Source organism: Nomascus leucogenys, chromosome 2 (genome assembly GCF_006542625.1).
Source record: "Nomascus leucogenys isolate Asia chromosome 2, Asia_NLE_v1, whole genome shotgun sequence".
Taxonomy (NCBI): Eukaryota; Metazoa; Chordata; class Mammalia; order Primates; family Hylobatidae; genus Nomascus; species Nomascus leucogenys.
Genome location: NC_044382.1, coordinates 75,778,016 through 75,849,380, shown reverse-complemented (window position 1 = coordinate 75,849,380; position 71,365 = coordinate 75,778,016). Strand labels below are relative to the sequence as shown.

The 71,365-nt window shown below is 48.2% G+C and overlaps 1 protein-coding gene across 1 annotated transcript; it reads right to left on the bottom strand.

Annotated features, from left to right (window-relative positions):
* Positions 1 to 38,480: 38,480 nt before the first annotated feature.
* QPRT (quinolinate phosphoribosyltransferase) lies at positions 38,481 to 68,255 on the bottom strand. The gene is made up of 4 exons (XM_030798481.1): positions 68,082 to 68,255; positions 41,950 to 42,485; positions 40,039 to 40,170; positions 38,481 to 39,967 (listed from the first exon to the last, which is right to left on the bottom strand). The coding sequence occupies exons 1-4, from the start codon at positions 68,092 to 68,094 to the stop codon at positions 39,749 to 39,751; spliced, it is 900 nt and encodes a 299-aa protein (XP_030654341.1). The 5' UTR covers positions 68,095 to 68,255; the 3' UTR covers positions 38,481 to 39,748.
* Between the last annotated feature and the right edge of the window lie 3,110 nt (positions 68,256 to 71,365).

Sequence of the window (71,365 nt, the reverse complement as noted above, 5' to 3'; positions counted from 1 at the left end):
GTGGGATTACACGCCTGGCCCAGAACAAATTTTAAAAAAAGTTGTGTGTGTTTTTCAATATCTCATGATGCAATACTACAGAACAACATATATATATATATAAATCTATCTCCCTATAAAAGCCAAACAAGACAAGCCTGGGCCACATGTGGCTCATGGTCTGTCAGCTGGAGGTGTCTTCTTTTTTTCTTTTTTTAGAGACAGAGTCTTGCTCTGTCACCCAGGCTAGAGTGCAGTGGCGTGATCTCGGCTCATTGCAACCTCTGCCTCCCAGGTTCAAGCGATTCCCCTGCCTCAGCCTCCTGAGTAGCTGGGATTACAGGTGCTTGCCACCTTGCCTGGCTAATTTTTGTATTTTTAAGTGTATTTTTATGTTTTAATATTTTATTTATTTATTTATTTATTTTGAGATGGAGTCTCGCTGTGCCGCCCAGGCTGGAGTGCAGTGGTACGATCTCGTCTCACTGCAACCTCCACCTCCTGGGTTCAAGCGATTCTCCTGCCTCCAAGCGATTCTCCTGCCTCAGCCTCCTGAGTAGCTGGGACTACAGGTGTGTGCCACCACACTCGGCTAACTTTTTGTATTTTTGGTAGAGATGGGGTTTCACCGTGTTAGCCAGGATGGTCTTGATCTCCTGACCTCATGATCCGCCCGCTTTGGCCTCCCAAAGTGCTGGGATTACAGGAGTGAGCTACAACGCCTGGCCAATTTTGGTATTTTTAGTAGAGACGGGGTTTCACCATCTTGGCCAGGCTCAAACTCCTGACCTCATGATCCACCTGCCTTGGCCTCCCAAAGTACTGGGATTACAAGCGTGAGCCACCACACCCGGCCTGTTGGAGGTGTCTTCTAAGCACAACTGGGGGCAGTCATGGCATTCAAGACCAGCCTAGGCAACATGATGAAACCCCTTCTCTACAAAAAATACAAAAATTATCTGGGTGTGGTGGCAGGCGCCTGTAATCCCAGCTACTTGGGAGGCTGAGGCAGGAGAATCGTTTGAACCTGGGAGGCGGAGGTTGCACTACAGCCTGGGCAACAGAGCAAGACTCCGTCTCAAAAAAAATAAATAAAATAAACACAATTGAACAAGCTCCCTTGGAAGTTCCCTGAAGTGGCTGTGGAGGGGCCCTCCTTATCTTGGCCTTTGGTGGTGAGAGCTGGGGAGCCTGCACTCAGATGGCCTTAAATCAGAGTGTCTCTGACCGATGTGCTGTGAACATATTGGGACAGCTGATTCTTAATCGTTGAGAGGCTCTCCTGCATGTCCTAGGATACTTAGTGGCATTTCTGGCCTCCATCCACTAGGTGTCAGAAGGATCCCCCTAGCTGCCATAACCAAAAATATCTCCCGACATTCCCAAATGTCCCCTGGGTGGGGCGAAGGGAACAAAACCCACCTAACTGAATGAAGCATTTTAACCAATTAACAGACCTGCCCACGGAGCTTGCAGCCAGTTCAGGAAAAGGCCTCCTGGGGAACCAGACCCACCCGGCTGCAGGGAGATCCACTTGGGTCTCCTCTTCATTTCAGTGCCACCAGAGAGGAGTAAGATGAATAGCAGATGGTTGGGTGCAGTGGCTTACACCTGTAATGCCGGCACTTTGGGAGGCTGAGGCGGTTGGATCACCTGAGGTCTGGAATTTGAGACCAGCCTGGCCAACATGGTGAAACCCCATCTCTAGTAAAAATATAAAATTAGCCAGGCATGGTGGCACATACCTGTAATCCCAGCTACTCGGGAGGCTGAGGCACGAAAATTGCTTGAACCTAGGAGGCAGAGTTTGCAGTGAGCCAAGATCACTCGTCTGCAGGTGGCACTCCAGCCTGGGCCACAAGAGCGAAACTCCATCTCAAAAAAAAAAAAAAAAAAAAGGGCTGGGCACGATGGCTCATGCCTGTAATCTCAGCACTTTGGGAGGCTGAGGCGGGTGGATCATGAGGTCAGGAGATCAAGACCATTCTGGCTAACACGGTGAAACCCCATCTCTACTGAAAATACAAAAAAAATAGCCAGGCGTAGTGGTGGGCACCTGTAGTCCCAGCTACTCGGGAGGCTGAGGCAGAAGAATGGTGTGAACCCAGGAGGCGGAGCTTGCTGTAAGCCAAGATCACTCCACTGTGCTCCAGCCTGGGCAACAGAGTAAGACTTTGTCTCAAAAAAAAAAAAAAAAAAAAAGAAAGGAAGAATAGCAGAACACTAGCCTTGGAGGAAAGGAATGAATAAGATAATGCACCATGAATAAAGAAGAGGCTTCTGGGAAGATGCTGCAATTGGAGAACAAGACAAAGTTCTGGAAGTTACAAATATGACTGACCAAATTAAAAAATCCATCACAGCCTGGGCAACATGGCCAAACCCCATCTCTACAAAAAATAAAATAATTAGCCAGGCATGGTGGAGTGCATCTGTACTCCCAGCTACTCAGGAGGCTGAGGTAGGAGGATCGCTTGAGCCCAGGAGGTCGAGTCTGCAGTGAGCTGAGATTGCACCACTGCACTCCAGCCTGGGTGACAGAGTGAGACCTTGTCTCAAAAATAATTAATTAAGTTAAATAAAAAATTGATCAAAGGAAGGTATGGGTGGAAAAGTTTTGAAACACCTCTCAGGATGTAGAGCAAAATGCCAAAAAAAAAAAAAAAAAAGAAAGAAAAGAAAGGAAAATATGAAAGAAAAGAGATGGAGAAGCAATTCAATCCATATTTATTTAACAGAAGTTCCAGAAAGAAAGAACATAGCTGGATGTGATGGCACGTGCCTGTGGTCCCAGCTACTCGTGAGGGTGGGGCAGGAGGATTGTTTGAGCCCAGGAGATTGAGGCTACAGTGAGCCGTGATGGCACCACTGCGCTCCATCCTGGGCAACACAGCATGACCTTGTCTCAAAAAACAAAAACAAAGACAAAACTCAGAAAGAGAGAACAGAGAAAATGAAGGGGAGGGAACAACGAAAGAAGATTCCATTTGATTGAGAGATATTTCAAGCAGAGGAGTCTCTGCAAGTGGTCCTCACCTCAGCGACCCCTGGAATCACCTGAGGAACTTTGAAACCACTGATTCCAAGACTCCTGCTTCCAGCCAAGATGAAGTCACAGGGGCTGGGCCCGCCCTCCTGTCTGAAACCATCACCACCACCACAGTGACAAAAACAGACCCAATACATGGAACAACGGTGTTCAAAATGCTGAACATCAAGCAATGAGAGACAGTAACAAAAGCGATGAAATCCCAGAGAGAAAGGACATCAACAGTCCTTTTAGGACTGTGCAGCTTACTGCTTCGAGAGCATTTCCAAAGTGTGGGGCAGGGCAAGGGGGATGTGGGTTGGAGCCCAGAGGATTCACAGAGTTGAGGAAATGGAGTGGCTGAGTCTGAGGAGACCACAGCAGCTAGAGCTTAGATAATGGAACACCTACAAGACAGAGCTGCACAGAGAGAGAACCCCAGAGAACTTCAGAGGATTCAGCAAAGAACTAATCAGCACATGTGTGTGAAGAAACTCTCCAAGGCCAGGGAAAGAACCAGCTGAAAGGATTTGAGGAAACAACGCCCAAGATTCACATGAGGTAGGGCCAGGACCTCTTCCCACCGGCCAGCTGGAAAAACTGATCATTTGCTAGGCATGGGGTGGAGCGCTCAGGAAGGTCTTGTCTCAGTAATGGGGAATAATTAAACCCAGACTTCTGGTGCAGTGGCTCATGCCTGTAATCCCAGCACTGTGGGAGGCTGAGATGGGTGGATCACTTGAGGTCAGGACTTTGAGACCAGCCCAGGCAACACAGCAAGACCACATCTCTTAAAAAGGCTGGGCAGGCACGGTGGCTCACACCTGTAATCGCACTGTGGGAGGCCAAGTTGGGCAGATCGCTAGAGGCCAGGAGTTCAAGGGCAGCCTGGCCAACATGGTGAAACCCACTCTCTACTAAAAATACAAAAATTAGCCAGGCATGGTGGCGTGTGCCTCTAGTCCCAGCTACTCAGGAGGCTGAGGCAAGAGAATCACTTGAACCCCAGAGGCAGAGGCTGCAGTGTACCGAAATGGCACAACTGCACTCCAGCTTGGGCAACAGCGAGACTTTATCTAAAAAAAAAATTAAGCCTACACCAAGCATTGGTCCGGACCGGTCTAACAAATCATAAAGATTACAGAAATATTTGGTGTTCTACAAGGTAAAATTTACAATGTCTGATAAGCAATCCAAGCATAAGGAAAAAATTACCAGAATGAAGTGATAATTTACAGATTGGGAGAAAACATTTGTAAGCAATACATCCAATAAGGTGTTAATACCCAAAATATATAAGAAACTCAAAAAACTCAGAGTGGAAAAAAACAAATAAGCTGATTTAAAATGGGCAAAGGACCTGACCAGATATTTAAAAAAAAAAAAAAAAAGACACAGAAATGGCCAACAAATATATGAAAAAATGTTCAACAGCACTAACCACTAGGAAAACGCAAATTAAAAGCACGATGAGATATCACCTGTTGGTGTTGGTGTTGGTGAAGATATGGAGAAAAGGGAACCCTTACCCACTGTTTGTGGGAATGTAAATTAGTACAGTCATTCTGGAAAATTATATGGAAGTTCCTCAAAATATAGGCTGGGCGTGGTGCCTTGCATCTGTAATCCCAGCACTTTGGGAGGCTGAAGTGAACAGATCACTTGAGCCCAGGAGTTTGAGACCAGCCTGGGCATCATGGTAAAACACCTGTCTCTACAAAAAATACAAAAATTAGCCAGGCATGGTGGCATGCACCATAGTTCCAGCTACTCGGGAGGCTGAGGTGGAAGGATTGCATGAGCAGGGGAGAGGTGGAGGTTTGCAGTGAGCCAAGATAGTGCCACTGCACTCCAGCCTGGGTGATAGAGCCAGACTCATTTTAAAAATAAAGAAAAAACCAACAAAACGAAAAAACTAAAAACTAAAAGTAGACTTACCAAATGATCCAGCAATCCCACTTCTGGGTGTATATCCAAAGGAATTGAAAAATCAGTGTGTCAGAGATATCTGCACTTCCAGGTTCACTGCAGTGTTATTTACAACAGGCAAATCATGAAATCAACCTAAGCATCCATCAGCAGATGAAAAGATAAAGAAAATGTGGCCAGGTGCTGTGGCTCACACGGGTAATCCCAACACTTTGGGAGACCAAAGCAGGCAGATCACTTGAGGTAAGGAGTTTGAGACCAGCCTGACCAACATGGTGAAACCCCCATCTCTACTAAAAATACAAAAATTAGCTGGGCATGGTGGCAGGCGTCTGTAATCCCAGTTACTTGGGAGGCTGAGGCACGAGAATCGCTTGAACCTGAGAGGCAGAGGCTGCAGTGAGCCGAGATTGCACTACAGCACTCCAGCCTGGCTGACAGAGTGAGACTCCACCTCAAAAACAAAAAACAAATAAAAAACAGGCTGGACGTGGTGGCTCACGTATGTAATCCCAGCACTTTGGGAGGCTGAGGCAGGCAGATCACCTGAGGCCAGGAGTTTGAGACCAGTCTGGCCAACAGGGTGAAACTCTGTCTCTAATAAAAATACAAAAATTAGCCAGGCATGTTACGGTGCACTCCTGTAATTCCAGCTACTTGGGAGGCTGAGGCACAACAATCGCTTGAACCCAGGGGGGCGGAGGTTGCAGTGAGCCAAGACCGAGTCACTGCACTCCAGCCTGGGCGACAGAGCAAGACTCCGTCTCAAAAAAAAAAAAAAAAAGGAGATGAAAAGATAGAAAAGATAAAGAAAATGTATATATACACATTTGAATAGAATACCATTCAACTTTAAAAAGAAGCAAGAAGCAAATCCTGTGATTTGCAACTACATAGATGAACCTGGAGGACATCACGCTGAGTGAGTGAAATGAACTAGGCCCAGAAAGACAAATACCACATTCCGGCATGTTCTCACTTAAATGCGTAATCTGAAATAATTGAACTAATAGAAGCAGAGAGTAGAATGGTAGTTAGCAGAAACTGGAGGTGGGGAGGAAATGGAGTGACTGGTCAAAGAGTACAAAGTTGCAGCTAGACAGAAAAGATGAGGCCGGGTGCGGTGGCTCATGCCTGTAATCCCAGCACTTTGGGAGGCTGAAGTGGGCAGATCACGAGGTCAGGAGATCGAGACCATCCTGGCTAACATGGTGAAACCCCGTCTCTACTAAAAATACAAAAAATTAGCTGGGCGAGGTGGCGGGTGCCTGTAGTCCCAGCGACGTGGGAGGCTGAGGCAGGAGAATGGCATGAACCCCAGGGGGCGGAGCCTGCAATGAGCCGAGATCGCGCCACTGCACTCCAGCCTGGGTGAAAGAGCGAGACTCCGTCTCAAAAAAAAAAAAAAAGAAAGAAAAGATGAGTATTTAAGATGATAAACATGTTAATTAGCTTGATTCAATTACTCTATGCTGTATCTATATATCATAACAGCATGGGGTACCCCATAATTGTACATGATTAAAATTTATAGAATGCTTTTCAAAAATTGGAATATGAAGATGAACTTCAATGGCAAAAAAATTCTTTTTAACCCAAAAGATGGGATTGGTTTAAAAGCTCCCCACTCTTAAGAAAAGATTACCAGGCAGGCAAAGAGGCAGAAAACATGACCATATTAAGAAGAATAATCAGTTAATGGAAACCAACCTAGAACTGACACAAATGTTACAATGAGCAGAAAACATTAAAATAGTTTTATAACCAAATGCCATATGTTAAAAAATTAAGTAGCGATAAGGAGATACAAAACAAAGGCCCAAGTGAAGCATCTAAAAGATTACAACATCAGAGATGAAAAGTACACTAAATAGGGTTGATAGTAGATTAGACATTGCAGAACAACTTAGTGAAGTTGAAATCATAGCAAAAGAAATCCAAAATGAAACACAAAGAAAAAACAATTTTTTTTTTTTGAGACAGGGTCTCACTCTGGCTGGGATGCAGTGGCACCATCTCAGCTCACTGCAGCCTTGACCTCCTGGGCTCAAGCGATCCTCAGAAAAAAAAAAACATTTTTTTTTAAGACGGAGTCTCACTGTTGTCTCCCAGGCTGGAGTGCATTGGTGCAATCTCGGCTCACTACAATCTCTGCCTCCTGGGTTCAAGCGATTCTCCTGGCCCAGCCTCTCAAGTAGCTGGGATTACAGGCATGTGCCACCACACCTGGCTAACTTTTGTATTTTTAGTAGAGACAGGGTTTCACCATGTTGGCCAGGCTGGTCTCGAACACCTGACCTCAAATGATCCACCCACCTCAGCCCCACAAAGTGCTGGGATTACAGGTGTGAGCCACAGGGCCAGGCAGAAAAAACAATTTTAAAGAATGAAAAACATGGCTGGGCACAGTAGCTCACACCTGTAATCCCAACACTTTGGGAGATCAAGGCATGAAGATCACTTGAGGCCAGGAGTTTGAGACCAACCTGGGCAACATAGCTAGACCCCATATCTACAAAAAAGAAAAAGTTAGCCAGGTGTGATGGTGTGCACTCGTAGTCCCAGCTACTTAGGAGGCTGAGATGGGAGGATTTCTTGAGCCTAGGAGGTAAAGGTTGCGTGAGCTATGAGTGTGCCACGACACTCCAGCCTGGGTGACAGAGTGAGACCCTGTCTGGAAAGTAAAAAGAAAACCACATCAGTGAGCTGTGGAATAACTTTATGCAGGCTAATATGTGAGTAATTGGAGTTGAAGGAAAGGAGAGAGAGAGGGGCATAGAAAAAATACCTTAAGGACTAATAGCTTAACAGTTTCCAAGTTTGATGAAAATCATAAAGCTACACATCCAAGAAGCTCAACAATTCTCTAACACAAGAAACTACACCAAAGCACACCATAATCAAATTGCTGAAAGCCAGTGATAAAGTGAAAATTTTAAAGTAGCCAGCATCTAGGTGCAGTGGCTCATGCTTGTAATCCCGGCACTCTGGGAGGCCAAGATAAGAGGAGTTCAAGACCAGCCTGGGCCGCGTAGCAAGACCTTTGTCTCTTCTTTTCTTTTCCTTTTTTTTTTTTTTTTTTTTTTTTGAGATGGAGTCTCACTCTGTTGCCCAGGCTGGAGTACAGTGGCATGATCTCGGCTTACTGCCAGCTCAGTCTCCCGGGTTCACGCCATTCTCCTGCCTCAGCCTCCCCAGTAGCTGGGACTACAGGTGCCTGCCACCATGCCTGGCTAATTTTTTGTATTTTTTAGTAGAGACGGGGTTTCACTGTGTTAGCCAGGATGGTCTTGATCTCCTGACCTCGTGATCCGCCCACCTTGGCCTCCCAAAGTGCTGGGATCACAGGTGTGAGCCACCGCGCCTGGCAGCAAGACGCTTGTCTCTACAAAAAAAAAAAAAAAAAAAATAGACCGAGTGCAGTGGCTCATGCCTATAACCCCTGCACTTTGGAAGGCCAAGGTGGACTGATCACTTGAGGCCAGGAGTTTGAGACCAGTCTGGGCAACATGGAGAAACCTTGGCTCTACTAAAAATACAAGAATTAGGCCAGGTGTATTGACTCACACCTGTAATCCCAGCACTTTGGGAGACCAAGATAGGCGGATCACCTGAGGTCGGGAGTTCGAGACCAGCCTGACCAACATGGAGAAACCCCGTCTCTACTAAAAATACAAAATTAGCCGGGCGTGGTGGTGCGCATGCCTATAATCCCAGCTACTTGGGAGGCTGAGGCACGAGAATCGCTTGAACCAGGGAGGTGGAGGTTGCAGCCGAGATCACACCATCACTGCACTCCAGGCTGGGTGAACAGAATGAGATTCTGTCTCAAAAAAAAAAAAAAAAAGCCAGACATGGTGGCGTGTGCCAGCTAGTTGGGAGGTTGAGGCAAGAGGATCACTTGAGCCCAGGAGTTTGAAGCCAGCCTAGGCAACATTATAATGAGACCCCCATCTCTTAAAAAAAAAGGGAGGGGGATTAAGAGAGTGGATTAGTGGTTGGCAGGGCTAGGGAAGAGAGGCGAATGGGCAGTGACTATTGGGCATAGAGTTTTGTTTTGGGTTGATTAAAATGTTCTGGATAGTGGCATAGGTTGCACAACTTTGTGAACATACTAAAAACCACTGAATTGTACTTTTTTTTTTTTAGATAACATCTCATTCTGTTGCCCAGACTGGAGTACAGTGGTGCAATCATGGCTCACTGCATCCTTGAACTGGGCTCAACCAATCCTCCTGCCTCAGCCTCCACAGTAGCTAGGACTACAGGCACAGCTAATTTTTTTTTTTTGAGACAGAGTTTCGCTCTTGTTGCCCAGGCTGGAGTGCAATGGCGCGATCTTAGCTCACAGCAACCTCCGCCTCCCAGGTTCAAGCCATTCTTCTGCCTCAGCCTCTGGAGTAGCTGGGATTACAGGCATGCGCCACCATGCCCGGCTAATTTTGTATTTTCAGAGGTGGGGTTTCTCCATGTTGGTCAGGCTGGTCTCGAACTCCCAACCTCAGTTGATCCGCCCGCCTTGGCCTCCCAAAGTGCTGGGATTACAGGCATGAGCCACCGCGCCCAGCCAGGCACAGCTAATTAAAAAAAAACAAAAAACAAAAAACAAAAAACCGAGTGTGTAGGCTTGGCATGGTGACTCACGCCTGTAATCCCAGCACTTTGGGAGGCCGAGGTGGGTGGATCACAAGGTCAGGAGATCAAGACCATCCTAGCTAACACAGTGAAACCCTGTCTCTACTAAAAATACAAAAAATTAGCCGGGCGTGGTGGTGGGCACCTGTAGTCCCAGCTACTCAGGAGGCTGAAGCATGAGAATGGTTTGAACCCGGGAGGTGGAGCTGGCAGTGAGCCGAGATTGCGCCACTGCACTCCAACCTGGGTGACAGAGCGAGACTCCATCTCAAAAAACAAACAAACAAAAACGAGTGTGATGGCACACGCCTGTAATCCCACCTACTCAGGTGGCTGAGGCAGGAGAATCGCTTGAACCTGGAAGGAAGAGGTTGAGTGAGCTGAGATCATGCCACTGCACTCCAGCCTGGGTGATAGAGCAAGACTCCATCTCAAAAACCAAAACAAAACGAAGGAAGGAAGGAAGAAAGTGAGGGAGGGAGGGAGGGAAAAATTATCAGAATTAATAAGTTACTTTGGCCAGGCTTGGTGGCTCACACCTGTAATCCCAGCACTTTGGGAGGCCGAGGTGGGTGGATCACAAGGTCGGGAGTTCGAGACCAGCCTGGCCAACATGGTGAAACCCCATGTCTGCTAAAAATACAAAACTTAGCCAGCTGTGGTTGCATGTGCCTGTAGTCCCAGCTACTCTGGAGGCTGAGGTGGGAGAATCACTTGAACCCAGAAGGCAGAGGTTGCAGTGAGCCGAGATCATGCCATTGCACTCCAGCCTGGGTGACATCGTGAGACTCCGTTTCAAAAAAAAAAAAAAAATTACTTTCACTTTGTAGGATGCATGATGGATATATAGAATATATCTAAGTAATAAAGCTTCGATGAGTGGAGGAACACCAGGGCTCCTGTTTCGTGGGAATTAGATAAAACCACACGGACACACATGGAGTGGTTTTAAGGAGCGGAGAGTTTAATAGGCAAGAAAAAAGGGAGCAGAAAGAAGGAAGAAGCTCCCCTTTACAGAGACAGAGGGAGGGGTGCTCCAAAGCCAAGAGAGGAGACCACAAGTGCGGCAGATACCAGCCAGTTACATGAGTAGGCTGGAGGAGGCGGTGTCTGATTTGCATAGGGCTCAGGGGATTGGTTTGACCAGGCATTTTATTCATGTAGCCCTTGAAAAAACTGGCCCTCCCACCCTAGCCTTTTAATATGCAAATGCAGGGTGCAATGATGTTTTACACAAGTGGGGATATGTGGGGGCATGTCCTCTGGTGGTTCAGTTTGCACCATTTGGAGTTAGATGGCTTCTAGGCAAGAGGAAACAACTTGAGTTACAGTATTGAGTATACAGGGTTCAAATATTAATACAAGACATATAAACAAGAGAGGGCTTAATAAAGGGGTTAACCAATTCCATAAAGAAGACAGGAATTCATTAAAGAGGGATTGTAGCCACCAGGGGCTGAAGCTGGCATTTTCCCTGAGCCTGTCAATGATTTTGATTTCATCTTTAAGTACCTGTAGATTTTCCTCTACTTTATTTATTTATTTATTTATTTTTATTTTATTTTATTTTTTTTTTGAGACGGAGTCTCGCTCTTTCACCCAGGCTGGAGAGCAGTGGTGCGATCTCGGCTCACTGCAGGCTCCGCCCCCAGGGTTCACACCATTCTCCTGCCTCAGCCTCCTGCGTAGCTGGGACTACAGGCACCCACCACCTCGCCCGGCTAATTTTTTGTATTTTTAGTAGAGACGGGGTTTCACCGTGTTAGCCAGGATGGTCTCGATCTCTGACCTCGTGATCTGCCCGCCTCAGCCTCCCAAAGTGCTGGGATTACAGGCGTGAGCCACTGTGCCCGGCCGTTTCCTCTACTTTAGTAGAGGTTTTAATCCAGAAGCAGCATGTTTCATTTAAAAGTGCATCACTAAACCCAGTAAAAAGTCCTGGCAGATTTGGTGATAGTAACTTTTATGCTTCCTTTTCGTTAGTAACTACTATCCCTGCTATAAGGATAATAAGCAGAATACTACAGCAATGGAAACTCTGTCCAATATTTCAGCTTTAAGGTGCTACCATGTATAACCTTATTGAAAAGAGTGGAGTGAGTACAGCAATTCCCACGAGTGTGCTATAGTAGATAATTTCCATTTAAAATTTTACTTGCCAAGATACAGAATTTCCCTTTGGGGGTTTATGAAGTTCTTTTGTTTTATTTTCCCAAACAGAGAAATCTCCAGGCTATGGGCACGCTACTCACTTTTTTTTTTTTTTTGAGACGGAGTCTTGCTGTGTCGCCCAGGCTGGAGTGCAATGGCATGATCTCAGCTCACTGCAAGCTCCGCCTCCTGGGTTCACGCCATTCTCCTGCCTCAGCCTCCCGAGTAGCTGAGACTACAGCTGCCCGCCACCACGCCCAGCTAATTCTTTGTATTTTTAGTAGGGGTGGGGTTTCACCGTGTTAGCCAGCATGGTCTCGATCTCCTGACCTCATGATCTGCCTGCCTTGGCCTCCCAAAGTGCTGGGATTACAGGCGTGAGCCACCGTGCCTGGCCCCTACTCATTTTTATTACCTGACAGAATTTATAGGATAATTGCCCAGAACCAGTATATTGATTCCGATTTTTACATTCTCCATTCCTTTTTTTTTCTTCCAAGCTGCAGATCACCACTTGATTTACAGGAATAAACAGGGTTAGTCTAAAATGTAGGCAAAAAGCTTAAAAACAATCAATGAGACTAGGGTTTAATGACAAATGTATGATAAGCTTTGGAGCACAATTTCTCCAGGTCTCATTTTTGGTAAAAGCAAATTATGATAGGACCATGTGTGTTGTTTGTAGAATAAACTTTAGTTTTATACTTGGCCTGATTATTTGCATGAAGTGCAGCAAGAATGGTTATTTCTTTTTTCTTTTTTTGAGACAGTTTCGCTCTTGTTGCCCAGGCTGGAGTGCAATGGGGCAATCTTGGCTCACCGCAACCTCTGCCTCCCAGGTTGAAGCTGTTCTCTTGCCTCAGCCTCCCGAAGGTCAGGTCACAGACGTGCACTGCCATGCTCAGCTAATTTTGTATTTTTAGTAGAGACCAGGATTTCTCCAGGTTGGTCAGGCTGGTCTCGAACTCCCAACCTCGGGTGGTCCACCCGCCCTGCTTGGCTTCCCAACAGCTGCGATTACAGGCACGAGCCACCGTGCCTAGCCAGGAATGGTTATTTCTATTATTTCTACATAGGCCTTTTGGATTGGCTTTGATGAAACTTTGTTCCACAAGGAATTTCAGATAAGACCTTTAAAGCCGAGCCCAACTATGGGTTTGTATCCTCAAATACCTGTGAGTTGGGTGATCCTCTCCTCTTGAGGTTCCAAGATAAACTTGGAGCTCCCAGGCCTGTTAGAAAGTGACACTCTTTACTGACCATAGGTTAGGAACCCTGTGCGGGCACTGTGTAGACTAGCTATGAGGCCAGTTCTCTCCAAGGGGCTTTTATTGGGTCTGCATGTCAAGCTTGATTCCTTAAAGGGAAACACACCCTTTCAGTGAAAGCCTTGGTAAAATAACCAGTTTTTCCAATTATGTCCTGTTGACAAAGAAAATTGACTCTTATTTCACTGATGCAAACAACCTTACTGCCATAAGTTAAGAGTACTGACAGATAGTCTCCACATTCTAGAGGAACCAAGCAGAGAAAAACAAACATGCTCCAAATTTTGTTCATAGGCACATACCTTACTCAATTATTTATTTTATTTTATTTTGAGACGGCGTTTCGCTCTTGTTGCCAGGCTAGAGTCCAATGGCGTGATCTTGGCTCTGCAACCTCCACCTCCTGGGTTCAAGCAATTCTCCTGCCTTAGCTTCCCGAGTATCTGGGATTACAGGCATGTACCACCACACCCAGCTAATTTTGTATTTTTAGTAGAGATGGGGTTTCTCCAAGTTGGTCAGGCTGGTCTTAAACTCCCAACCTCAGGTGATCCACCCTCCTTGGCCTCCCAAAGTGCTGGGTTTGCAGGCGTGAGCCACCGCGCCTGGCACCTTACTTAATCGTTAAAGGCTGTAAATAGTTCAAAATAAGTTTTCTTGACTCTGAAAAACAAAACAAGGATCCCTAAGTTATCTTAGGGACTCTTATGCATATTTGCAATATTCCAAGCAAAAGTTAAAAAGGTTGCTTTGACCAGGTGCAGCAGCTCACACCTGTAATCCCAGCACTTTGGGAGGCTGACTCGGGTGGATCATGAGGTCAGGAGTTCGAGACCAGCCTGGCCAACATGGTGAAACCCCGTCTCTACTAAAAATACAAAAATTTATCAAGCGCGGCAGTGGGCGCCTGTACTCCCAGGCTGAGGCAGGAGAATCGCTTGAACCCGGGAGGCAGAGGTTGCAGTGAGCCAAGATTGCACCATTGCACTCCAGCCTGGGTGACAGAGCGAGACTCTATCACAAAAAAAAAAAAGCTGCCTTAACTTTTTGAGTGCAGTCCATTTAGTTAACTTTTGTTTTGCTTGATATTTGTGAATATGTCCATTCTTTATGAGTCCTGTACTTTTTTATTCCAATGTTACAATCTTCAAAGCTATTAAAAACCTGCATTTGAGAACACCTGTTAAAGTCCTTAATATAGCTTGATTATAAACCATTTTTTGAGAAGGAACAAAGCAAGACAACAATTGTTTGCGAATGACAAAATTTCCAGGATAGTTAGTTAAATCTTTACAAATCTTTTATAACCTTTTTACCAAAGGACAGATTAGTGTTTTAAGACCTCCTTGCTATGCTTTTATTTCAATGCTCAATTTATGAAAAGACCATATAGATACTATGAGAGAAGACAGTGTAGTGTTTCTACCATGCATTTGATTGCAAGGCAACCCAAAGCCAATTGGCTTATTTCAGTAATTAGCCCATTCCGCATGGTAGTCTCATCTCTTTGTGGGGGACGGGGATGTTTTTTAGGTGCCCAAGAGCATGCTTTTTGATTTATAACTACTATTAGGCATCCTTTACAGTGTATTTTCTACCTAGTTATTACGCATCAAAGCTCTTTTATAATGTGAAGTAATTTGATACCCCCAAAACTCAAAACGGTAGATAACACAGTACATAACAGAACAGAGCCTTTGGTTTTGAGAGGGAACTATCTGCTTTTAATTTTGAGGGTTTCATGAGGAAAACAGGTTTTTTTCCAAAACAGGGTTTGTGGCACCTCCTCTGTTTTTCCCAAGGAGTTCCATGCTGTCAGAAGTTATCTTAGGGACTCTCATGCATGCATTAAGAGTGGTTAAGACAAAAATGGAGAAAAATAATTCAGTTGACTGAGAAGAGCCTTTTTCCACAAAACAAGATTCAAGAAGAGAAAAACATAAGGGCCTTTTAAGTATACCTATAACTTGAATATCCACTTTTAATTAAGCTGAGTGCTCTAACAAAAGCCTTCAAAATCCCTTGTTACTTGACTTTAACCATGCCAAGCAGTTAAGATTTTTGGCTTTTGAACTTTACAAAAAGTAACCTCACAGGTGAAACCAATGAGCCTTCATTAGGTTATGACTTGACCACAAGTGTAGAAGGTATTTTCAAAGGAGTGATAGGCAGCTTTTGAAACTGTCATTGCAAAACTGTGACTGAGACAGTGAAAGAGAAGAGATCCAACTCAAACAACTCCATTTTGTTTCCAGCCCCCAAGCTGTCCTTGCCCAACCCTGGGTGTAGGCTAGACCAACTTTGGGAGGGGCGAGTTTACAGTTATTAAACTATAGATAGTTTATAGTTATTAAACTATAGATAGTTTAAAACAAAGATGATATCAGCCCCTTCTTAAGATATACTTCCCTCTTGCCTGGGGACCAGACCAAGAAACTAGCCATAAGATTAAAAACCAGGTGGGGTGCGGTGGCTTACGCCTGTAATCCCAGCACTTTGGGAGGCCGAGGCGGGTGAATCACAAGGTCAGGAGTTCGAAACCAGCCTGGTCAACATAGTGAAACCCTGTCTTTGCTGAAAATACAAAAGTTAGCCAGGTGTAGTGGTGCGTGCCTGTAATCCCAGCTACTTGTGAGGCTGAGGCAAGGAGAATCACTTGAACCTGGGAGGCGGAGGTTGCAGCAAGCTGAGATTTCGCGACTGCACTCCAGCCTGGGCAACAGTGCAAGACTCCATCTCAAAAAAAAAAAAAAAAAAAATATATATATATATATATATACACATTAGAAACCATGGCTTAGGAGCTATGCACCTGGAGGCTGCAAGATTTTGACACTCCCTAAACTACTCTTAAAATGAATGCTTAAGATATTTTGTAAACCCTGCCGTTGATGGATCAGCTGGCACCACCCAGATTGACAAACCGGCTTATATGATTTTGTGGCCCTCACCCAGGAACTGACTTAGCACCAGAAGACAGCCACCATTATAAAATGGTGGAGACTCAAAGTATTGCCACGTGGTTACAGGTCATGTTTCCAAGGACATGAAACAAGATGAAGGCCTGTAGCCAAGTTTGTTAGTGACCATTTTGTTGGGCTCCCTTGAACACTAGGCTTATGGGGTCCTAGGCCTGCATCCTAACCTAAGATACTCTTTCTTAGGGAAAGACATGCAAAGCACAGAAAGACATGCAAAGCACACCAGATTGTTTACAGCTTAAGACCAACCTCACAAATCCTTTTTTATTAATTATAAATTTACAGAGAATATAAACAATGATCCTTATTATCCCTTTTACCGGTTTGCACAGGGAGAAGCCAAAAGGCCATCTGGTAAGAAACGTTTACCCTTTTGCCAGCATACCAGGCTTCTGTGTTCCCTTCCCCTAGCTCAACTCTAAGCCAAGCATTTTAACGTTTGGAAAATTAACTTTTCCCAGTTTGGAAGAACATTATAAAAGAGATAGAAGCCATTTTAAACCATGAAAGAAGGAAAAACGCCATAGAAAGGAGTTCCAATTAGGGTCGCCAAGAGGTATTGCCTCTTTTCCTATTGGAAATATTGTTTCCCCTATTTCTTTGTCTTCTCTATTTTTTCTTTCCCCTTTTGGCATACTATAGGAGACCCATTGTTTATCTCCAAAATTTTCTTCTGCTTGCAGACCTGCCTGTTTTAGCTGCAGTTAGGGTTTGGCTTAACAGCAGCATAACATTCCTCCATGAGAGGTTAAATACCTGAGTTAAATTTTGGAAACCTTCTGTATACCCATCAGGGTCATTAGAAGATTGGATGGGCACAGTGGCTCATGCCTGTAATCCCAGCACTTTGGGAGGCTGAGGCGGGTGGATCATCTGAGGTCAGGAGTTCAAGACCAGCCTAACCAACATGGTGAAACTGTCTCTACTAAAAAAACAACAACAACAAAAAAAACACAAAATTAGCTGGGCATGGTGGTGCACGCCTGTGAATCCTAGCTACTTGGGAGACTGAGGCAGTAGAATTGCTTGAACCCAGGAGGCGGAGGTTGCAGTGAGCCAAGATCATGCCATTGCACTCTAGCCTGGGCAACAAGAGCAAAACTATGTTTCAAAAAAAAAAAAAAAGAAAGAAAGAAAATCGGCCTAAGTCTCCCTTTACTTGCCTAAGGTCCTATAATGAGAAGGGAATTGAAGGGGCCCCAAATAAAGGAATCCTCAGGTGGTTTGCCTGGAACTGGCTTCTCTAATTTTGGGTAATCATTCTCTTTGGGCCTGCCTAATATGATTGCTAAAAGAGCGAGGTTGATTTTGCAACACTTGCAGAAGTTTAGTAAAAAGGCCACACCCGGCTGGGAGCAGTGGCTCAGGTCTGTAATCCCAGCACTTTGGGAGGCCGAGATGGGTGGATCACGAGGTCAGGAGATCGAGACCATCCTGGCTAACACACTGACACCCCGTCTCTACTAAATATACAAAAACAATTAGCTGGGCATGGTGGCGGGCGCCTGTAGTCCCAGCTACTCAGAGGCTGAGGCAGGAGAATGGCATGAACCCAGGAGGTGGAGCTTGCAGTGAGCCGAGATCGCGCCACTGCACTCCAGCCTGGGCGACAGAGCAGGACACCGTCTAAAAAAAAAAAAAAAACACCATGCCCTTGTGTAAAAGAAAATAAGCCACTCTTTCTTCAAAGTTTCAGGGTTGAAGGAGTCCCAGTGCTTTAAAATACACTCGAGGGCAGTGCATGTTATACATGATCTATTTCCCATCTAGAAAGAGAAGTGAGAATAAAAGTGTTCTTTTAGTCTCCTTCCTTTTGGTATGTGATCCAGGATGGAGACAAAAGCAGTAGAGGGCATTCCCCCAACTATCTTCTCTCCGTGGTTTCTGGATTCCCAGCACCTATTTAAATGTGTCACCTGTGACCTGTGACTGCAGGCATGACCCTCCAAGCCATGACATCAGAGGAACTCAACTTTTGGGCCTTAGTCATGCTTTCCTCAAGCAGTCTTAGTCCTCTGCCTTTTATTTCCCTTTGACCTCCCAGACTTGTGTGGGCTTTGTGCCTTCCTAAAATAATGGATTTCAAGAAAAATCATGTAATTGGGCAAGACCCCTTTAAGGGAGGGGGCATGCTAGATTGAACTCTATATATGGGTAAACATTTACCCATAGGAAAATGGTTCCAGTTAATTTCCAGACTTAAAATTTCCTTACTAATTAAGTACTATCTTAACTGGAGACAGAATAGGTGCCTTAAAAGAACATAGGAAGCAAATGGCCATTTTTCTACTGATGGGACAATTTTAGGACTAAAATCTGGCTGCAGAAGACATTTTACTCCTAACTGTTAAAAGCAGAGCCTTCCCGTTCACATAAATAGCAGTAGAAAAGCACAAAATGGAAAAGTCGCAAAGCTGCAATGTACTGTAGAGAACTAGCAATATGTCTCATGAAGAGGATTTGTATTTCCACTAGGTGGCTTAGAAATACCAAGTGCTCACCAGAGAAACCATAGAGAAACGTTTATTGAGCTACTGGCTGCCATGATTCACGATCTCTTCTAACAGACCTGTTTCCCTGAACTGTAAAGATTCCTGCACATTAGACACACAGAGAGGGTAACAGACAATGGATAGAGACAGAAGAAAGTTTGGCCACAGGATAGTTGAGGATTCTCTACCAACACTTGGCTGTCAGAGGCTGCGTCCGGTCCAGAGGCCTTTGGACACAGAATTTTCTTTATAATTAACATTTTAAAACTTGCTTAAACTTTTAAAACAATAATTTTTTTAAACTTTTAATGTAGGTAAAAATCCACATTCTTATGCCCCTTTATAATCTTTTTACCAAAGGTATATTTTACTTTTCTTATACACCTTGCACATAAACTGTTTTTTTTTCATAGTACTCAGGAGGCCTTATTACTTTTAAATCATGCCAAAGTGTGCCCTGACCAGAAATTCTCAGTTACCTCAGAACTTTTCCCAGCCTCGCGTGATGGCAAGGTCTCCCCGTGAAAATGTGGAATACGATGAGGTTTCTCTTCAAATAATCTCATCAATCTTTTATTCTTTAATTCATAGTAGCCCCTCCCCCTTTTTCTCCTTCTTTCTCCTTTTTTCCGTTTCGCCTTTGTTAGATGCTCAGGCACACCACAGTACCAAGCGTTATCAGTACCAGCTCACATTCCTTTCCTTATTTGGAAAAATGACTAACTTTCTAGCTCATTACAGACACCCCTTCCCCTTCCTCTCCACTTGATTTTATGTGCCCACCCTATCTTAAAAAATGAAATGTTTAGCCAATCAGGATTAGTTTAGATTGTACGACCCAACCCCAGCCAATGGGGAAAGGGTACAGGGGCAGGACTTGCATCAGGAATAAAGGCTTTCATGCCCCTTTGTTCAGGTGTGCTTTCATGGCAACTGGCCAAGGAGGCAACCCTCTGTGCAGAAGTAAAATTGCTTTGCTAAGAATCCTGTGTTCAAGTGTTCAATTTCCTTAGGATTTTGAGCGTTATCCCTAACAAAAAGAAGCTAGTTCAAACATGGCCAACATTCCCAGTACCTGTGGCTAATGGGGGATTCTCCATGTTCTCCCCAGCAAGCCTCATATCCGAGTCTTTAGTACGGCAGCCAATGCTAAGCGTATGTATTAGGCTGATGGACGCCCGTTTGATTTATTTTAATATAGAGACTAAGAGCACCTCGTAATGATAGAACAGATTTTAGGATTGTTCCCATACTTACCACTCCAGTGAAGGCTGTACTTTGGATTTTCCTGGCCCGTGCACCAAAATGATATGGCTCTGATGAGTGGAGGAACACCAGGGCTCTTGTCTCATGCAAATTGGATAAAATGACACAGATACACGTGGAGTGGTATTAAGGAGTGGAGAGTTTAATAGGCAAGAAGGAAGGGAGAAGAAGAAAAGAAGAAGGCACCCCTGTACAGACACAGAGGTGGGGGGGTTCCAAAGCCAAGAGAGGAGACCACAAATGCGGGGGATACCAACAAGGTATATGAGGAGGCTGGAGGAGGTGGTGTCTAATTTGCATAGGGCTCAGGGGATTGGTTTAACCAGGCATGTCATTCATATAGCCCACGAAAAAACTGGCCCTCTCACCCTAGCCTTTTGAGATGCAAATGCAGGGCACCATGATGTTTTACACAGGTAGGGATATGTAGATGTAGCCATGTTGCCAGGCACATGTGGGGGCAAGGGCAAGAGGACAACGGTGGGAATCGCCATGTTTGGGTGGACCCAGTTTCTAATGGTCTGCATTTGCATATCAAATGCTGGCTGGGCTCTAAGAGCCTGGGCTTTCCTGGTAAACCAGAAACGTTTCTGGAGTTGCTTTAAAAGAAACAACTTTCCAAGGACCCCTTTTCCTCTCCATCTCCCTAAAGTAATTTTTTAATAACTTCTGTAAGTACATGAAAAGATGTTCAACATCATCAATCATTAGGCAAACACAGATCAATACCACAATTAGATACTGCATCACACTCACTAGGATGGCTATAATTAAAAATATGGACAATAACAAGTGTTGACAAGGATGTGGAGACATCGGAACCCTTGTGCATTGCTAGTGGAATGTAAAAGCAGTAGCTTTGAAAATCAGTGTGGCCGTTCCACAAAAAGTAAAACATGAATTTTTTTTTTTTTTTTTTGAGATGGAGTCTCGCTCTGTTGCCCAGGCTGGAGTGCAGTGGTGCAACCTCTCCTCACTGCAAGCTCCACCTCCCAGGTTCACTCCATTCTCCTGCCTCAGTCTCCCGAGTAGCTGGGACTACAGGTGCCCACCACCATGCCTGGCTAATTAGCCAGGATAATCTCGATCTCCTGACCTCATGATCCGCCTGCCTCGGCCTCCCAAAGTGCTGGGATTACAGGCATGAGCCACCGCACCCAGCCAACATGATTTTCTAATTCTATTCCTAGGTTTACACACAAGAGAAATTGAAAACGAGTGCTCACACTAAAACCAGTACATGAATTTTCATAGCAGCATAATTCATAATAGCCAAAATGTAGAAACAGCCCACACATCCATCAACTGAAGCATGGGTAAAGAAAATGTAGTATATCCATGCGATGGAAACCATTAAAAGGAATGAAGTACAGACAACATGGATGACCCTCAGAGACATGCTGAATGGAAGAAGCCAGGCACAAAGTCCATGTGTTGTATGATTCTGTAGCAGGACAAGCCGCAGACAAAACCTCTCAGACACCAAGTTGTAGAAGGAAAGGCTTTATTCAGCTGAGAGCATCAGCAAGCTACTGCCTTAAAATCCGAGCTCCCTGAGTGCACAATTTCTGTCCCTTTTAAGGTCTCACAACACTAAAGATTTCACATGAAAGGGTCATGATTGATTTGAGCAAGCAGGCAGTACGTGGCAGGGGGTGCATGCACTGGTGGTCAGAGAGAAACAGAACAGGGCAGGGAGTTTCACAATGTTCTTCTATACAATGTCTGGAATCTATGAATAACATTGGTTTCTAAGTTATGAGTTGATTTTTAACTACTGGGTTTAGGTCAGGCAGGCCCAGGCCTGGTTTCGGGCCTGGCACTGGGCTGCCTGTCTTTGGTTTTACTTTCTTGTTGTTTTTTTTTTTCTTAAAACAGGTACTGAGTACAAAACAATATAAAACAATATGAGAAGGTCTCTCTCTTCCCTCATTTCCCCCCTTTGAGACTCTCACTTTTTATTAGTGGAGTTCTCTCTTATTTTTGCTACTTATGTCTTTTTATGCAATAGATTGAGAGTGATTTATATAGTATGCTTGTGCTGAAGCATTTTGGTGAACTAAGGTAGTGATGAAGTTTTTTATCATTTGGAGAAATACAGGTGTCAGACAAGGGAGTAGTAAGCAGGTTCTTATTACTATTATTACTCTTATTTTAAGAGTTTTAAATCTTCCTATTGCTGGGAACCAAGTCCCAAACATGGCTCCTGGATTGAGTCCATGCCACACTTGCATGGGTACATGTGCCAGTTTTGTTATATTTTTAACTATATCCTCAACTACTTGCCCCCGATCATCTATGTGTAGGTAGTAATTAGTAAGGTTAAATTTTTCACAAACTCCTCCTTCAGCTGCTAGCAAGTAGCCAAGAGCTAGTCTATTTTGATAGACAGCATTTCTCATCAGAGTCTCTTGCTGGGCAAGAACAGTCAAGGCTTGACCAGTTTTATTAGTAATAATTTCTAAAACAGCTTGCAACCATATGATTCGGTTGAGCATGTAGATGGGGGTTCAATATCCTCATGAGCCATCTTGTGCCTAAGTGGTGGGTCTATAGTATTGTCTGATTTGTTTAGGGGGCCATTTATTATTTTTCTAATCACCTATGGCTATGCTTCATTTTTCATGGGAAGCATAGACGAGGAAGCCTAGAAGTTCACCTGTTTTCATGGGCAGTAAGAAGAAAGATGGCTTAATGGTGCCAATTACACAGCTACCTGTCTACTGATCAGGCAGCTTAGCACAAGCTCTGTGTCCACATATCCAGTATAACCCAGTGGGGGCCATCCAGTCCCGGTGGAATTCTGGGTGGGCCTAAACAGTCTGCAACTTTGGAAATTTACTGAATGGATTTCTTTCTGTGTAATTGGAACTCCACCATGTAACTGTTTTTGTGGCACCATTATACAGCTTTTGCCTAAGACAACTAATCCACCCTACAGGATGAGTTAATCCTTTCCTTTTTCTAGCTATGCAATATTGTCTAATAATTGAGACTTTTAGAACTTAAAGATTGTCAGGGTGGTTCTTTTGGGCTGGGAATTCATCAGGAACTCGGTCTGTAGGAACTAATTCTCAGGCTTCCCATGGCCATTGATCTCCTGCTACAGTTCCTCCACAAACATAACATGAGGTGACTTGCAGAGACTGCACTACATGTTTGGCTAATTGCAAAAACAAATTTTTAGTTTTTCCTGGAATCTCAGGTACTGACACATTTAGTGCATCATAGAAAGTCTGAAATATGGTTCTGGAGAGTGTTTTTGAACCTCTCCTTTTATTAGGATGCTTACACTAGGATCTAGTTCTTTTTCATCAATGCCTAATGTTACATATTTTTCTTTATTTCACTTTGGGTTTGAGGGGTTTGTGATTATCAATTCTAAAGGGTTGCAGCTCCTACTCATGCAGGAGGGAGGGGCTGACTTTTCCTTTTTGGAGCCAAACAGGATCTTTTTAATCTTTTTTTCTAAGTAGCCTAAATGACACACGACCAGTATTGACACATCTCACATAAATATGATTTTCTTATTTTCTGTTGTGTAACTTTTTTTTTTCAATTTAGAGAACCACCTATTCTATGCTGCTTACTATCAACAGTGGCACAAGCATCAAATTTTAAGGTTACGCTTTTGGGGACCCCTCTTTCTTTTGTTCTAGCTATTACCTTACTTGTGTCACCTAGAAAAGGATCAGTCCTTAATTTTATTTTAAAAACTGTGATCATGGGAGGCTTAAAATTGGTCATAACACACATCAGGTTGGTTATTTCCTGGGCTACTTACCTTGGATAGAATAGCATTATACAAACGAGTTTCTTTTAGAGTCCTGGTACACTTATAATAACCATAAAATAATAGGACTGTAGCAGTCTTTTGTCCTGCCTCAGTGACTTGATGTATATACTGGAAATAGTTCTCAGTCTGAGGAAGGTCGTTGAAGTCTTTACTGTACAAGTCCAAATTTTAAGGAAAATGAGTCTCGCGATGAGTTTCCTCATGCTTCAGCCGTGTGTGGACCAATCAGCTTCCGGGTGTGACTGGAGCAGGGCTTGTCGTCTTCTTCAGAGTCACTTTGCAGAGGTTGGTGAAGCTGCTTCCAGCCACGTACAGCTCCCAGTCTACTGATGTTTCAGCGTGGTCTCAGAGGTTGGGCCTACTAGAATAAACTGAGTCCAACACCTCTACACAGTTTATGTTTAACTGGGCTCTCTGATACCAGGAGAAGGGTGGCAGGGTTAGGGTGTTGCAAACTTGAATGGTTATGCAGGAATTTTCACAGAGCAAGCTTTGGTATCTAGTTAGTCTAGCATTCATTAGCTAATGGTGTCCTTCGGTATTTATTTTTTAATTTAATTTAATTTTTTTTTTTTTTTTTGAGATGGAGTCTTGCTTTGTCGCCCAAGCTGGAGCACAGTGGCATGATCTTGGCTCACTGCAAGCTCCGCCTCCTGGGTTCACACACCATTCTCCTGCCTCAGCCTCCCGAGTAGCTGGGACTACAGGCGCCCACCACGATGCCCAGCTAATTTTTTTGTATTTTTAGTAGAGACGGGGTTTCACTGTGTTAGCCAGGATCGTCTCAATCTCCTGACCTCGTGATCCACCCGCCTCGGCCTCCCAAAGTGCTGGGATTACAGGCATGAGCCACTGCACCCGGCCGTCCTTTGGTATTTATTAAAACCACCACAGCGTGGGGGGACTTTAGGTTTTGCCTAAGAGTTAGCTTATTTGCTTCTTGCACTAACAGGGCCATTGCTGCCAGGGCCCTTGGGCATGGGGACCAGCCATTGGAAACCCCGTCTAATTGTTTTGAGAGATAAGCCACTGGCCTTGGTCAGGGCCTTATTGTCTGGGTTAAAATTCCAACTGCCATTTTTTCTCTTTCTGACACATAGAGTGTAAACAGTTTTGTCAGATCAGGTAGCCTCAGGGCTGGGGCCGACATGAGTTTTTCTTTTTCTTTTTTTTTCTGGTTGACGAAATGCCAGGGTGAAAGGCATAGCCAAATGGACTAAAGCACAAGTGCCACTCCAGTTATTCAGCAGAGTGCCCAGTAAAGGTCCACCACAATACCACCACACATCAGCTTAGCGATGAACAAGGGCTGACTGACTGATAAGCTCTTGAAAATTCTTAAGCTTGGCGGGACACGGTGGCTCAAGCCTGTAATCCCAGCACTTTGGGAGGCTGAGGTGGGCGGATCACAAGGTCAGGAGTTCGAGACCTTCCTGGCCAACATAGTGAAACCCTGTCTCTACTAAAAATACAAGAAAATTAGCAGGGCGTGGTGGCGGGCGCCTGTAGTCCCAGCTACTCCGGAGGCTGAGGCAGGAGAATGGCGTGAACCCGGGAGGCGGAGCTTGCAGTGAGCCGAGATGGTGCCACTGCACTCCAGCCTGGGCCACAGAGCCAGACTCTGTCTCAAAAAAAAAAAAAAAAGAAAATTCTTAAGCTCACTGCATCCTTTCAGGTCTCCAAGGAATGCTAAGTCTCCTCCCTGCTGTGAGAGACACAAAGTGAACTTAGTGTTGGGAGACGGAAGCTGGATGGCCCTGGGGGACTGACCTGCAGGGACTTCGGTATGTAACAGAGAGAGCTTGGCATGACTTATTACTCCAGGCTGTAGAATCCTGGAAAAGAGCCACCATGCAGCCCATGCCTGGTTGACTGGAGGACCACCTTAGTGGAAGGGGGACAATCAGGGCCTCTGGCCTGCCATGTGCACAAGCATAACAGTTGCTTTTGTTTAACGTGCAGATGGAATATTTGATCTATTTCAACCAGGCATTTGCATCTTGGTATGCTGTCTTAATTGCTAAAGTTTGTTTTTAAGTCTTTAACTTCTATGATCTTCTAGTAAAATGAATGTTTCTTTTAGCACTTATTTTTATTAGTTTTTAGACTAAAGAAAGCTAAACACCATTTTATATTTAATAATGCTTCTTGTATGATTTTTATACCAGATAAGCTAAATTTTACTTTTATATTAGTGTGTCATTAATGTTAAACTTAATTTTAATAAAACTTTGTAGACATATTTATCTAATTTTTCATGTTTGACTATAAGGTAAGATTTTATAGACTCTTTTTGAATTTTTATAATTTTTGTTAAAGAGTAGGTTGATGCTTTAAGAAAAACCTGTTGCATTTTTACTTTAATGTCCAGTTCACAGAAAAACTGGATGATACCTTTTTAACTTTAGCTAATATGTTTACACACAGAATTTTCTTTATAATTAACATTTTAAAACTTGCTTAAACTTTTAAAACAATAATTTTTTTAACCTTTTAATGTAGGTAAAAATCCACATTCTTATGCCCCTTTATAATCTTTTTACCAAAGGTATATTTTACTTTTCTTATACACCTTGCACATAAACTGTTTTTTTTTCATAGTACTCAGGAGGCCTTATTACTTTTAAATTATACAACAATTTTTGCATAAAATTGTTTTATAACATTTTTTCTTTTATGACTTTTGAAGACAATTTTTTAACATGTCTTAACTTTTTGACTTATTACAAACATTTTTTTCTTTAAACAACCAGTTAATTTATTTCAGGACAAGAATTTACTGTATAACACTCTTTTTACATAAATTCTGCTTCCCCTCTTTTTTTTTTCCTTTTTTCTAAAGCAAACTTTCTTTATGTCTTTGGACTAGACTATCGAAGGCCACAAGATTCGAAGTTACCGTAATACATGTTACACTGTTAACTTTCAGCAAACTTCACTTTTGTTGAAAACCTTGTAAGTTTGGGATTTCAATCATCCTTTGCTATTAATAAGACCTTATTTAGTCTAAATTAACTTAGAATTGGTATAGGTGGCCTCTTTTTCTCTCTGCTGGTCTTTCCTTGCCTCTGCCAGCTGCTTATGCTGCTGTTCTCTTAACTACTGTGTGGGGGAAGGGGGGTCTAAAATCAGCTGTAACTGTCTATGTATGGAAACTGGTCTGGGTGCCTTGGCTTACAGGTTACCTTGTGTCATACCTTTGAAACAAGGGATCTCTCCAGGCTTCCTTCTGATGGCCAACCCATCTCTAATGCTGGCCAGTCTATTCACACAAAGTTCTAAGTTTTCCTGGTGTCACAGTAACACCGTAATCTCCCTTAAATTCTTTCTTGAAATTTTTTTTAACATAGTTCCTAGTGGGGTGGGCTTATTTGTGCCTGACCCATGCTTCTTCGAGACAAAACACCATGCTCACACCACACGCACACCACAAAACAAAAGACAGGTAAAAAGGGCACACACACACTTTCACAGTTTACGCCAAACCAAAATCAAAACAAAAATCAGAGTATCCAGAAATCCAAGCCAGGTCAAAACCAAAACCAAAGTATCACGCAATCTAAGTCAAGTCAAAACCAGAACAAAAGTGCCAATGCAGGCACGCCATGGGTGGTCAGGCCACGCTTCCACTCAGAGGGAGTGCGGCAAGTTCCAAAGACTAGTCTTACCAAGTTTCAGATGTCTGGACTCCAAGTGCCAGTTCCTTCCCGGTGTTCAGCCACTGTGTTAATACTCCGCGGGGGCCTGCTACACACTGCTCTGGCGAGGCGTTCCACTGGGGCAATTTCCTACCTGGGAGCTCTCTTTGGATCTCGTCACTCAGGCTGGCTGGAGTCCCCCCCAGGGACACTCCACAGGGTAGGCCTAAGCCGCCTAAGGGGCTGCCTCAGCCTTCCATCAGTTTCCTCATTTCCCGGTCAGGGAACCAAGAAATGTAGCAGGACGAGCCGCAGACAAAACCTCTCAGACACCGAGTTGTAGAAAAAGGGCTTTATTCAGCTGGGAGCATCGGCAAGCTACTGCCTTAAAATCCGAGCTCCCAGAATGCACAATTTCTGTCCCTTTTAAGGGCTCACAACACTAACGATTTCACATGAAAGGGTCGTGATTGATTTGAGCAAGCAGGCGATACGTGGCAGGGGCTGCATGCACCGGTGGTCAGAGAGAAACAGAACAGGGCAGGGAGTTTCACAATGTTCTTCTATACAATGTCTGGAATCTATGAATAACATTGGTTTCTAAGTTATGAGTTGATTTTTAACTACTGGGTTTAGGCCAGGCAGGCCCAGGCCTGGTTTCGGGCCTGGCACTGGGCTGCCTGTCTTTGGTTTTACTTTCTTGTTGTTTTTTCTTAAAACAGGTACTGGATATAAAACAATATAAAACAATATGAGAAGGTCTCTCTCTTCCCTCAATTCTATGTATATAAAATCCATCAAGACAGAAAGTAGAATAATGGTTGCCATTGGCTGGGAGGAGGGAGATGTATTTGATGTCACAAGAAGGGAGTTTCTTTCTGGGGTTATTTAATTAATTAATTTATTTATTTATTTTGAGACAGAGTCTCACTCTGTCACCCCGGCTGGAGTGCAATGGCACAATCTCAGCTCACTGTAACCTCCGCCTCCCAGGTTCAAGCAATTCTCCTGCCTCAGCCTCCTGAGTAGCTGGAATTACAGGCATGCACCACCATGCCCGGCTAATTTTTGTGTTTTCAGTAGAGATGGGGTTTCACCGTGTTGGTCAGGCTAGTCTCAAACACCTGACCTCGTGGTCCACCTGCCTCGACCTCCCAAAGTGCTGGGATTACAGGCGTGAGCCACTGCGCCCGACCTTTCTGGGATTATTAAGATGTTCTTTTGGCTGGGTGCGGTGGCTTACGCCTGTAATTCCAGCACTTTGGGAGGCCAAGGCGTGCGGATCACAAGGTCAGGAGATTGACACCATCCTGGCTAACACGGTGAAACCCCATCTCCACTAAAAATACAAAAAAAATTAGCCAGGCTTGGTGGCAGGTGCCTGTAGTCCCAGCTACTCAGGAGATGGAGGCAGGAGAATGGCGTGAACCTGGGAGGCGGAGCTTGCAGTCAGCCGAGATTGCGCCACTGCACTCCAGCCTGGGCAAGAGAGTGAGACTCTGTCTCAAAAACAAACAAACAAACAAACAAAACAACAAAAGGATGTTCTTTTTTTTTTTCCTTTTTTTTTAAGAAGGGGTCTTGGCCGGGAGTGGTGGCTCACGCCTGTAATCCCAACACTTTAGGAGGCTGAGGCAGGCAGATCATGAGGTCAGCAGTTCAAGACCAGCCTGGCCAACACGGTGAAACCCCATCTCTACTGAAAATACAAAAAATTAGCTGGGCATGGTGGTGGGCGCCTATAGTCCCAGCTACTCAGGAGACTGAGGCAGGAGAATCGCTTGAACCCGGGAGGCGGAGGTTGCAGTGAGCCTAGACTGCGCCATTGCACTCCAGCCTGGGCAACAGAGCGAGACTCCATCTAAAAAAAAAAAAAAGAAGGGGTCTTACACTGTTTCCCAGGTTGGAGTGCAGTGGTGCAATCACAGCTCACTGCAGCCTCGAGCTTCTGGCCTCAAGCAATCCTCTTACCTCAGCGTCCCAAGTAGCTGGAACCACAGGTGTGTGCCATCTTGCCCAGCTCATTTTTACATTTTTTGGTAGAGAGAGAGTCTCACTATGTTGCCCAGGCTGATCTCAAAAATTCCTGGCCTTGAGTGATCCCCCCACCTCAGCCTCTCAAAGGGCTGGGATTACAAGTTTCAACCACCATGCCCAACCTGAACCCTTTAAAGCAGTGAAGTATATGGGATGTAAATTATATCTGAATTTTAAAAACGATGCTTCAGGCCAGGCGCAGTGGCTCACGCCTGTAATCCCAGCACTTAGTGGGGATTTTCCTTTTTTTTTTTTTTTTGAGATGGAGTCTCACTCTGTTGCCCAGGCTGGAGTGCAGTGGCTCCATCTCAGCTCACTGCAACCTCCGCCTTCTGGGTTCAAGCGATTCTCCTGCGTCAGCCTCCCAAGTACCTGGGATTACAGGCACACGCCACCACGCTTGGCTAATTTTTTGTATTTTTATTAGAGAAGGGGTTTCTCCGTGTTAGCCAGGATGGTCTGGATCTCCTGACCTTGTGATTTCCACCCGCCTCAGCCTCCCAAAGTGCTGGGATTACAGGCGTGAGCCACCATGCCTGGCCAGTCCCAGCAGTTTGGAAGGCCAAGGTGGGTGGATCATTTGAGATCAGGAGTTTTGAGACTAGCCTGGCCAACTTGCTGAAACCCCACCTCTACTAAAAATACAAAAATTAGCTGGGCATGGTGGCGGGCGCCTGTAATCCCAGATACTCAGGAGGCTGAATGGGGAAAATGGCTTGAACCCAGGAGGCGGAGGTTGCAGTGAGCCAAGATCACACCTCTGCCCTCCAGCCTGGGTGACACAGTGAGACTGTCTCAAAAAATAAATAAATAAATACAAGTAAAAAATAAAAATAAAAACAATGCTTCAAGAAAAGGGGATTAAATATATCATTTAAAGTTATAACTAGTAGGAAGACTACCAGTAAAAACAGCACAAAAAAATAAAGAAAAAAAGAATGAGTGAGATACATTCTTTGCTCTTCACATCAGGGAGTCAATAGCGCTTAAAACCACAAATGATCATCTTTTCCACTCAAGTGTAGATGCCAGGAGAACTAAAAACAGAGCTCCTTAAACGTGGTTACCTCATGGGAATGAGAGTGAATGGATACTTTTTACTTTTTCATTTTGTACTCTGATAACTAAATTAATTAACAAATGAGAAAGCAAGAGGAGGTGGATAAGTTAACTATGCTAGAAAATTTATGAATGAACTTTATTGTTCTATTTTTACTTTTATTTATTTTTTTGAGACTGAGTTTCAGTCTTGGTGCCCAAGCTGGAGTGCAATGGCACAATCTCAACTCACTGCAACCTCCATCTCCTGGGTTCAAACGATTCTCCTGCCTCAGCCTCCCAAGTAGCCAGGATTACAGGTGTGCGCCACCACGCCTAACTAACTTTTCGTATTTTTAGTAGAAAAGGGGTTTCACCATGTTCACCAGGCTGGTCTCAAACTCCTGACCTCAGGTGATCTGCCCTCCCCGGCCTCCTAAAGTGCTGGTGTGTCTGGAATTGGTTGGTTTTTGGTCTCACTGACTTCAAGAATGAAGCCACGGACCCTCGCGGTGAGTGTTACAGCTCTTAAGGTGGTGCGTCTGGAGTTGTTCGTTCCTCCTGGTGTCCGGATGTGTTCGGAGTTTCTTCCTTCTGGTGGGTTTGTGGTCTCGCTGGCTCAGGAGTGAAGCTGCAGAACTTCACGGTGAGTGTTACAGCTTTTAAGGTGGCACGTCTGGAGTTGTTTGTTCCTCCTGGTGGGCTCGTGGGCTTGCTGATTTCAGGAGTGAAGCTGCAGACCTTCGTGGTGAGTGTTACAGCTCATAAAAGCAGTGTGGACCCAAAGAGTGAGCAGTAGCAAGATTTATTGCAAAAAGCGAAAGAACAAACCTTCCACAGAGTGGAAGGGGACCCAAGCAGATTGCCGCTGCTGGCTGGGGCAGCCTGCTTTTATTCTCTTATCTGGCCCCACCCACGTCCTGCTGATTGGTAGAGCCAAGTGGTCTGTTCTGACAGGGCACTGATTGGTGCATTTACCATCCCTGAGCTAGATATAAAAGTTCTCCAAGGCCCCACCAGAGCAGCTAGATACAGAGTGTCGATTGGTGCATCCACAAACCTCGAGCTAGACACAGGGTGCTGATTGGTGTGTTTATAATCCTTGAGCTAGACATAAAGGTTCTCCACATCTCCACCAGACTCAGGAGCCCAGCTGGCTTCACCCAGTGGATCCTGCACGGGGGCTGCAGGTGGAGCTGCCCGCCAGTCCCGCACCGTGCGCTCACACTCCTCAGCCCTTGGGTGGTTGATGGGACTGGGCGCTGTGGAGCGGGGGTGGCACTCGTCGGGGAGGCTCCGGCCGCACAGGATCCCATGGAGGGGGTGGGAGGCTCAGGCATGGGGGGCTGCAGGTCCCGAGCCCTGCCCCGTGGGAAGGCAGCTAAGGCCTGGTGAGAAATCGAGCGCAGCGCCGGTGGGCTGGCACTGCTGGGGGGCCCAGTACACCCTCCACAGCCCCTGGCCTGGGTGCTAAGCCCTTCACTGCCCAGGGCCAGCAGGGCCAGCCAGCTGCTCTGAGTGGGGGGGCCCGCCAAGCCCACGCCCACCCGGAACTCCAGCCGGCCCGAAAGCACTGCGCGCAGCCCCGGTTCCCGCTCTTGCCTCTCCGTCCACACCTCCCTGCAAGCTGAGGGAGCCAGCTCCTGCCTTGGCCAGCCCAGAAGGGGCTACCACAGTGCAGCAGTGGGTTGAAGGGCTCCCCAAGTGCCACCAAAGTGGGAGCCCAGGCAGAGGAGGCGCCGAGAGCAAGCGAGGGCCGTGAGGACTGCCAGCATGCTGTCACCTCTCACTGGGATTACAGGTGTGAGCCACTGCGCCTGGCCCTATTTTGATTATTATACGCAGAGGGTCACTAAATTGTTGACTCTGGTCATGTAAGCAGCTCTTCTGCATCTTCTGTGTTTTCTCCAATGAGTGTTTCATTCACTAGAATTAATTAGGTTGGAATGGAAAGTGCAGGACTTGGTTTAGTCCTCAAAATCTTACATCCATCAGGGAAGTTACTATACCAATAATCTAAAAATGTGTTCACTATAATCCTCCACCTAAAAGGCTGCCAAACCACAGCAAACTCCCCTTCTGGTTCACAGCTTATTAAGAAAACTAAGCAGATCATGCAAAAAATAAAAATTAAATATTTTTTGTTTCTTAGTGAGATTACAGTTAAGGGGCTTTTTTGAGATGAAGTTTTGCTCTTGTTGCCCAGGTTGGAGTGCAATGGTGTGATCTTGGCTCACTGCAACCTCCACCTCCCAGGTTCAAGTGATTCTCCTCTCTCAGCCTCCTGAGTAGCTGGGATTACAGGCATGCGCCACCACACCCAGCTAATTTTGTATTTTTAGTAGAGATGGAGTTTTTCCATGTTGGTCAGGCTGGTCTTGAACTCCTGACCTCAGGTGATCCACCCTCCTTGGCTACCCGAAGTGCTGGGATTACAGGCATGAGCCACTGCGCCTGGCCTCAGTTAAGGGACTTTTTACATTTTTATTTATTTATTTATTTATTTATTTATTTATTTATTTATTTATTTTTTTGAGATGAAGTCTTGCTGTTGTTCCCCAGGCTGGAGTGCAATGGCGCGATCTTGGCTCACTGCAACCTCCGCCTCCCGGGTTCAAGCGATTCTCCTGTCTTGGCCTCCCAAGTAGCTGGGATTACAGGCGCTTGCCACCATGCCTGGCTAATTTTTGTATTTTTAGTAGAGACGGGGTTTCACCATGTTGGCCAGGCAGGTCTCGAACTCCTGACTTCAGGTGATCTGCCTGCCTCTGCCTCCCAAAGTGCTGGGATGACAGGTGTGAGCCACCACACCTGGCCTTTATTTATTATTTTCAAGACAGGGTATCTCTCTGTCACCCAGGCCGGAGTGCAGCGGCACAGTCATGGCTGGTTGCAGCCTCAAACTCTTGGGCTCGGGCAATTCTCCCGCCTCAGCCTCCTGAGTAGCTGGAACTATAGGTGCACATCATCATGCCTGGCTAATTTTTAAATTTTTGGTCAAGATGGGGTTTCTCTACATCGCCCAGGCTGGTCTCAAACTCCTGGCCTCAAGTGATCTCCCTTCTGGGCCTCACAAAGTGCTGGGATTATAAGTATAAGCCACCACCTCCAGCCTTCCTTCCTTCCTTTCTTTCTGCCTTCCTTTCTCAAAAAAAAAAAAAAAAAAAAAAAAAGAAGTCAGTGTTGTCTGACTGGTATTGTCTGATTACCTGCATATATTGATATATTATTCCAATAAAGATGCTTGCTTTTTCCTTTGGTTAAAAAGTGTCTGGCACTATTCACAATAGCAAAGAGTTGGAACCAACCCAAATGTCCAACAATGATAGACTGGATTAAGAAAATGTGGCACATATACACCATGGAATACTATGCAGCCATAAAAAATGATGAGTTCATGTCCTTTGTAGGGACATGGATGAAACTGGAAAACATCATTCTCAGTAAACTATCGCAAGGACAAAAAACCAAACACCGCATGTTCTCACTCATAGGTGGGAATTGAACAATGAGAACTCACGGACACAGGAAGGGGAACATCACACTCCGGGGACTGTTGTGGGGTTGGGGGGCGGGGGAGGGACAGCATTAGGAGATATACCTAATGCTAAATGACGAGTTAATGGGTGCAGGAAATCAACATGGCACATGGATACATATGTAACAAACCTGCACATTGTGCACATGTACCCTAAATCCTAAAGTATAATAAAAAAAAAATAAAAAAAATAAATTAAAAAAAAAAGTGTCCGGCCAGGCGCGGTGGCTCACGCCTGTAACCCCAGTACTTTGGGAGGCTGTGGTGGGTGGATCACCTGAGGTCAGGAGTACGAGACCAGCCTGGCCAACATGGTGAAACCCCATCTCTACTAGAAATACAAAAATTAGCCAAGTGTGTAGTGGCATGCACCTGTAATCCCAGCTACTTGGGAGGCCAAGGGAGAAGAATTGTTTGAACCCGGGAGGCAGAGGTTGCAGTGAGCCAAGATCACACCATTGCACTCCAGCCAGGGCGACAAGAGAGACTCTGTCTCAAAAAAAAAAAAGCATCCAAAACCCTGGCACGGTGGCTCACTGCTGTAATCCCAGTTACTTGGAAGGCCAAGGCAAGAGGATCACTTAAGGACAGGAGTTCAGGACCAGCCTGTGTAACATAGCAAGACCCCTGCTTAAAAAAAAAAAAAAAAGGCATCCGAATATCTAGAACAATGCAACTTGTGGGATAGCTCCTTCTTGTTGCTAAGGCTCCTGAATCTTTTAGCTGAAGAACTAGGAGACAGGAAAGAGGTTATCCAAGGACCCACTGAACTAGAGGTATGTATTATGATTTTTTTGCCCTTGATAATTTCTGGGGGTGTTATAGTAGAGTCCCATGATCTTAAGCGCAAGGCATACCTGAAATAAATAAAGCCTGCGTTATCTGGCCTAAATCGGATGTGTACAGTGATGGATGGAGATGTTATTCACAGCCACATAGGCAGATTTCCTTCAGTACTTCGGTCTTAGAATGCTGAGCTACTTAGGGCCTCCGGAAGCAGGTCTTAAATGTTGCTGAGTAATTGGCAAAACAATCAATTACTCAGGAAGTCATTGGAACAAAGTATAGAGGCGGTGAATATTTATATAATTTTATCCACCTGGTTGTCTTGAAGGGCTAGCCATAAATTAATGTATGTGTCCGCAGCATAATGCCACAGCGGGATTTTTTTAAAGATCCGACGTTGAATTGTTTGCAGATAGTTGGTTTGCTAAGAGTGTCTCGCTGTTGTGTTTTTTGTTTGCTCTGGGTTTTTTTGGGACAGAATCTCACTCTGTTGCCCAGGCTGGAGTGCAGTGGCATGATCTCGGCTCACTGCAACCTCTGCCTTTGAGGGTCAAGCGATTCTTGTGCCTCAGCCTCCTGAGTAGCTGGGTTACAGGCATCTGCCACTACGCCTGGCTAATTTTTGTGTTTTTTTTGTTTTTGTTTTTTGAGACAGTTTCGATCTTGTTGCCCGGGCTGGAGTGCAGTGGTGTGATCTTGGCTCACTGAAACCTCTGCCTCCTGGGTTCAAGCAATTCTCCTGCCTCAGCCTCCCAAGTAGCAGTAGCTGGTACTACAGGCACATGCCACCATGCCCAGCTAAATTGGTATTTTTAGTAGAGCCGGGATTTCCCCATGTTGGTCAGGCTAGCTTTGAACTCCTGACCTCAGGTGATCCACCTGCCTCGGCCTCCCAAAATGCTGGGATTACAGGCGTGAACCACCGTGCTTGGCCTTGCTGTTTTTAAATGCTTTTACCTTTCACAGCCTCAGCACACTAAAACTCATATCCACTGAGGTGACTCACTGTCAATCTGGTTTGACCTCTTGCCATCTTTGACCTCTAGATTGAGTGCCCCAGTTCTGGGCTCCTGTAGCATTGGATGGTGGGTGGGCAGAGGGGTGGGAAGAGGGATGAGTGGATGGAAGCACAAGAGGGTGGACAGGATGGGTTGGGGGTGGACAGGATGGATAGGGGTGGACAGGATGGATGGGTGCATTACCGAAACGCCAGGGGTTCAGTCTAGGTCCCATTGCTTACTGCACAGAAAGCTGATCTGGGATCCTGGGATAATGAGTATCGCCAGGAAAAAAGGCTTTATTCAGGTGACATCAGCCAAGGAGACAGAAGATAAGTCTCAAATCCATCTCTCCAACAAACTCCAATTGGGGGTTTATATAGTGGGGAGCAAATGTAGCTGCAGGCGGGAAAACAGGAATTAGAGGGGGGTAAAGAAAAGGAGTTTCAGTTCCTTGATGCTGTCTGGAAGGCCTGAGGGTCAGTTTCCTGGGGAAGGGACTCAGATAAGGCAAATTTAAGTTTCAAGCTTTAAGATCAGGAATGTCAATTTCTGTGTTTATCCAAAAAAAAAAAAATCTATGCGACAATTTGGCCAGTTTCAGGTGGGCAGGACAGCAGGTGGAAGGGGCGCGGGTGGGTGGCTGAGGAGGAGGACAGGCATCAGCTGAGTGGATGGATGGGTTTGGTGGGTAACCCAGACAGTATCTGGGAGGGGATGGTGGCTGGGAGTGAATGTGAGTCGCTGGTGAATGTAGAGTACACGGGGCTTTGAAAAGTCACTGGGGTACCCTGGGCAGTTGGATGGGGGTCTGATGAGGGGATGAGGCTGGAAAAGTGGGTGGAGAAAAAACTGCTGCCAATGCCTCCTCGCGTTCATTCTTGAGCGGATGCTATGCTGCGTATTCATAGCCTCCTTGGCTATTGTCTTCGGAATCTGGAAAGGGAGCTGGAATTAGAGACGAAAGGAGGGCCGCGTGGTTGCAGTGCCCTCTGGTGGCCATGAGGGGAGTTGACAATTGGTGTCTACATATTTTCCTTAAGTATTTTTTCATTGTCTATTCTTCCCCGCCCCCACCCCAACGCCAACATACAGACTCCCTGAGGACAGAGATTTTTATCTGTTTACTCGTTGTATGTTCACTGTCTAGAATAGTGCCTGGCACATAGTAGATGCTCAGTTAAATATTGAATGACACAATTCAAACTGCTCCACCACTTTATATATTTTTTTATTTACTTTTTTTGTTTGAGATAGGGCCTCTGTCACCCAGGCTGGAGTGCCGTGGTGCAGTCACAGCTCACTGCAGCCTCAACTGCCCAGGCTTAAGCGATCCTCTCACCCCAGCCTCCTGAGTAGCTGGGATTACAGGTGTGTACCACCACAGCTGGATAATTTTTTAAAAATAGAAATGGAGTCTCACTGTGTTGCCCAGGCTGGTCTTGAACTCCTGGGCTCAAGTGATCCTCCTGCCTCAGCCTCCCAAAGTGCCGGGATTACAGGTGTGAGCCACCATGATTGGCCTCCACCACTTTATTGATGAGTGACCCTAAGCAGCTCTCTTAACTTCATAAAGCCTCAGTCTCCTCTTCGGTAAGTGGAAAGGCTAACGCCCACCCCCACGAGCATTAACTGAGGGAAGGGGACCCGCACACCCTGGATGAAGGTGCTCCCTGCTAGCTCCCGTCTCATGCAGTAGCCAGCATTGCTGGCACATCACGTACTCACAACAGCATATCATTTTCATTAAACAAACTGCTATGATGGGCACATTTGCCGCTGGGTGTGGGGCAATGATCCCAGCTTGGTCCTAGCCTGGCCAGGCAAAGAGGAAGTGTAGCCAGATGGACAAGGGACCGGGAGGTGACACATAAGAGTCCTCGCCTGCCATGCATGCCCCATTTCCCCACCCCCTCAGTCACACCCAACTCTTCCAACTGCCTTGAGCCATCGGACTCCCTCTGCCTTTTTTGAAGCTCTGAAGACACTGTATCACTTCTTTCCATGGCCGTGACCCACGCTCAAGTCCTCTTCCACAGCTCCTCCTGGCTGGCCCCCCTGCAGCCGCTCTAGCCCCCTCAAATGCATCCTTCTGGAACGGAGAAGGATTGAAGCTGCGAATAAGCTTATCTGATTTTCCAGCTTGATTTCCAGCTCACTCCTGGGACAGTCCAAATCCTCCGACCTACCATTTTGTGGTCTGGACCCAGCCCATTTCCTAGCCACCTCCTGATCACAGCTTCAAATCTTACAGCAAACAATCCGAGCCACCTCTGCCCATGCATCTCCACTGCCTGGAAATCCATTTCCCTGCAAGGAGGGCATGTGTTGCCCTTGAGTGCCCAGGATCCATTTCCTGTTCCCCCAGTAATGGAGTGCCCTCCCCAGCTCTCAGAGCTGGAGGATCCTGGAGGGCTAACCCATTTATGGGTTCAAGGGGAGCTTAAGACTCAGCCAGGCAGGTTCCTTTTGCTTTTTTAATGGAATGCTGTGGCTGCAACGAGCATTTTCCAGTTGGCCACAGTTCACCCCCACTTTGTCTTATTCCAGTTCCACCCATTTATTTTATCCGAATAGGTCCTGGAGGCACCGAGTTTGCAGGTCCTGGTACCCACTCCTCCCTTCTGTTCTGTCAGGTCCCAATGCCTGCCCAGATCCCACGTGTTTTCCCTTCCGGTTCCCAGATCACCCCTGGGCTCAACTTTCGTGGCACCTCTGGTCCCATGGGGCTTCAGTTTCCCCAGTTCAGGCGTAAGAAGCTGGGGTTCACCTGAGCGTGTCCATGTTTCCCCTGGAGGAAGGACAGGAGCAGACAGGGTGGAGCTGGGATTAGAGGGGACAGGGCAGCTGCAGGTGGCACCTCTGGGCTGTGTCCTATTGTAGCAGGACGAGCCACAGACAAAACTCCTCAGGCACCAGATTAACGAAGGAAGAGGTTTATTCGGCCAGGAGCATTGGCAGTCTTACATCTTAATAGCTGAGCTCCCTGAAAAATAAATTCTTGGCCATTTTAAAAGGCTTACAACTCTAAGGGGTCCACGTGAAAGGGTCGTGATATTTCGAGCAAGCATGGGGAATGTGACTGGGGGCTACATGCATCAGCTAACAGAGCAGAAAGTTTTGCAGTGCTTTTTCATACAATGTCTGGAATTTACAGATAAGACAAGTAGTTTAGGTCAGGGGTTGATATTATTATTACTGTTACTTTTTTTTAACTACCAGAGCCGGGTGGTAACGCCAAGGTCTTCTGGCTATTTATCTTACTTCTGTTTTGTTTTGTTTTCTAACTTTTTGCTTTCTCTCTTTCCTCCTGTCTTGTAAACTAGGCAAGGTGGGGGGAGGAGGGCAGCAGGAGTAGTAGTGGTCTCCTTCCTTACTGTGGGACTGGCCCCTTTTGTTTAGGGTATCACCAAAGGCAGCATCCAGGCCAGCCCAGCATGTCTGCCCAGCGAACCTCCGTCTGCTGTGCACTCAGAGCCAGGCCATGCTGGTGTTTGGTACAGGTTGGGTGCATGAAGGATGAAGGTTTTGGCCTGTTTGGGGCTTTTGCCTGCCTTTCTTCCTTTCTTTCCATCCTTCCTTTCCCTCCCTCCCCCTCTCTCTCTCTTTCTCTCCTTTCTTTCTTCTTTGGAGACAGAGTCTCGCTCTATCACCCAGGCTAGAGTGCAGTGGCACCATCAGCTCACTGCAACCTCCACCTCCTGGGTTCAAGCGATTCTCCTGCCTCAGCCTCCTAAGTAGCTGGGATTACAGGCGCGTGCCACCACACTCAGCTAATTTTTTTATTTTTGGTAGAGATGGGGTTTCACCATGTTGGCCAGGCTGGTCTCGAACCCCTGACCTCAAGTGATCTTCCCGCCTCAGCCTCCCAAAGCGCTGGGATTACAGGCGTGAGCCATCGTGCCCGGCTGTCCTAGGTAACGTCCGACATTTGCTGACCCCTCACTACGTGCTCATTATCACCACAGAACCCCATGTGGTTGATCCTTTATTAGACCCATTTTACAGATTAGGAAACTGAGATGAGCAGAGGTGAAGTCAGCCCTGACAGGTCACAGGAGCGGCAGGTGGCAGGCCACAGTTGGGCTCAAGCTAGTGCCAAGTGTACCCCATTGGGCCTAAAGATGTGTGACCCGGAGGGTCCTGAGGAGCCACGTTAACCCATGGCTGGTGTCATCCTCTTCCGGCTTAGGACCAGTGGATTTTGGGCACTGGAGCCGCCTCTTTGGCAAACAGCTTGAGGGAGAAATCAAGGGCTGGGGCCGCCTGGGTCAGCATCCCCATAGAGATGACGTCTATGTGCGGCCCGCAGAACTGGGGGAGGTTGTCCAGGGTGATGCCCCCACTGGCTTCTACAGCCACACTCGGGAACTGGGCCTTCAGCACGGTGGCCGTGGGGTGCAGCTCCTGCGGGACACAAGCCGAGGGGAGGTAAAAGCCCACTACAGACCCCTCCCCAGAGGCAGAGCCCACCTTACCTCCGGCTTGAAGTTGTCCAGCAGGACAAGGTCAGCACCCGCCTCAGCCGCCTGCACGGCCTCCTGCAGACTGCTGCATTCCACTTCCACCTTCAGAGCGAAGTCGGCCGCCTGCCGGGCCGCCCGCACCGCCTGCTGGGCAGCCGGGAGGACGAGGATGAGGACTGGGCCCAGCACCTGGCACTGGGGCGCAGGGAGCCGGGAGGGCGAGGGTGACGATAGGGCCCAGCACTGCAGCTGGGGCGCTGGGAGCCGGGACTGACATTTGAAAAGCTCTGGATGGACCATGAGCTTGGGGTTAGTAAGGAAACCAGACATTGGGGTTTTTTGTTTTGTTTTGTTTTGTTTTTGAGACAGGGTCTCATCCTGTCGCCCAGGCTGGAGTGCGGTGGTGCAGTGACAGCTCACTGCAGCCTCTGCCTCCTGGGATCAAGTGATTCTCCTGCCTCAGCCTCCTGAGTAGCTGGGACTACAGGTGCAGGCCACCACGCCCAGCTAATTTTTGTATTTTTAGTAGAGACGAGGTTTCACCATGGTGGCCAGGATGGTCTCTAACTCATGACCTCGTGATCCACCCACCTCAGCCTCCCAAAGTGCTGGGATTACAGGCGTGAGCCACCACGCCCGGCCACTGTTTTGTTTTTGAGTCAGGGTCTTGCTCTGTCGCCCAGGCTGGAGTTCAGTGCAGTCATAGTTCACTGCAGCCTTCACCTCCTGGGATCAAGTGATCCTTCCACCTCAGTCCCAAGTGGCTGGGACTACAGGGGCTTGCCCACAAGCATGGCTAATTTTTTCATTTTTTGTGGAGACAGAATCTTGCTATATGGCCCAGGCTGGTCTCAAACTCCTGGACTTAAGTAATCCCCCACCTGGGCCTCCCAAAGTGCTGGGATTACAGCCATAAGCCATTGAGCTGGGATGTTTTATTGTAGGTTAAAATGACCACTTTTGTGGGTCAAAATGTGGATGAATATCAGCAATATTTGGCATTTGGACCTGAGCTCAATTTGACTCAGAATATTAAAATTAGAAGGGGTCTTTAAGGACATTTCACAGATGGGAAATGAGGTGCAGAGGGCTAGAGAGATGGGCTCAAGGCTGTGGGGCCAGTGACACTGGCTTCCCCCGTGTTGTCCTTTGCTTTTGAGCATCACACCACGCAGCAGCAGAACAAAGATAAAGAACCAATTCCAAAACCAGGCATGGTGGCTTATGCCTATAATCCCAGCACTTTGGGAGGCCAAGGTGGGAGGATCACTTGGGTCCAGAAGTTTGAGACCAGCCTGGGCAACATAGTGAGACCCCAATCTCAAAAAAAAAAAAAAAAAAAAGGCAGCTGGGCGCAGTAGCTCACTCCTGTAATCGCAGCACTTTGGGAGGCCGAGGCAGGTGGGTCACCTGAGGTCAGGAGTTTGAGACCAGTCTGGCCAACATGGCGAAACCCTGTCTCTACTAAAAAATACAAAAATTAGCCGGGCAAGGTGGCTGGCACCTGTAATCCCAGCTACTCGGGAGGCGGAGGCAGGAGAATTGCTTGAACCCAGGAGGCGGAGGTTCCAGTGAGCCGAGATTGCGTCACTTCACTCCAGCCTGGGTGAAAGAGTGAGACTCCATCTCAAAACAAAAAAAAAGCAAAAATTAGCCAGTGGGGTGGACCATGCCTGTATATCCAGCTACTGGAGAGACTGAGGCCTCATCTCCAGAAAAAGAAAAGCAGACCCAGCTCCCCTTTAGCTTAGCTGGATGAGCTCAACTGAGCCCGGCTCAGATGGAGGAGCTGAGGTAGGAAGAGTCTTGTGTTGCTGACTCCAGGCCATGGCTGTTCACCGGGTCATGGCTGGAGGCTCTGGGGAGGGGAGAGAAGGGGTGTGCTGAGGGTGGGGTTGGACCAGGGACAGGCAGGACCAGCACCTTCTCCACGCCACCAGCGGCCACCACATGGTTATCCTTCACCATCACCAGCCCTCCCAGGTCGTAGCGGTGCGAGGCGGCCCCGCCCACCAGGAGCCCATACTTCTCCACCAGCCGGAAGCCTGGCGTGGTCTTCCTCGTGCCAGCCACGTGCCCAGTCCAGCCGGCCCCCCTGGCGGCCTCCACTGCAGTGGCGGCAGCACTGGCAATGCCACTGCAGCGGGCCAGCATATTGAGGGCCACCCGTTCCCCCAGCAGCAGGTGGTGGGCAGGGCCCCGGACCTCGGCCACTCTGGCCACCGGCACCAGCTTCGATCCCTCGGGGAGGAACCAGGAGACTTGGCAGTTGAGTTGGGTAAATATGGCATCGAAGAAAGGCTGCCCTGCCAGTACCCCAGGGGATTTGGCCCACAGCACCGCCTGTGAGGGGCCTGCCCCGCTGACCAAGGCTGCGTAGTTGAGCCCTGGGCAGTCCTCTCGGAGCCAGCTGTCCACCAGGGCTGCCAGGGTGACGGGCGGCAGCAGCAGTGCCAGGCCTGGGGGGAAAGAGAGAACAGGTGTTGAGTTTGGCTGCCTCTCCTGCTGTCAGGGGTCACTGTCAAAATATTTAACAACCAGTGAAATTGGGCACTGGCCCATCAGCCTCAAGATCTAGGGGTCCCAGGGGAGGGACTGCGGTGAGGAAGGGGGGTTTGGGGGGAAGAGGGGTTGTGGGGGCGAGGGTTGGGGAGTGCTGTGGGCTGGATGAGGTCACTCGGCACCTAGTTAAATTTAAACTTCTGGGCCGGGTGTGGTGGCTCACATCTGTAATCCCAGTACTTTGGGAGGCCGAGGCAGGCGGATCACGAGGTCAGGAGATCAAGACCATCCTGGCTAACATGGTGAAACTCGTCTCCACTAAAAATACGAAAAAATCAGCCAGGCTTGGTGGTGGGCACCTGTAGTCCCAGCTACTCCAGAGGCTGAAGCAGGAGAATGGCGCGAACCCAGGAGGTGGAGCTTGCAGTGAGCAAGATCACGCCACTGCACTCCAGCCGGGGTGACAGAGTAAGACTCCATCTCAAAAAAAAAAAAAAAAAAAAAAAAAGTAAACTTCTGGCCAGGTGCTGTGGCTCATGCCTATAATCCCAACACTTTGGGAGGCTGGGGCAGGCAGATCACTTGAGGTCAGGAGTTCGAGACCAGCCTGGCCAACATGGTCTCTACTAAAAATACAAAAATTAGCCAGGCTTGGGGGTGGACACCTGCAATCCCATCACAGTTTGTTTATCCAATACTCACCAGCTGCAGCTTTCAAATTCACTTAAAAAAAAAAAATCAGTCTGGCCAGGCGCGGTGGCTCACGCCTGTAATCCCAGCACTTTGGGAGGCCAAAGCGGGAGGATCACCCGAGGTCAGAAGTTTGAGACCAGCTTGGCCAAAATGGTAAAACCCTGTCTCTACTAAAAATACAAAAATTAGCCGGGTGTGGTGGCAGGCGCCTGCAATCCCAGCTACTCGGGAGGCTGAGGCAAGAGAATTGCTTGAACCCGGGGAGCGGAGGTTGCAGTGAGCCGAGGTCGTGCCACTGCACTCCAGCCTGGGTGACAGAGCAAGACTCCATCTAAAAAAATAGTAATAAAAATAAAAAATAAATAAAATGAGGATGATGGGGCTGGGCACAGTGGCTCATGCTTGTAATCCCAGCACTTTGGGAGGCTGAGGCAAGTGGATCACCTGAGGTCAGGAGTTCAAGACCAGCCTGGTAAACATGACGAAACCCCGAAAAAAAATTAGCCAAGTATAGTGGCGCATGCCTGTAACCCTAGCCACTCGGGAGGCTGAAGCAGGAGAATCGCTTGAACCCAGGAGGCAGAGGTTGAAGTGAGCTGAGATCGTGCCACTGCACTCCAGCCTGGGTGACAGAGCAAGACTCTGTCTCAAAAAAAAAAAAAAAAATGATGGGGAGGTGGGGAAGGTTAATGTGTACATAAAAAATAGAATGAATAAGACCTACTATTTGCTAGAACAACAGGGTGACTATAGTCAATAATAACTGTACATTTCAAAATAACTAAAAGAATGCAATTAGACTGTAACAAAGGATAAATGCTTGAGGGGATGGACACCCCATTCTCCATGATGTAATTTTTTTTTTTTTTTTGAGACAGAATCTCACTCTTGTTGCCCAGGCTGGAGTGCAATGGAGTGATCTCGGCTCGCTTCAACCTCTGCCTTCCGGATTCAAGCGATTCTCCTGCCTCAGCCTCCTGAGTGGCTGGGGTTACAGGCGCCTGCCACCACACCCGGCTAAATTTTGTATTTTTAGTAGAGACAGGGTTTCACCATGTTGGCCAGGCTGGTCTGGAACTTCTGACCTCGTCATTCGCCCGCCTCCGCCTCCCAAAGTGCTGGGATTACAGGCGTAAGCCACCGCGCCCGGCCTAACTTGATACTTTTTATTTATTTATTTTTTTGAGACGGAGTCTCGCTCTGTCGCCACTGTGGCGCCTGCAGTTGCCTGGCGACTGCAGAGGCGCGATCTCGGCGTCAGCCACAGCGCATGGCCCATGATGTGATTATTATGCATTGCATGCCTTTATCAATGTGCACCCCACAAATATATATACCTATGTACCCACACATTTTTTTTTTTTTTTTTGAGACAGAGTCTCGCTCTGTCGCACTGGCGCGACCTCGGCTCACGGCAAGCTCCGCCTCCCGAGTTCACGCCATTCTCCTGCCCCAGCCTCCCGAGTAGCTGGGACTACAGGCGCCCGCCACCACGCCCGGCTAATTTTTGGGGGGTTTTAGTAGAGACGGGGTTTCACTGTGTTAACCAGGATGGTCTCGATCTCCTGACTTCGTGATCCGCCCGCCTCGGCCTCCCAAAGTGCTGGGATTACAGGCGTGAGCCACCGCGCCCGGCCAGTACCCACACTTAAAAAATAATAAATAAATAAGGATGGTGGACTTGGTGAAGGTCCCTCGCGCCCTAAGCATAGCCCGTGATGGGCCCTGCATGGCTGCGAGCAGAGGCAAACCCAGGCGCGGTGCAACAGCGCCATCTATCGGCAGGGAGAAGACCTGCAGCCTAATGGACCCCCGCCATCTGTGGACTTGGCTTCCCGTTAAGGGGAACACAGCCAGTGAGGGTGTTGATTTCGCGCGCACACACGTGCACGCACGCGCACACAGCACACTTCTGCTCCAAGTGGAAGTGAAGGCCAGACATCCTGGCTTGCTCTGCTCTCCGAAGCAGGCCCTCTCTTGTCTACTTCCCCAAAGCCAAGTTGCTGAGTCACCACCCACTCACCCCACCTCCCCTCCGAGCCACAAGCCTCCTTGACTGCACCCGGCTCTCCTTCGCCACATTCTCTCCCACATCTGCCCCAGATGGCCCCTGTCCCTCCGCTAAGAGCTAGCTATACTGAGGCTGGGCACTGTCTCTGTTGGTCACATCCAGCTACAGAAAAGGCCTGGGAGCAAACGGCAGGGAGGAGAGCCTAATCCCCCACTCCCACTCCATTCAAACTAGGTGCAGTGCAGTGGCGCGATCACGCCTCACTGCAGCCTCAACTGCCCAGGCTTAAGCAATCCTCTCGCCTCAGCTTCCCAAGGAACTGGGACTACAGGCGCACACCAACCATGCCCGGCTAATTTTCGTATATTTTTTGTTGTAGAGATGGGGGTCTCACTATATTCCCCAGGCTGGTCTTGAACTCCCAGGCTTAAGCAATCCTTGCACCTCAGCCTCTCAAGGTCCTGGGATTACAGGAGTGAGCCACTGTGCCCACCTTGGTTTTTTTTTTTTTTTTTTTTTTTTTTTGATACAGAGCTTCACTCTTTTGTCCAGGCTGGAGTGAAGTGGCGTGATGTTGCCTCACTGCAACCTCCGCCCCGCGGGTTCCAGCAATTCTTCTGCCTCAGCCTCCCAAGTAGCTGGGATTACAGGCGCCCGCCACCACGCCCGGCTAATTTTTGTATTTTTAGTAGAGACAGGGTTTTACCATTTTGGCCAGGCTGGTCTCAAACTCCTGACCTCGGGTGATCCACCTGCCTCGGCCTCCCAAAGTGCTGGTATTACAGGTGTGAGCCACCACGCCTGGCCAGCCTGATTTTTTTCTTTTTTTTTCAGGCTGATTTTTTAAAAATGAATTTGAATTCCGCAACTGGTGAGTATTGGGTAAACAACCTGTGATGCAGGCTGGGCACCAAGGCTCACGCCTGTAATTCCAGCACTTTGGGAGGCCAAGGTGGGCGGATCACGAGGTCAGGAGTTCAAGACCAGCCTGGCCAACATGGTGAAACCCCATCTCTACGAAAAAATACAAAAACTAGCCAGGCATGGTGGCACGCGCCTGTAATCCCAGCTACTTGGGAGGCTGAGGCAGAATAATCACTTGAACCAGGGAGGCAGAGGTTGCAGTGAGCTGAGATCATGCCACTGCACTCCAGCCTGGACGACAGAGTGAGAATCCATCTCAAAAAAAGAAGAAACCAACTACTGATACAGGCAACAATAGGGACCTGTCTCAAATGTATCAGTCTAACTAAAAGGAGCCAGATCCAAAAGGCTGTATGATGCCATTCACGCAGCATCCTGGGAAAGGTAAAACTATAGGCACAGAGCAAATCAGCATTGCCTGGGGAGTGGGAGGAGTTGACCACCGAGATCTGGCGAGGTTGCAGAGAAAAAGGAACACTTATATACTGTTGGTGGGAGTGTAAATTAGTTAAACCATAGTGGAGGACAGTGCAGCAATTTCTGAAAGACCAAAAACCAGAAATACCGTTCCACCCAGCAATCCCATTACTGGGTATATACCCAAAGGAATGTAAACCATTCTGTTATAAAGACACATCACAGTACTTTTCACCATAGGAAAGACATGATTCAACCTAAATGCCCATCAATGGTAGACTGGACAAAGAAAGTGTGGTACACATACACCATGGAATACTATGCAGCCATAAAAAAGAATGAGATTACGTTCTTTGCAGGGACATGAATGGAGCTGGAGGCCATTATCCTTAGCAAACAAACGCAGGAACAGAAAACCAAATACCGCATGTTCTCACTTATAAGTGGGAGCTAAATGATGAAAACACATGGACACATAGAGGGGAATAACACATACTGGAGCCTATTGGAGGGCAGAAGTTTGGAGGAGGGAGAGTGTAGCAGGACGAGCCGCGGACAAAACCCCTCAGACACCAAGATAGTGAAGGGAGTGGTTTAATCAGCTGGGAGCATTGGCAGGCTAGCATCTTAAAATCCAAGCTCCTCAGGTGCTCAACTTCTGTCCTTTTTAAGGGCTCACAACTCTAAAGGGGTCCGCATGAGAGGGTCGTGATCGACTGAGCAAGCCAGGGGGTACGTGACAGGGGCTGCGAGCACTGCTGGTCAGAGTGAAATAGAACCTAACGGGAGGTTTCACAATGTCCTTCCATATAATGTCTGGAATCTATAGATAACAACAGTTTCTAGGTCAGGGGTCGAATTTTAACTACCAGGCTTAGGTCAGGCAGGCCCAGGCCTGATTTCGAGTCTGGTTCCTTGGTTTCCGGTCTGGTTCCTAGGCGCCGGGCTACCTGCCTTTAGTTTTGCTTCTCTTTCCTTTTCTGAGTATAAAACAATATGAGAGGGTCTCTCTCTTCCCTCAAGAGGATCAGGAAAAATAACTAATGGGTACTACACTTAATACCTGGGTGACTAAATAATGTGTACAACCCCCATGACACAAGTTTACCTATATAAGAAACCTGCACATGTACCTCTGAACTTAAGATAAAAGTTAAATTTAAGGCCGGGCGTGGTGGTTCATGCCCGTAATCCCAGCACTTTGGGAGGCCAAGGTGGGTTGATCACCTGAGGTCAGGAGCTCAAGACCAGCCTGTCCAACATGGCAAAACCTCATCTCTACTAAAAACACAAAAATTAACCAGCCGTGGTGGCAGGTGCCTGTAATCCCAGCTACTTGGGAGGCTGACTCTCTTGAACCCAGGAGGCAGAGGTTGCAGTGAGCTGAGATTGCACCACTGCAATCCATCCTGGGTGACAGGGCGAGATTCGGTCTCAAAAAAAAAGTTAAATTTAAAAACAAACAAAAGGCTGGGCATGGTGGCTGACGCCTGTAATCCCAGCACTTTGGGAGTCTGAGGCAGGCAAATCACCTGAGGTCAGGAGTTTGAGACCAGCCTGCCCAATATTATGAAACCCCATCTCTACTAAAAATACAAAAATTAGCTGGGCATGGTGGTATGCGCCTGTAGTCCCAGCTACTCGGGAGGCTGAGGCAGGAGAATCACTTGAACCCAGGAGGCAGAGGTTGCAGTGAATCGATACCGCGCCATTGCACTCCAGCCTGGCCAACAAGAGCGAAACTCAGTCTCAAAAAAAAAAAAAAAAGAATAAAAACAAACAAAAAATTAGCCTGAGGTCAGGAGTTCAAGACCAGCCTGTCCAACATGGCAAAACCCTGTCCCTACTAAAAACACAAAACTTAGTTGTGTATGGTGGCATGCGCCTGTAATCCCAGCTCCTCGGGAGGCTGAGGCATGAGAATTGCTTGAACCTGGAAGGCAGAGTTTGCAGTGAGCCGAGATAGCACCACTGTACTCCAGCCTGGGTGACAGAGTGAGACTTTGTCTCAAATAAATAAATAAATAAATAAATAAATAAATAAATAAATAAAGTAACTTTGATGGGCACCCTCAGAGGTTCTGTCTATAGCCAAACCTCACTCAGGTTCTTTCAGCTCTTTTCCAGTTAGGCCTTGGACTTCCGTGTTCACCTCTGCATCGTCCAATTTTAGCAAGAATCCTGCTAAGTCAGCTTAGCCAGTCCCTCATCCTCCACATCTGATTGCCCCTTGATCCCTAATGGGGGTCCTCATCCTCCACCCTCCCCCAGGCGCTGTCTGACCACTTTGGCCTGCCCTCAGCAAGAATCCCTTTAGGTTGGTCTTGTCAGAATCCCCCCAACCCCCAGTGCTTTCTCATGGTAATATCCCATCCACTGCCCCCCAACTCTGCTCGTTGGCTATAACCCCCATGGTGTACTCCTCGAGTTCAGCCCAATTCTGATCTAAGGTCACTCTTCCCCTACAGCAATAGTCTGGAATGCAATATGTTTTTGCTATTTTAACGACTGTCTAGTTCTGGTTTTCTTTGATCACTCTCCTGCTGAAAACTGACCTTTCATGGTTTCAGCTCCAGTTCTCTTGACTTTTTTCTTTCTTTCTTTTTGAGACAGAATGGAGTGCAGTGGTGCAATCATGGCTCACTGCAGCCTTGAACTCCTGGGCTCATGTGGTCCTCTCACCTCAGCCTCCTGAGTAGCTGCTCCACCATGCCAAGGTAATTTTTTTTTTTTTTTATAGAGACAGGGTCTCAAACTCCTGGCCTTTTTTTTTTTTTTTTTGAGACAGAGTCTCGCTCTGTCACCCAGGCTGGAGTGCAGTGGCGTGATCTCGGCTCACTGCAAGCTCCGCCTCCCGGGTTCACGCCATTCTCCTGCCTCAGCCTCTCCGAGTAGCTGGGACTACAGGCGCCCACCACCACGCCTGGCTAATTTTTCGTATTTTTAGTAGAGACGGGGTTTCACCGTGGTCTCGATCTCCTGACCTCGTGATCCGCCCGCCTCGGCCTCCCAAAGTGCTGGGATTACAAGCGTGAGCCACCGCGCCCGGCAACTCCTGGCCTTTTAAACTTTTTTCCTTTTCTTTTTTTTGAGACAGAGTCTCACTTTTTTGCCCAGGCTGGAGTGCAGTGGCATGCAATGGAAAAGGGATGGAGCCCTGAGCTTTGGCAGTAACTGTAGACTCACTGCAGCCTCCGCCTCCTGAGTTCCCCTGCCTCAGCCTCCTGAGTAGCTGGGATTACAGGCACGTGCCACCATGCCTGGCCAATTTTTGTATTTTAGTACATTTCTGTATAACAGCACGAGGAGGTCATTACTGTCATCCCTGTCACAGATGAGGAACCCAAGGCACCTGAGGGTTGTCTCTGGTCCACAATCACTTAGTGACAAGTGGCAGAGCCAGGGCTGGACCTCAGGTGTGTGGCCCCAGAGCCTGGGCTCTGATTCACCATGCTACGCAACCTCTCTGATGGGATAAGTATCCTAGCTCACATACTGTGAAGCTAACCAATATAAAATTGCCAATATTTGGCTGTTTTGACCAATAAAAGCAGCAAATTTATATGGTTCAGTATGCGAAGCACTTAGATATAGCAGAAAACTCAATGGCCAGACAGTCTTTGCCCGTCGAGAGGAAACAGCTGTAGACGTGATGATGGGGGAAGAACAGGAAGCACAGAGGGACCAGGATCTAATGTCGGGGCGTGTCTGTGAGGCCCCTGCTGAGGAAGTGATGTTTAAGGGAAGACCTGCAAGAGGAATGAGCTGAAGGGGGAGATTGGGGATGAGGATAAGGGAAGGGGCTTCCAGGCCAAGGCACAGTCCTGCAACAGCATAGGCTAAAGCCTGACAAGTAAGAGAAAGAGCTGCCCACGCTGTTGCCTCCATGCCTAGCAATTATTAACACCCCGCACAGTGCAGGTGCTCAATGAGGATGTGTCAGAGAATCAGTGAAAAATGGAAAGAAGTTGCCAGGTGTGGAGGCTCATGTCTGTTATTCCCAGCACTCTGGGAAGCCAGGGTGGGAGGAAGACAAGGCCAGGAGTTGGAGGCTGGGCAGGGTGGCTCACGCCTATAATCCCAGAACTTTGGGAGGCCGAGGCGGGTGGATCACTTGGGGTCAGGAGTTCAAGACCAGCCTGGCCAAGACGGTGAAACCCCGTCTTTACTAAAAATACAAAAAATAAAAAAAATTGAAAAAAAAAAAAGCCAGGCGCCTGTAATCCCAGCTACTCAGGAGGCTGAGGCAGAGAATTGCTTGAACTTGGGAGGCAGAGGTTGCAGTGAGCCGAGATTGTGCCACCGCACTCCAGCCTGGGCAACAGAGCGAGACTCCATCTCAAAAACAAAAAACAAGACTTTATATTTGAAAGCCCTTAGGAACAGTGTCTAGCACAGGATAGGCATGTTCACTAAGAAATGAAGCGTTTCTCAAGTGTGGTGGACTCATGGAATAAATGACTAGGTGTCTCTGAGGACCGGTGAGTGATGTTTGCCAGGCAGAGGTGTGGGGTGGGGCCGACATTTGGGGCTGAGAAAACTGATCTGCTCACCCGCAGACAGTGGTAGGGTGGGGGCAGTGTGGGATTCACAGGTGACATGGTGGGAGGGGAGGCCACAGGGAGAAAGAACTAAACTATTTAGCGGAGGACTTTGGCCAGATCGCAGAAGCCATCATAAAATTTCATTTTATTGGCCGGACACAGTGGCTCACGCCTGTAATCCCGGCACTTTGGGAGGCCGAGGTGGACCGATCACCTGAGGTCAGGAGTTCGAGTCCAGCCTGACCAACATGGTGAAACCCCGTCTCTACTAAAAATGCAAAATTAGCCAGGCATGGTGGCACATGCCTGTAATCCCAACTACTCAGGAGGCTGAGGCAGGAGAATCGGTTGAACCCGGGAGGTGGAGGTTGCAGTGAGCTGAGATCCCACCATTGTATTCCAGCCTAGGCAACAAGAGTGAAGCTCCATCTCAAAAAAAATTTTCTTTTCATTTTATTATTTTATTATTTTTAAGTAGAGATTGGGGGTCTCACTATGTTGCCCAGGCTGGTCTTGAACTCCTGGGCTCAAGCAGTCCTCCCACCTCAGCCTCCCAAAGTGCTGGGATTACAAGTGTGATCCACCATGCCTGACCCATCACAGAATTTTAAAAGAAGGAGTGATATGCTTACGGTTTTGCTCCAGAAGGCTCACTTCAGCCACCAACTGGAGACAGATTGGGAGGCAAAAAAAAGGCTGAGGTAGTCTTGGCCAGACAAAAAGTAGGCTGGGCGCGGTGGCTGTCGCCTGTAATCCCAGTGCTGTGGGAGACCAAGGCAGGAGGGCCACTTGAGGCCTGGGCAACATAGTGGGACCCTGCCTCCACAAATAATTTTCTTTTGTTTGAGACGGAGTCTCACTCTGTTGCCTGGGCTGGAGTGCAATGGTGTGATCTCAACTCACTGCAACCTCTGCCTCCCGGGTTCAAGTGATTCTCCGGCCTCAGCCTCCCGAGTAGCTGAGATTACAGGCATGCACCACCATCCCTGGCTAATTTTTGTATTTTTGTAGAGATAGGGTTTCACCATGCTGGCCAGGCTGGTTCTCGAACTCTTGACCTCAGGTGATCCACCCGCGTCGGCCTCCCAAAGTGCTGGGATTACAGGCGTGAGCCACTGCGCCCGGCCAACAAATAATTAATTTGAAAAAATATTTTCAAAGAAACCAAAAGAGATGGAGCCCTGAACTTTGACAGTAGCTCTGGAGTAGATTTGAGAGCTATTTCCAAGAGGGGATCTACCAGAATTAGCAGCTAAACAGATGTGGGAGCCTTGGGCCTCCGTCCTGGGTAGCTGAGAGCTGGCAGAAGGAATCATTCCGGGAGAAGAGCAGGCGGGGTGGAGGTGGGGACAGCAGGAGGGGGCGGTGACCCCACTGAGTGCCGTGGCGTGCCAGCCGTGGGCACCCCTGTTCCCCTTTGTGCTCTCATTTGGAGCTCACCACGGGGATTCTTCCCATTTCACAAGAACAGAAGCTGAATCCCAAAGCGTTTCCTGAATCGTGCCCTGGTGAAACAGCTTAGCATCTGCAGAGCCGGAGAGAAAGAATGGATTTGGTTTTGCAGAGGTTAAGGCTGAGGCGGCAGCAGGAGATGTGGATGGTGGTGCCCAGAGGGTGGTAGGGGTTGGCTCTGGAGTTCAGAAGAGATGCTGCCATGGCCAGGCGCGGTGGCTCACGCCTGTAATCCCAGCGCATTGGGAGGCCGAGGCGGGAGGATCACGAGGTCAGGAGATCAAGACCATCCTGGCAAAAACGGTGAAACCCCGTCTCTACTAAAAATACAAAAAATTAGCCCGGTGTGGTGGGGGACGTCTGTAGTCCCAGCTACTCCGGAGGCTGAGGCAGGAGAATGGCGTGAACACGGGAGGCGGAGCTTGCAGTGAGCCAAGATGGCGCCACTGCACTACAGCCTGGGTGACAGAGCAAGACTCTGTCTCAAAAAAAAAAAAAAAAAAAAAAAGAGATGCTGCCCTGAGGAGTGGGGATTGGGGAGCCGCCAGCGCATGCGGATGGTGACTGCATAGAGCAGCAAATGCAATCGCCCAGAACAGGGAAGAAGAGGGGAAGGGATTTGGGAAACATTCGTTATTAAAAGACGAGTGCAGGGGCTCATACCTGTAATCCTAGCACTTTGGGAGGCTGTAGCAGGAGGACTGCTTGAGCCCTGGAGTTGGAGACCGGCCTGGGCAACAGAGTGAGACCATTGTCTCTACAAAATATAAAAAAGGAAAACATATGGCCGGACACAGTGGCTCATGCCTGTAATCCCAGCACTTTGGGAGGCTGAGGCAGGTGGATCACCTAAGGTCAGGAGTTCAAGACCAGCCTGCCCAACCTGGCAAAAGCCCATCTCTACTAAAAATACAAAAATTAGCCAGGCATGGTGGTGGGCGCCTGTGATCCCAGCTACTCAGGAGGCTGAGGCAGGAGAATTGCTTGAACCTGGGAGGCAGAGGTTGCAGTGAGCCGAGATAGTGCCATTGCTCTCCAGCCTGGGCAACAAGAGCAAAACTCCATCTCAAAAAACAAAAGAAAAAAAAAAAGTTAGCTGGGCATCGGGGTGCACACCTGTAGTCCCAGCTGCTCGCCAGTTACTCGAGAGGCTGCAGCTTGAGTCCAGGAGTTGGAGGCTGCAGTGAGCTGTGATTGCACCACTGCACTCCAGCCTGGGTGACAGAGCAAGCCACGGTCTCTAAAATAAAATAATAAGATAAAGAACCCACAGGGCATGTCCAACAAAAAGAGAAGCAGCATCAGGAGTGGGTGCCTGGGAAGGAGAAGAGGGTTTTGGGAGGTGAGCAGAAGTAAATAGAAGGAAGACTGAGGATGGCGCTCTGCACTTAGCAACTGTGAGGCTTGTGCCAGAGCGGTTTTGGTGCCGGGTGTCAGGGGCAGAAGCCACATTGTCATGCTCGAGGAGTGGACGGGAGGCAGGGAAGTGGGGGTGTGGGTGTGAATCACTCCTTTCAAGAGAAGTGGACACAGTGGGGCCTCTGCCTGGGCTGCACACCAGAATCATGGGGAGCTTTTCAAACTCTCAGATGCTCAGGCCCATTCCAGACCCAGTGAACCAGAATTTCTGGGGGTAGTTTCCAGGGATCCAGGTTGGGGAAGAGCCAGCCCCCACCCTGCTCTGTGACTCAGATGCACATGAGGATCAAGAATCAGTGCTCAGCCGGGGCAGTGGCTCACACCTGTAAGCCCAACACTTTAGGAGGCCGAGGCAGAAGGATCGCTTGAGGCCAGGAGTTTGACCAGCCTGGGCAGCAAAGTGAGATCCCATCTCTACAAAAACAATTATAAAAATTAGCTGGGCATGGTGACACCTGCCTGTAGTCCAGCTATTCAGAAGGCTGAAGTGGGAGGATCCCTTGAGCCCAGGAGTTGGAGGCTGCAGTGAGCTATGATGGAGCTACTGCACTCTGGCCTAGGCAACAAGGTGAGACCCTGCCTCAGGGAAAAAAAAAAAAAAAAAGAACCAGTGCTCTCATAAGACCACATATTGGCTGGACGCAGTGGCTCACACCTGTAATCCCAGCGCTTTGGGAGGCCAAGGTGGGCAGATCACCTGAGGTCAGGAGTTCGAGACCAGCCTGGACAACATGGTGAAGCCCTGTCTCTACTAAAAAAATACAAAAATTTGGCCGGGCGCGGTGGCTCACGCCTGTAATCCCAGCACTTTGGGAGGCCGAGGTGGGCGGATCACGAGGTCAGGAGATCGAGACCACGGTGAAACCCCGTCTCTACTAAAAATACAAAAAATTAGCCAGGCATAGTGGCGGGAGCCTGTAGTCCCAGCTACTCGGGAGGCTGAGGCAGGAGAATGGTGTGAACCCGGGAGGCGGTGCTTGCAGTGAGCCGAGATTGCACCACTGCGCTCCAGCCTGGGCGACAGAGAGAGACTCCGTCTCAAAAAAAAAAAAAAGAAAAATACAAAAATTAGCCGGGTATAGTGGTGCAGGCCTGTAATCCCAGCTACTGGGGAGGCTGAGGTGAAAGAATCACTTGAACCCAGGAGGCGGAGGTTGCAGTGAGCCGAGATTGTGCCACTGCACTCCAGCCTGAGTGACAGAGCGAGACTCTGTCTCAAAACAAACAAACAAACAAAGTCCGAGAATTGGTTTGCTTTAAGATAATACTGGAAGGTAGAGAGAGGGAGGGTGGGACTGGGCTGGCCGCACACTGGTGCTTTTTGAGGTTGGTGGTGGTTTTGTGGGGGTTCACCATGCTTTTCTATCTACTTTCGTGTATGTTTGAAATTCTCTATAATAAAAAGTGAGAAAAACAAGGAAAGGAGAGAGAGGGTCCCCACTTGAGACAGGGTCATGGAACGTTCTTTTAGGGTGACGTAGATTAAAAAACCAACAGTGTTTCTTTTCTGTATGTTCACTCAACACAGAATGCTTCTGCGACCAGTTATATGGCCTTTTTTCCCCCACATCAACCAATTCTCCAACAATAGCTGCGTGTCCTACAATTCACTTCAATTGTGACCATAACCAGAGTTAGTGCAGACCCCACAGCAAAAGGGCTCAGTCCCACAAGACTGTCCCCCACTTCAGACGTCAGCCTCAAGTAGTAAGAGATTCTCAGGCTACCCACAACTTTTGTGTGACTTGGCTACAAATCAGAGGTTCCCATGACTCCTGCTTGTATTTGATCTTTACTAAAGCAGCAATCCCCGGAAGACAGTTTACTTACTATTGCTGGTGTATTACAACACTTTTTTTTTGTTTTGTATTGTTTTGTTTTTTATTTTTCATTTTATTTATTTATTTATTTATTTTGACGAAGTCTCACTCTTGTCCCCCAGGCTGGAGTGCAATGGCGAGATCTCAGCTCACTGCAACCTCCACCTCCCGGGTTCAAGTGATTCTCCTGCCTTAGCCTCCCGAGTAGCTGGGATTACAAGCACAAGCCACCACACCCAGCTAATTTTTGTATTTTTAGTAGAGATGGGGTTTCACCATGTTGGCCAGGCTGGTCTCAAACTCCTAACCAAGTGATCCACCTGCCTCCGCCTCCTGAAGTGTTGGGATTACAGGCATGAGCCACCGTGCCCAGCCTGTTTTGTTTTTTGGACAGTGTCTTTCTACGTTGCCCAGCTGGAGTGCAGTGGATATTCACAGGCTCGAGGATAGCACACTACAGGAGCACTCTTCAGCTCCTGGGCTCAAGTGATCCTTCTGCTTCAGCCTCCTGAGTAACTGGGACTCTAGGTGCACCACCACACCTGGCTTACAAAGGCATTGTCAAATGACACAAATGAACAGCCAGCTGGAAGAAATACATAGGGCAGGGTATGGGGGAAGGGGCTTCCATGCCCTCTCCTGGGTACCACCCTCCTCCTGGCACCTTTACCCGGCCTAAAACACAGGAGCTCTCCTAACATCTTATTTCAGCGATTTCTATGGAGGTGTCATCACACAGCCATGATAGTTAAATCAATCTCTAGCCCCTCTCCCCTTCCCAGAAGGTGGAAGATACTGCTGAGAGTTCCAAGCTTCTAATCATTGCAGTATCTCTCTGGTGACTGGCCCCCTTCCAGAAGCCCACCAAGAATCACCTCATTAGAACAAAAGACCCCCTGATCCCCCAGAAATTCCAAAGGATTAGGAGTTCTGTCAGGAACTTGGGTCAAAGATCAAGTATTAGGCCCAGTGTGGTGGCTCATATCTGTATCCCAGCACTTTGGGAGGCCAGGGAGAGGGAGTCGCTTGAGGCCAGGAGCTCGAGATCAGCCTGGCAACATAGCACAACTCCATCACTACGTAAATTTTATTTTGTTTTATTTTATTTTTTGAGACGGAGTTTTTGCTCTTGTTACCCAGGCTGGAGTGCAATGGCATGGTCTTGGCTCACTGCAACCTCCGCCTCCCAGGTTCATGCGATTCTTCTGCCTCAGCCTCCCAAGTAGTTGGGATTACAGGCGCCTGCCACCACGCTCGGCTAATTTTTGTATTTTTAGTAGAGACAGGGTTTCACCATGTTGGCCAGGGTGGTCTCAAACTCCTGACCTCAGGTGACCCTCCCCGCTCAGCCTCCCAAAGTGTTGGGATTACAGGCGTGAGCCACCGCCCCTGGCCAACTACATAAATTTCACAAATTAGGCATCATGGTGGCTGACAGCAATAATCCCAGCACTTTGGGAAGCCAAGGCGGGCAGAACACTTGAGCACAGCAATTCAAGACCAGCCTGAGCAACATAGCAAAACCCCATCTCTACAGAAAAATTAGCCGGGTATGGTTGTGCACACCTGTAGTCCCAGCTACTTGGGAGGCTGATGTGGGAGGATCCCTTGAGCCCAGGAGTTCGAGACTGCAGAGAGCCGTGATCACACCACTGCACCCCAGCCTGGATAGCAAAGTAAGATCCTGTCTCAATTTGAAAAAGCAATAACGGCCAGGCCCAGTGGCTCACGCTTGTAATCCCAGCACTTTGGGAGGCCGAGGCGGGCAGATCACCTGAGGTCAGGAGTTCGAGACCAGCCTCAACATAGAGAAACCCGTCTCTACTAAAAATACAAAATTAGCCGGGTGTGGTAGTGCATGCCTGTAATCCCAGCTACTCGGGAGGCTGAGGCAGGAGAATTGCTTGAACCTGGGAGGCAGAGGTTGTGGTGAGCCGAGATCATGCCATTGCACTCCAGCCTGGGCAACAAGAGCGAAACTCCGTCTCAAAAAAAAAAAAAACAAACAACAACAACAAAAAACCAACAACGACAAAGATCAAATATTAGAACAAAGGATTCTCCTTGCTCCTCTATTGCTCAGGAAATTCCAAGGATTCTAGGAGCTCTATGCCAGGAACCAAGGATAAAGAGCAAAATACATAATTCTTATTATAAATCACAACACTATTGGGTAGGGCAGCGGTTCTCAACCTCTGCTGCACAGTGGAATCATATGGGGAGCTCCAGGCCCCACCCTAGAGATTCTGATGTAATTGGTCTGAAATATGGCAAAATAATTCTAAGTTGTAAAAGAACCGAGAACTTCTGAGCCACAGGAAGACAATAATAGCTACCATGCGTTGGTGCCTACTGCGTGCCTGGCACTTCTCACGCCTCCTCCCAAACCTCACCTACAGGGCCTCAAAGTGAATGTTGTTCGTGTTTATTGGTGGAAAACTGAGACTGGGCACAGTAGCTCATGTCTGAAATCCCAGCACTTTGGGAGGTCGAGGCGGGTGGATCACTTGAGGTCAGGAGTTTGAGACCAGCCTGGCCAACATGGTGAAACCCCGTCTCTACTAAAAATACAAACAAACAAACAAAAAACTGGCCAGGCGCAGTGGCACACGCCTGTAATTCCAGCTACTCAGGAGGCTGAGGTAGGAGAATTCCTTGAACCTGGGAGGTAGAGGTTCCAGTGAGCCGAGATCACCCTATTGCACTCCAGCATGGGCGACAGAGCGAGACTCCATCTAATAAAATAAAATAAAATAAAATAAAAATAAAAAATATAGGTGGAGAACCAAGGCTCAGAAACATAAAGAGGAATTATCTAAAGAGCAGAGCAAAAAAATGACGCAGCTAGACAATGGTAAGTATGAGCCCAGGTCCTCCCTTTCCATAGCTGGGTACTTTAGAACATCATAGCTGCTGGCTGGGCATGGTGGCTCATGCCTGTAATCTCAACACTTTGGGAGGGCAAGGTGTGTGGATCACTTGAGGTCAGGAGTTCAAGACCAGCCTGGCCAACATGGTGAAACCCCAACTCTACAGAAAAATACAAAAATTAGCTAGGCATGGTGGTACACGCAGCCTGGGCAACAGAGCGAGACTCCATCTCAAAAAAAAAAAAAAAAAAAAAGAACATCGTAGCTGCTGAGGCCAGGCACGGGGGCTCATGCCTGCAGTCCTAGCATTTTGGGAGACTGAAGTAGGAGGATCACTTGAGCCCAGGAGTTGGAGACCAGCCATGACAACATCCTCATCTCAAAAAAAAAAATATATATATATATATATTAGCCGGGCATGGTGGCATGCACCTGTGGTACCAGCTACTCGGGAGGCTGAGGCGGGAGGATTGCTAGAGCCCAGAAGGTTGATGCTGCAGCAAAGCGTGATTGTGCCACTGCACTCCAGCTTGGGCAACAGAGGGAGATGCAGTCTAAAAAATAATAATCAAATACATAAAATTTAAAAGATTAGCCAGGCGTGACGGCATGCAGTTGTAGTCCCAGCTACTCTTGGGAGGCTGAGGCAGAAGGATCACTTGAGTCTAGGAGGTTGAGGCTACAGTGAGCCCTGATCGCGCCACTGCACTCTAACCCGGGCAAGAGAGCGAGACTCTGTCTCAAAAAAAAAAAAAAAAAGGCCGGGCGCGGTGGCTCACACCTGTAATCCCAGCACTTTGGGAGGCCAAGGCGAGCAGATCAGGAGGTCAGGAGATCAAGACCATCCTGGCTAACACAGTGAAACCCCGTCTTTACTAAAAATACAAAAAATTAGCCGGGCGAGGTGGCGGGTGCCTGTAGTCCCAGCTATTCTGGAGGCTGAGGCAGGAGAATGGTGTGAACCCCGGGGGGGCAGAGCCTGCAGTGAGCCAAGATCGCGCCACTGCACTCCAGCCTGAGCGACAGTGAGACTCTGTCTCAAAAAAAAAAAAAAGAGAACATCAAAGCTGCTTCCATGTGCAGGGGTCCCCCTCTTGCCCCCTTCTTGGAGCTCAGTCATTCTGATCATCTAATAGAGAGGGGAACAGTTACACATTCCATGTTCTATTTGTGAAAAATAAATAAACACATTTGGGTGGTTTTTTTTTTAGGCCCTCACTTTCTCATGCATTTCCAACAAAAGGGATTCCTGTGGGTAGCTTTGAGAATACCGGGCTCTCCTAATTAGCAGCTGTTACTGAAAGGCACTTCAGAGAGGGGAAGGCGCTTTTACAGCTGGCAAGGGGGAGTTGGCCCAACAGAGAAATGCCAGGCAGGCTGCCACGTGCACGGAGGTGGCAGCTGCACCCTCCCTGTCCAGCGGCCTCCTAGCTTTGCAGCTGGACATGTAAAAGGTCTCCTAAGATGCCTGGACTTCAGAGATTAGAGTTTTATCCTGTGGGATGTAACCTTGATCACTCAAGGCGATCCTTTCTTAATTGGTTGTCCAGAGTTAATAAAACTCTAATAAAATTGGCATATTTAAGGCTGGGCACAGTGGCTCATGCCTGTAATCCCAGCACTTTGGGAGGCTGAGGTGGGCGGATCACTTGAGGTCAGCAGCTCAAGACCAGCCTGGTCAACATGGTGAAACTCCGTCTCTACTAAAAATACAAAAATTAGCCAGGTGTGGTGGCGGGCACCTGTAATCCCAGCTACTTGGGAAGCTGAGGCAGAAGAATCGCTTGAACCCAGGAGGCGGAGGTTGCAGTGAGTTGAGCCTAGGTGACAGAGCGAGACTTCATCTCAAAGAGAAAAAAAAAATTGGTATCTCTGCTCGGAGGGGATCAGGGCATCTTGGGATATTATTTGTACATCTTTTCTCTTTTCAAATCATGTAAAGATACAGATTACTGACAACTCTGGCATAATAGATAAAGATTTTCCCCCCTCTGGCACTGTTGCTGTTGTATTCTGGATTGTTTACTGATTTGTTGTTGTTGTTGTTTACTGTTTTTTGTTTTTGTTTTGTTTTTAGAGACAAGGTCTTGCTCTGTCGCCCAGGCTGGAATGCAGTGGTACAATCACAGCTCACTGCAGCCTCAAGCTCTTTAACTCAAATGATCCTCCTGCATCAGGCTCCCGAGCAGCTGGGACCACAGATACGTGCCACCACGCTTAGCTCTTTACTGTGTTTCTATGTTACACCTAACCTACAGGCTGGGTGACTCAGGCAAGGCGCTAACCTCCCTGAGTGTCAGTTTCACGTGGAAATTCCAGGGCTGCTGGAAGGACCGAAAGAGGCAATTCACATAAAGCACCTGAGCCAATGCCTGGCCAGGAGCCTCAACCCAGGGGTCTGACTCTGGCAGCTATGTTCTTCCATCTGTTCATTTGTTGACTCATTTGGCAAACACCAGATGGAGACAGAGGCTGGTCAGCACCTCAGGTCCCAGATAAATGTCCTTTTCCCCTCCATTCACTCCCTGGAGAAGAGAAGTGACCTCCAAACACGGCCAAATGTGACCACCCTGCACACATACGGTAGAATGAGTCACAGAATCTGAGTATGGATAAGAGAAGCCAGAAAGCCTGGTTCTGAGAATTGGCTGGAATTGACAGGAGAGGAAGGCTCGCCAGGCAGAGAGAATGGAGAGAGCGCAGGCCAGGCAGCAGAGGCACAGGGCACATGCAGGTGACGGTGCCCAGTCTTGGGCATGGGGAAAGAAGGCTGAGTCATAGGACGGGGCCAGAATGAGCAGGCCGTGGTTGAGAGGAAGAGTTAGGCTTCTCTCACTAGGCAATGGGAAGTCACTACAAAATTTCGATCAGAAGTCACACGATCAAAATGAACTGGGCTGGCTGAGTGGCTCACGTCTGTAATCTCAGCACTTCAGGCGGCCAAGGCAGGAGGATTGCTTGAGCCCAGGAGTTCAAGACCAGCCTGGACAACATAGCAAGACCCCATCTCTACAAAGAATTTTTATTTATTTTTTTTTTTTTCTACAAAGAATTTTTAAAAAATAGTTGGGCACAGTGGGGCACCCCTGTAGTCCCAGCTACTCAAGAGGCTGAGGCAGAAGGATCTCTTGAGCCCAGGAGATGGAGGCTGCAGTGCCACTGCACTCCAGCCTGGGCAACAGTGCAGGATCTTGTCTCTTTGGAAACAAAACAAATCAAAACAAAACAAACAAACAAACAAAAAAACTTTGAAGTTTATTTATTTTATTTTAGTTTTTTGAGATGGAGTCTTGCTCTGTTGCCCAGGCTGGAGTGCAATGATGCAATCTTGGCTCACTGCAACCTCTGCCTCTGGGATTCGAGTGATTCTCCTGCCTCAGCCTCTTGAGTAACTGGGACTACAGGCGCCCACCACCATGCCCAGCTAATTTTTGTATTTTTTAGTAGAGACAGGGTTTCACCATGTTGGCCAGGCTGGTCTTGAACTCCTGACCTCAAGTGATCCGCCCACCTTGGCCTCCCAAAGTATTGAGATTACAGGCGTGAACCACCATGACCAGCCAACTTTGAAATTTAAACATTTAAACTGCGTCTGGAGTTCTTGATGGATACAAGATGGAAAGCTGTTGTGAGCCAAGGTGAAGTGTAGGAAAAGGCCACCTGGACTCCATACCCATAAGATGCTGGGACTGGCCCTGCTGCCCACACCTGGCCCCTGGTGGACCACTCTGCCTCTGCCCACTGGCCTCGCATTGGTATGTACCCACGCTGGACTCCCCCGTCACTTCCCAGCCTCTGCCCCATCCCGGGCTCATCTCTTCTCTCCTGGGTCCATGATCCCAGCACCAACCCTCCTGGCCCAGCCCAGAGTTCAGCATCAGCTGTCGTCACGTGCGTGAAGGCAGCAAGGAAAAGGAAGCTTCAAACAGGCTGCTTCCGCAGAGGGAGGAGTTGTGGAAACAAAGGAAGAGGGTCAGGCGATGTCATGAAGGTAAGTCCAGGGAACATGTGGGGACTCTTTGGATCCTGAGGTATAAGGGAGAGTGAGTGGTCAAAGGTGACCCTGAGGTTTCCAGTCTGAGTAGGAGGCTGGTGAGGCAGGAACAGAAATGGAGACGTCAGGCCGGGAGCTGTGGCTCACGCCTGTAAATCCCAGCACTTTGGGAGGCCGAGGCGGGCAGATCACTTAAGGTCGGGAGCTCAAGACCAGCCTGGCCAACATAGTGAAACCATGTCTCTACTAAAAATACAAAAATTAGCTGGGCGTGGTGGCGTGTGCCTGTTATCCCAGCTACTCAGGAGGCTGAGGCAGGAGAATCACTTGAACCCGGGAAGCAGAGGTTGCAGTGAGCCAAGACTGTGCCATTGCACTCCAGCCTGGGTAACAGAGTAAGACTCTGTCTCAAAAAGAAAAATAAAAAGAAAGAAATGGAGATGTCAGAAGGAAAAGCTGGTGGCAAGGGAAGATTTTGAATGGGACACATCAAGAGAGACGTCAGGTGGAAATGGACAGTCAGGGGTTTTAAAAACAGAGCTGGAAGCCAGGCGCAGTGGCTCATGCCTGTAATCCTAGCATTTTGGGAGGCCAAGGCGGGTGGATCACGAGGTCAGGAGTTCGAGACCAGCCTGGCCAATATGGTGAAACCCCGTCTCTACTAAAAATACAAAAAAATTAGCTGGGTGTGGTGGTGTGCGCCTGCAATCTCAGCTACTCAGGAGGCTGAGGCAGGAGAATTGCTTGAACCCGGGAGGCAGAGGTTGCACTGAGTCAAAATTGTGCCACTGCACTCCAGCCTGGGCTAGACTCCGTCTCAAAAAACAAAACAAAACAAAACAGAACTGGAGCCTGGGGAGGGCTCAGAGCTGGAGAGACAAATGTGAGGAGCCAACAAGATCAACAGCAAAACCATCGCCAAGTGACATTTTTTTTTAATACAGGGTCTCATTCTGTCACCTAGGCTACAGTGTGGTGGCACAATCATGGCTCACAGTAGCCTCGACCTCCCAGGCTCAGATGATCCTCCCACCTCAGCCACTCGAGTAGCCAGGACTACAGGCATGTGCCACCACGCCTGGCTTATTTTTGGATTTTTTTTTGTAGAGATGGGGTCTCACCATGTTTTCCAGGCTGGTCTCGAACTCCTAGGTTCAAGCAATTATCCTGCCTCAACATCTCAAAGTGCTAGGATTACAGACGCGAGCCACTGTGCCTGGCTTACCAAGTGATTTTTGTCTGTCAGGTGCCAGACACATAGCATCTTATTGAATCCTTACCACAGTCCTATGGGAAGGCACATTCACACTTTATCAATGAGGAAATAAAGGCACAGTAAGGCTAAGCATCTTGTCCAAGATCATAAAGTTATCAAATGGTGGGAATGGGACTGGGACCCAGGCCTTTGACTCCAAGGTCATTCTAAACTACACAGTGGGCCAGTCACAGTGGCTCATATCCATAATCCTAGCACTTTGGGAGGCCAAGGCAGCAGGATTGTTTGAGCCTGGGATTTTCTTTTTTTTTTTTTTTTTTTGAGACGGAGTCTCGCTCTGTCGCCCAGGCTGGAGTGCAGTGGCGCAATCTCGAATCACTGCAAGCTCCGCCTCCCGGGTTCACGCCATTCTCCTGCCTCAGCCTCTCCGAGTAGCTGGGACTACAGGCGCCCGCCACCACGCCCGGCTAATTTTTTTTTTTTTTTTTGTATTTTTAGTAGAGACGGGGTTTCACCGTGGTCTCGATCTCCTGACTTCGTGATCCGCCCACCTCGGCCTCCCAAAGTGCTGGGATTACAAGCGTGAGCCACCGCGCCCGGCCCAGCCTGGGATTTTCAAGACCAGCTGGGGTAACATAGCAAGACCTTCGTCTCTGCAAATAAAACATTCAAAAAAGTAGCCAGACACAGTGTTGCACAACTATAGTCCTGGCTGCTCAGAAGGCTGAGGCGGGAGGATCACTTGAGCCCAGGAGTTCGAGGTTGCAGTGATCCTGCCACTGCACTCCAGCTTGGGCCACAGAGTAGGACCCTGTCTCTGAAAAAACAAAAAACCCACACCGGGTGCGGTGGCTCACGCCTGAAATCTTTGGGAGGCTGAGGTGGGCGGATCACCTGAGGTCAGGAGTTCGAGACCAGCCTGACCAACATGGTGAAACCCCATCTCTACTAAAAATACAAAAAAAATTAGCTGGGCATTGTGGCAAGTGCCTGTAATCCCAGCTACTCGGGAGGCTGAGGCAAGAGAATCGCTTGAACCTGGGAGGCGGAAGTTGCAGTGAGCCGAGATCACGCCACTGCACTCCAGCCTGGGCGACAAGTGCAAAACTCCGTCTCAAAAAAAAAAACCCAACAGAAGAATTACATGGTGGGAAGGCCACAAGGTGGGTATGTCATCCCTGAGCAACCCTGACGTGTTTTTTTCTTTTTAGAGGCGGGGTCTCACTATGTTACCCAGGCTTGTCTTGAACTCCTGGCCTCAAGGTATCCTCTCGCCTCAGCCTCCCAAAGCACTGAGATTACAAGTGTGAGCCACCGCGCCCAGCTTCCATCCTTGACTTTTTGAGGTTTTCATTTACTCTGTTAAGAATCTGGGCCGGGTGCGGTGGCTCACGCCTGTAATCCCAGCACTTTGGAAGACCGAGGCAGGCGGATCACAAGGTCAAGAGATCGAGACCATCCTGGCCAACATGGTGAAACCCTGTCTCTACTAGAAATATAAAAATTAGTTGGGCATGGCAGCAAGCGCCTGAAGCACTGTAGTCCCAGCTACTCGTGAGGCTGAGGCAAAATAATCACTTGAACCTGGGAGGCGAAGGTTGCAGTGAGCCGAGATCCTGCCACTGCACTCCAGCCTGGCAACAGAGTGAGACTCCATCTCGAAAAAAAAAAAATCTAGATCTGCTGGCCTGGCTAACATGAACATGGTGACACCCCATCTCTACTAAATGTACAAAAATTAGCTGAGCATGGTGGTTTATGCCTGTAGTCCCAGCTACTCGTGAGGCTGAGGCAGGAGAATCGCTTGAACCCGGGAGGCGGAGGTTGCAGCGAGCCGAGATCATGCCACTGCACTCCAGCCTGGACAACAGGGCAAGACTCTGTCTCAAAAAAAAAAAAAAAAAAGAATCTGGATCTGATGAAAATTATGGATCTCCTTCCCAGAAAAATGCATAACTGTGTTCTCACAAAGACACAATTTCACGTGCAAATTCTGGGGTTCATGAACTCCCCCAGAGCCCATCCATGATCTCTCAGTAAAGAATTCTGGCTCTGAAGGAATCAGGTCGAGACCCCTTGACATCTGCTAAGGTATTTAATCCTCATTACAACCCCGTGAGACCAGTGCCACCAACTCCATTGTCCAGATGTGGAAACGGGCTTCTACAGGTTACAAAACTTGCCAGGGTTTCCACCGCTGCTGAGTGGCAGTCAGGATTCACATCCAGGTCGGTGTTGTTTCAAAAGAGAAAGACACAATGGAGATTGAAAGGTGTTTGGCATGGCATCCTGCATGGGACCCCCGAGAGCTGGTTCCACAGCAGAGCCAGAGGGACCAGGTGTGTGGGGCCAGCAGGCACCCCAAACGTGGAAGAGGGTCTAGGCACCTGTGCCTCCCATCCTCTGTCCTCCCCACAACCTTCTGAGCAGGGAACTATTTTTTTATTTTATTTTATTTTTTTTGAGATGGAGTCTCTCTCTGTCTCCCAGGCTGGAGTGCAGAGGCCTGGTCTCAGCTCACTGCAACCTCCACCACTGGGGTTCAAGCAATTCTCCTGCCTCAGCCTCCCAAGTAGCTGGGATTACAGGTGCGCACCACCACACTCGGCTAATTTTTGTACTTTTAGTAGAGACGGAGTTTCACCATGTTGGCCAGGCTCATCTCAAACACCTGACCTCAAGTGCTCCACCCGCCTCAGCCTCCCAAAGTGCTGGGATTACAGGCATGAGCCACCGCGCCCAGCCAGAGCAGGGAACTATTATTGTCATTTTACAGATGGAAGAAAACAAGGCTCTGAGAAGCCGGGACCCACCCACGGTCACACAGCCCCAACACTGGTGGAGCCTTCTGAGTGTAGAGCATGGCCCCCTGGGTTTGTGCTGGTGGAAGGGTTTACAGGGTGCCAGTTTAGTCAGCCACCCCTGTGTAGGACACCTATGGAACACCATAGGGGGCCTCTGAGGAGAATCATCTCCTTATTGTCATTGTGTCCCCAGGCCAGTGAACATGACCTGCTCTGCGGCTTTACACAGAATGCTCTAGGCTGAAACACTCCCTTGAAGCATTGGAATGTGACCAGACATCCTGGCTCCTTGTAAAACCCACTCCCACCAGCTGCAGCCCGATAAGTTAAAAGATTATCTTAGTTGGCCAGGCGCTGTGGCTCACACCTGTAATCCCAACACTTTGGGAGGCCTAGGCGGGTGGATCACGAGGTCAGGAGATGGAGACCATCCTGGCCAACATGGTGAAACCCCGTCTCTACTAAAAATACAAAAAATTAGCCAGGCGTGGCGGTGGGCGCCTGTAGTCCCAGCTACTCGGGAGGCTGAGGCAGGAAAATGGCATGAACCCGGGAGGCAGAGCTTGCAGTGAGCTGAGATCACGCCACTGCACTCCAGCCTGGGAGACAACAAGACTCCGTCTCAAAAAAAAAAAAAAAAGATTATCTTAGTAGTTAGACATATGCTTTGAGCTTAAAGGAAATTCACATAAACCACCACTGCTATACATATTTCAAATGACGCACACACCCCTACCTTCACCGTTTCACCCCGTACCATCTGCTTCTTAGATCAAAAAATTGTACTCAATAAATTGTCAGGCAACCAGGGCTCTGCAGCCTTCACTTTAGCAACTGGCCCCCTGGGCCTGCTTTAAATCTTAACTTGTCTTTTCTCATTCCTTTGTTGCCACCAGACTTCGTGGTTGGGGGTTGGGACTGATCACCCCAACAGTTTGCATACAGCTCCCTCCAGGCAGGGAATCACGGGACTCAAGCCCCCTCCCCCACCCGGCTGCAGAAGGGACAGGACTTTGTCTCTGCTTCTCCCCAGCTACCAGCGAGAGCAGAAGTCCATGCTCCTCCCCCATCCAGCCTCCCACTTCCAGCCCCCACTGCCCCCAGGAGATGCCACTTCCTCCAGGCCACCCTGCCCTTTTCTAGGGCTTAAGCCCCTTCCTTCCCCAGAGCTCCTTGGGGACTCAACACAGGAGAAAGAAGAGTGAGAAGGGGCCTCAGGGGGTTGAGCAAGGCTGCAGGGACATGGGGTAGGTAAGGGAGTCGATGGCGGGACCAGAGGAGAGATGACTCCAGAGGAGGCGACGAGGGGCTGAGACAAGCCAGGATGTGGGCAGGGGTAGGCAGTGGGGGGATGGGTGCAGGGACACGGCAGAGAGAGTGTCCCTTTACCTTCAGCGTCCATGGTGACTTGCAGCTGTCTGGGCTGGTGTGTTGGTTGCTCAGGACCAAGGCTCCCAGAGGCCCCAGGCTGGGGGTGGGACCGTGGAGGGAGGGAGGGCCCATCGAGCTGTCAGCCAGCCCTTCCCAGGCTCCCCAGGCCTCCCTCCTGTCCTCTGCCAGGCCTGCAGATTCCTCAGCAGGCCCCTGAAAGTCAGAGGAGGGGCTCTGACAGGGAACTCAGAAGCCCTGCCCCAGCCAGTGAAGGAGCCCGAGACCCTGTTCTCGCCCCACACCCAGCCCTCCTGGCCCTAACCCGGGGTCCAAGGCTATGAATGTAAGCGTGTGCTCCCTGGTGAGGGCAGGCAGGCATTTTGGATGGTGTGCTGGGAAAATCATGGGCCCTGGACCTGGGTTCAAATCCTAACTCCATCCTTTTTGATCTCAAGTACCTTTTTACCTTTTCTGTGCCTCAGTTTCCTTAGCTTTAAAATGGCATAACAGGGCCGGGCGCACTGGCTCACACCTGTGTAATCCCAGCACTTTGGGAGGCAGAGGCAGGTTGATCACCTGAGGTCAGGAGTTTGAGACCAGCCTGGCCAACATGGCGAAACCCCATCTCTACTAAAAATACAAAAATTAGCAGGGCATGGTGGCAGGCGCCTGTAATCCCAGCTGCTCAGGAGGCTGAGGCATGAGACTCACTTGAACCCCGGAGGTGGAGGTTGCAGTGAGTCTAGATCATGCCACTGCACTCCAGCCTGGGCAACAGAGTGAGACTCTGTCTCAAGATAAATTAATTAATTAATTAATTAATTTAAAAAACGGCATAACAGGCTGGGCACAGCGACTCATGCCTGTAATCCCTGTGCTTTGGGAGGCCAAGGCTGGAGAATCGCTTGAGGCCAGGAGTTTGAGACCATTGTGGGCGTCATAGAGACATACAGAGATCCCATCTCTCCCAGAAAAAGAAAAAAGAAAAAGAAATTAGCTAAGTACAGTGGTGCACACCTGTAGGCTGAGATGGGAGGATCACTTGAGCCCAGGAGTTCAAAGCTGCAGTGAGCCGTGAGCATGCCACTGCAGTCCAGCCTGGGTGAGAGAGAGACCCTGTCTCTAAAGAAAAAAAAAAAAAAAACTTTAATGGCATAACATCTTCCTCATGGGTTCAACTGAGAATCAATGAGAAAACTCTGCAAATGAAACAGAGTAGGAACTCACCTAATATCCACTTCCCTTCCCTTCCCTCTTTCCAAGGAACTTTAAGGGCACAGACAGCTTAGAGCCCAGCTTCTGAAACAGAAAATGGGGAAACCACCAGTCACTGGGACTGGGACTGGGACTTCAGGCAAGTTCCTGTCCAAGAACTGCCAGGGCCTTCCTTTCTTCCTTTTTTTTTTTTTTTTTTTTTTTTTTTGATGGAGTTTCGCTCTTGTTGCTGAGGCTGGAGCGCAATGGCGTGATCTCGACTTACTGCAACCTCCGCCTCCCGGGTTCAAGCGATTCTCCTGCCTCAGCCTCCTGAGTAGCTGGGATTACAGGCATGCGCCACCACACCCGGCTAATTTTGGATTTTTTTCCGTAGAGACAGGGTTTCTCCATGTTGGTCAGGCTAGTCGAGCTCCCGACCTCAGGTGATCCACCCGCCTCTGCCTCACAAAGTGCTGGGATTACAGGCGTGAGCCACCGCGCCCGGCCCAGGGCCTTCCTTTCTTCACTGGAAACCCTTCTTGCTACAGTTGCTCGCAGGGACTGCTAGTCGCTAAATTCACTTGCATCTTCCCAGCCTTCTTCCTTTTCTTTCTCTGCCGCAGCTGACTGCTGGGACTGGGGCTGGGGTGACGGATGGAGGCACCCAAGGCACAAAATTTAGGGAGGCCTCACCCTCCAGCTCACTTTTTGAGACAGGGTCTTGCTCTGTCACCCAGGCTGGAGTGCAGTGGTACAATCTGGGCTCACTACAACCTCCACACCCCAGGCTCAAGTGATCCTCCTACCGCAGCCTCCTGAGTAGCTGGAACTACAGGCGTCTGCCACCATGCCAAGCTAATTTTTGTATTTTTAGTAGAGACGGGGTTTCACCGTGTTGGCCAGGCTGGAGTCGGGCTCGCTTATCACCCCAGCAGCTTGCTGGCCTTGATTCAGTCCTGGGCCTGCTTCTGAGACTGAAGTTGGCTATGCAGTGAGCTTTTTTTTTCTTTAGAGACAGGATCTCCAAATCTCATTTTTCTACTGGTTAATTTTTTTTTTGGAAACGAGGTTTTGCCCTGTCACTCAGGCTTAAGTGGAGTGCAGTGGCCCAATCATAGCTCACTGCAGCCTCAAACTCCTGGCCCCAAGCCTCCTGAGTTGCTGGGACTGTATGTGCATGCCTCCACCCTAGGCTAATTTTTTATTTTTATTTTTTGTACAGATAGGATCTTGCTATGCTGCCCAGGCTGGTCTCAAACTCCTGGCTTCAGGCGATCATCTTAAAGGCTCTTTTCTATCTTTTGCAGGTGCTTCTTCCTACACCCAACCCCTGAGGGTGTCACTCTGTCACCCAGGCTGGAGTCCAGTGGCACAATCTCGGCTCACTGCAACCTCCGCCTCCCGGGTTCAAGTGATTCTCCTGCCTAAGCCTCCAAAGTAGCTGGGATTACATGTGCATGCCACCATGCCCAGCTAGTTTTTGTTATTTTTGGTAGAGATGGGGTTTCGCCATGTTGTTCAGGCTGGTCTCAAACTCCTGACCTCAAGTGATACACCCACCCTAGCCTTCCAAAGTGCTGGGATTACAGCCTTGAGCCACTGCATCCAGCCGACTCTTAAATCTGTATATTCTATCCTGAGTTCCCTCTCAAGCTCCAGGCCTCTATTCTGTTTTTGTTTTTGTTTTTGAAACAGGGTCTCACTGTGTCACCCAGGCTAGAGTGCATTGGCATGATCACAGCACAAAGCAGCCTCAACCTATAGGGCTGAAGTGATTCTCCTGCCTCACCCTCCTGAGTAGCTGGGATTACAGGTGAATGCCACCACGCCCATCGAACTTTTTTATTTTTAGAAGGAACAGGGTTTCGCCATGTTTAAAGGCTGAAGCAATTCTCCTGCCTCAGCCTCCCAAAGTGCTGGGATTACGAGCATGAGCCACTGCACTTGGACAATAAATCTATTTCAAACCCAACCTCTTTCACCTTCCAGACTGCTACTGTATCCAGCATGGGCTAGAATAATATGATCATTTCACACTTCCTCAGAACATCCTCCTGGATGACAAGGTCAACTCAAAGGACAGAACTGGGCCAGGGACTGTGGCT

Coding starts and splice junctions, on each gene's coding strand:
- QPRT (XM_030798481.1), bottom strand. Junction 40,171..41,949: donor CCGCTGGTGGCGTGGAGAAG/GTGCTGGTCCTG, acceptor GCTGCCCAGCAG/GCGGTGCGGGCGGCCCGGCA. Junction 39,968..40,038: donor TGGACAACTTCAAGCCGGAG/GTAAGGTGGGCT, acceptor TGTGTCCCGCAG/GAGCTGCACCCCACGGCCAC.